We start from the raw sequence: 72,089 nt of genomic DNA on the forward strand, positions 1-72,089 counted from the left end.
TAATCCTAGGTTTCTTTGAAATAAGAATAGGGAAAAGACTCAAAAATATTGTACAAGTACATCCACTGAAATGGTTATGGAGCAAACATTATAGGATGCATAAATTAGCATATATTGCATGAATATATGCAAATCCTGTTGAGCTTAATAAAATACACTTTCATTTAAAACCAACATTGAATCAATTGTGGCCTTTTGTTATTATGTATTTCCTTAATCAACAGTTATTAAGAGTACCACCATTATCTTAGAAAACCACATTTTGAATTTTCAGAAGAGTGGCAAAGGTTGAGGATCTATGAACTAAATAGTCTCCAAGACACATTTGAGTTTAAAATTAGATGAAATTGTCATTCAAACCAGGCTTTATTCAGTCATTAGAGCAGAATAGGACTGATTACTTACGATCAAAGTGACTGTGTAGTGGTTGACTCATAGTACAATTGATCTGATTAATCATGTAAAGCCAGCCTGAGTACATGTTTATTGAAAAAACTAATCAGAAAAGAAAAGTGTGAAATTTGAGAGAATAGCATCTTAAAATAAAAAGACTACATCACTATATTCATAGTTTTTGTCTTGATTATTTTATGACTGAATTTTTGTTGGAAATGGCCAATTACATACATTAATATTAGTTTCTAAGAGCTTAAAAGACATTCATGATAGGTAACAGATATTTTAGTTCTTCATTTAGTCCCTTTGACATGTGTCCTAAATAAACTAAATTTTGTTACTATCATTCTCTTTTCTATCATTTTTCTACCCAACTCAGGTCCTTCATTCCAGCCCTGTCTGCCTCCATTCCTAGACATTCCAACATATAACTGTTTTTTGTGTTTCTGGGGCACTCTTGGAGGTTCTGAAGTATGCTATATTAATTATTTGAAAATTAGGGCATTTAGCAAGTGCAACAACTCATCAAAAGTTGGTCATTAAGCCTTTGATAAGAAAGTCCTATCTGGCTTTACTTGAAGTAATTTTTTTTTTTACTTCCTAGGCAACAAAGTAGTGATAAAATTAGCTAAGAAGTCACCTATTTGATTTATTGAGTATTTCACAGAAATTCTTACTTTTTAAGGTTTGTGGGTTTTTTATGTTGACATTGACTGATTTATGACACGAATACCACCATTACTCTTAAAAATAAGGAACTGTGATAGATGAAATGAATTGCATAGCTCTTACTCTTGTGCTTAGATATTGCACATTGTTCACATTGAAGTGTGTGTATAATAGTTATGAGCAAGTTAAAACTTGCATTTAATTATGTGTCATACAAACACATTACCAGGGCAGTTTCTGTAGGCACAGCTCCAATAACAATGTAGTTCACATTAAATCATATTTACTACCGCACAATAAAATATGAGACACTTAAATTCCTTGACAACAATTTTTTCAATTAACCTTTTTTCTACCATAATATTCCTAGTAATATAATAATAATATATAAATAATAAATATATAAATAGTAGTAGTAGTAGTAGTAGTAGTAGTAGTAGGCTTAAGTCATTCTTCAAGTTCTTCATCTTTATCTCAAGAGAGCTATCTGGTAATAAAATATCAAACTGAAAATTTCAAATAATGTATTTCACACATCATCTTCCAAAAACCAATCAACAAAATACAATACAACATAAATTAAGAAGGAATTGTGAGGGTGTGAGAGAAAAACACAAGATCTTATACATGGAAAAATATTTAAGAGCCTGTTTTAACAAAATATTTTATTTTAATCATCAAAGCTCTGGTATGTTGAAAGGAGGGGAGATGTGGTAGTAGGATGTTGAGAAATGCTTTGATAGAGAGTGACCTAGCTTCAGTCTTATAGATGCATTCTTGGGATTCTTTATGTCCAGAAATGGATTGACTGCTTATAGATTCCTTAAAAAGTGTATTTTTCAAATTTTCTTCAGAGTCAGTTTTGAAACAGCAAAGAAAAGAGAAGAATGAATGAAGAGAGGGAAGAGGGACAGAAAGAACAAGGTAGAGGGAAGAAAATATTTATCATTAAACAGTAGGTAGTTTACATACATGTTGCAATTACTCACAATAAACTAAACTATGAACTTTTTATTCCTTTATTTGTAGAAAAAGAAATGAGGCTGTGGAATTTGTGTTAATTTTCCCAAAGCTCTTGCATCAACTGATTGGCTCAGTTAGAACTCAAGCTTCGGTTTGCATGATTGCATAGTCCCATGATTATTCTAGTCTGGCACACTTTAATAATAGTTCTGACACAAAACCCTGGTTATTTTTTATTTTATTTTATTTTCTTACTTTACTTGCTTTAAATTTTTATTTAAATTTTTTTCATACAATGTATTTTATCATATCCTTCCCTGTCCTTCAACTCCTTACAGTTTCTGCCTACCTTTATATACATACAACTTCATGTTCTTTCTCTACCTTTATTTCTCAAAAATACCTCAAACTAAATCAAAACAAATAAAACCCAACAGGATGAAAAATATCAAAAATAAACTTATACACAAAAAGTTAGAATTTCTTGTGTTGGCCAACTACTCCAGGGCACTTGAAATGTCGTTAATATACCCAGGAACATTCCATTTGAGAAAGCTGATTTCCCTTTCCATGCACATATAGATTGCAAACAGCTTCTATTCTACAGAGCAAGTTCTAGGACATCCAGGGTTACACAAAAAGAAACTCTGTTTCAAAAACTACAGCAAAAAGAAGAAAAGAAAGAAAGGAAGAAACTGAAAATAGACATACTATGCAAGCCAGTAATTCATATTTTAGGACTATAGCCACATATCTGAAATTGGTATCTCAAATGTTTATTTCACCATTAAAATAACTAAACTCTACAAGTAACTTAAATGTAAATCAGTGTATGAATAGATAATGAAAATATATACTATTATATAGACTATATAGTATATTCTATATATGGACTATAGATTCTTAAAAAGAAAATGCAACTATGTGTGACAACATGGATGGAACGTGAAAATATTATTCTTTTTGTTTTGGTTTGGTTTTTTGTTTATCAATACAGAGTTTCTCTGTGTAGCCTTGGCTGTCCTAAACTCATTTTATAGACTAGGCTGGCCTCAAACTCACAGAGATCAACCTGCCTCTGCCTTCCTGAGTGCTGGGATTACAGGCCACTATGCCTGGGAGAAGATATCATTCTAATAGAAGCCAAGCATAGAATGTTGCATACAGCATAATCTTACAAATATGTAGAATATAGGTAAGTCAAACTCTTAATGTGTCAAAATGTGATTACCAAAAGTTGTGACAAAAGTGGACAAGATGGACGAAAAGATAGTGATCAAAGGATCCAACAATTTACTTACTTTGGAGGAATAGAATTCATGAATTATTGTGCTGCTTGATGACCCAGTTAATAATGTAATAACAGCATATATAATGAAATATACATCTAACATTTTCATTGCAAAAAGGATGTATAAGTAGGGTTATACATATATACTAATTATACTAATTTTATTGCAAAAAGGATGTATAAGTAGGGTTATACATATATACTAATTAACTTTATTCACTCTTTCAATTATGTGCCCCCCAAACATACTAATTTACTATTAATGATTTAAATATCTTTAAACCCATCTATGTATAGCAGTTTGATGTATATGGAAGTGATATTTTATACTAAGGGAGTAATATGTGAATTAGCTAAAAATGATTTTTTAAATATATTATGCCCACTTCATGGAGAATTATGTGTGATGAATCCTTTAGTTTCTCTGTGTTCTTCCAAATACAAATGAGATTGTGTAATAATTAAATAACTGTAATTGATTAGCAGAAGACCAGAGAATATGCTTATGATGAGCAAACTAACATCTGACCCCAAAACACTGAAGCTGGGATTTCCTGGATGGAGAGGACATCCTGGGAGCTGTGAACACACAATTCCAGTTTCTCTGCAGTTGTCTCCTGCATTTAGGAGCCACACAAAGTGGTGCCCAGTACTCCCTATATGGAGAATGGGTTCTCAATTCCAGGAAAACACAGGAAATATAGAACTCCACCTCTACCTAACCAAAAGAAAGGACACACACACACACACACACACACACACACACACACACACACACACACGCATACACACACCACCACCACCAACATCAAAATAACAGGAATTAAAAACCACTGGTCTTAATATCTCTCAATATCAATGGCCCCAATTCCCCCCCTCAAAAAACCACACAGGCTAACAGAATGCATGCGAAAACAGGACCCAACATTCTGCTTCTTACAAGGAACACACCTCAGCAATAATGATAGACATTACCTCAGAGTTAAAAAAAAAAAAGTTTCCAAGCAAATGGACCCAAGAATCAAGCTGGAGTAGCCATTGTATTTAATAAAATAGACTTTCAATCAAAAGTCATAAAAAAAAGTAGGGATGGACACTTCATATTCATCAAGGAAAATATATGCCAATATGATGTCTCAATTCTGAACATCTATGCCCCAAATGCAGAGAGTACTACATCTGTAAAAGAAACATTGCTAAAGCTTAAATCACACATTGAAACCCTCACATTAATAGTGGAAGACTTCAGCACTCCACTCTCACCAATGGACAGATCATCCTGTGTCCTGTACAGGTAAGGTCCTACATATGGTGGCCTGGTTCAGGCACTGTTTGCCTCCAGATTTTAAAAAAATGGACACTGAGATCAAAGGTGGCTAGGGCACTTTAGGGTGAGGCCAGTTGCCTGGACACTAAGCCAGGTTCCCAGACTGTATGGGTGTAAAAAGTGGGCAGTGGAGGTTAAAGGTGAACAGCGGAGCTCTACAGAGTAATGGAATCGCACCACTCAACGGATCCATTTAAGAGGTTTAATAAGGAGATACAAGTACCGTCTCTGGAGACACATGTGGAGAGAGAGAGAGAGAGAGAGAGAGGGGGGGGGGAGGGAGAGGGAGAGGGAGAGGGAGAGGGAGAGGGAGAGGGAGAGGGAGAGGGAGAGGGAGAGGGAGAGGGAGAGGGAGAGGGAGAGAGCCACTTGGAGGGTCTGTTCTTTTATATGGCCCAGGGCAGGGCCATGGCCCCGTGGCAGATAAGCAGTGACATCACAGGTAGGCAGACTGATGCAGAATCCTAACATTCCTACCTTTTCCTATATTTGAAAATGAGGAACGTTGGATTGTTTTTATATAAGGAAAGTTAAAGTATATAAATGTAGGTAATGAAGAAAAGAGGTAGAAAAAAGGCAATAACAACAAAATTTCCAAATTATATTGTGAAGAGGAAGGAAGAGTTCTGTCCTGAAAGTTCAAGGTAGAGGGCAGCCATGTCCTGAAGTAGATAGGGACTGAGGAGTGTTGGGGGAACCCGGAGCACACCATTTTAGCCTTTTGTAAATGGATAAGGAGCAAAGCAATCTTCTTAACTACTTCCTGCTGACAGTAGGGTGGCGATAGGGGACTTAAAAGGCTGAAATGTTGGCCAGGTTCTGGAAGAACAGGCTGCTGTATTTGCTGTCCTGGGTCTGAGCACATCTGCAGCTGGGAAGGCCAATGTAGGTCCAGCTAGGAGGAATAATGCAGGTCTAGCTGGTACAATTTCTGAGGTTGGATGAGAGCACTTGTGGGTAGCTGCTTTGATGATGTCCCAGATGTAGGAGGTCTGGCAGGATACTGGAACATATATGTGGGCAGAAGACAAAGTTAGTAGGTCAGGGAGAAAATGTCCTTTTAGGTGTACATTTGAAACTCTTGGGAGAGCAAAGAGAAAAGACTTGAGACAATGTCAACAATGTGTGAAAATTTTGGGACAGTAAAGAAACATCTGGATATGGGATCTTCCTTCCATTTACCTGATTGTTGGCAATAATTAAAACAGTTTAGGTCTGTCCAAGTTTGGTTGTAGAGGCATGTAAACTTTAAGGCAGGTGTTCCTAAAGGCATGTCAGGAAGAGCGGAGGACTGGTCATTTCCCATGGGGAGCTGAGGTCAATAAGCTGTCAGGGCATCCACAAAAATGGTTAGTGATGCAAGGGACTGGTGCAGACTAGTTAGTAGCTCATCAGCACTTACTAGGGACCAACAGCCTAGCTCAACAGATGAGCTATACACGGACTAACTCAACAGATGAGTTAGTGACAGGGATGTAGCTATGAGTGCACTCGAATTTTTCAGCAGCTGTCACAGAACAGCAGAGAAAGCTACATCAGGAAACTCACCCAATGGGGATGAGCCTAATTGAGGGTCAGCAACAAGGACCAGGGTGTCCTCCACCCTCAGTCAATCAGAGAGGGATAGCAAACTCGAGGGAAGCATTTACGTGACTAGGAAAGGAAAATGTAGCTCCTGTTGGGTGTAGAAAGGTGGCAATCAGGTAGTTAGGGAAACCAGGAAAAAGGAGGAATTCCACCCTTAGGTGAGAAACTTAGGCTGTGGATTACAGTACTTATCTGGACTCCATTTGACCTGAGAGGTGGATTTCTTGTAGCTTACAAGAATACTTCTAAGTTCATAAAGGGAGATAAATTTAGCATCATCACTGTTTGAAATCTGCAGTGAAATATACATTGTTAGACTTGAACACATTTTAGGAAAAGGGTAGTAGACATATATAGCATAGTACAGGCTTGAGAGAAGAACTTTGTGTTAAGAGCACAAATTCTCTGAGATGAGCTTAGGGAAGGCAGATAGGTTAGTATAGTGGAATGTTTTATACCACAATTAGATTAATAAATCAGAGCTCCATTGATCAATCTCAATACTTTGAACAATTAATACAATAGCATAATAACAGGAAGAAATAAAGCATTTGTTTACCTTTATAACTTAACATTTACCAACTTAAAACAAGTTTTAAAAACACCCTTTTGGACACGTTAAGCAATAGGTGAAATTGACAGTTAAAGTTTGGTCTCCTGCATATGAGGAGGCTGGGAAGGTACCTGAAGTCTCCCATCATAAAAGCTGACTATGTAACAGGAGTATGAATTTAACATAGACCTGTAGCATTATCCTGGGTGGCTAGGCTGTTGAATTTAAGAGCCATCTATACTCCACCAGGTCAAAGAGCTTGAAGGCTAGACATGACCACAGCTCTTGTGCTTGTTGAACCTCCAGTGACTAGGCACAGAGAACAAGCCTGCATGTGAGCAGTGACATCCATAGGCCAAATTTGTCAACAGGCTAGGCTGTTAGACCAGCATCCATTGTGGTTGTAGCAGCTGTGAGACCAGTGTCTCTTTTTGGCTGGGTCTGAAACAGACCCCTGGCAGAGCTAGCTCAGGCTGGACCCCTGCAGGAAGGGGTGTTGCAGACCTTTATATTTTTTTAGGGGTGGTGGTTAAGGCCTAGAGTATAGTTTGTTATAACAGAGCCTGTCAGGAAGCATTCTTTTGGCTTTTAAAGATTTTACCAGTTCTTATATGGAGCTTCAGACACATCCTGTCTTTTAATTAAAATGACAATGAGACCACAGACTTGTCTATCTTAAGAATATTTAAATAGACAACTTTGTTTATAGTTTACCTCTCAAGTTGGGACGTTAAAAACACAAGTACAGTCCAAAAACCACATCCATAAAAGAGAACAGTTTTTGTATAACCATTAATATCACCTTTAGAATTTTAGGCTAAACATGGTTTAAGGCAATGATTAAAAATCTAATATTGTAAACAAGTGAATGTTAATACATTATAGAATAACTTAAAAAACCATATCAAACCCATTAATCCGGAAGCCTGTAGTTGGATCCAGGTTAGTTGGTGACAGGAGAAATAGCATTTATTTACTTGTCTAGGAATTAGCAAAAGCATAAATTAAAGCATATCCAATAAGCAATTATATACCCAATAAACAATCAAACTTTTTTTGTCAAAAGGCGGGTGTAATAAACAGCAAGGCTGGGCTGATCAGCTGAGCATATCTACTGAATCGCGGGCATACTTGTAATGGGAAGGGTCTGGGGCCAGAGCCCATGGTGGTTGCCCTTAACAAAGATGGCGGCTAACCACCAAGTCGTCCTTAGAGAAGGTAGTCAAGTGGTCGCCCATAACAAAGATGGTGGAGAACAGTGGGCAAATTTTAAAATGGCAGTTGGCTGGGGCAGGGTTCTCTAGAAGGTTATATAGTGACTCTGTCACCCAGGAAGCACAGCTGAGGCCGCAACTGCGGGCTCCCTGTTGACCCGTTTTGTTCCATCCTGGCTGAGGTGGGGGACAGTGGCAGCGGAGGAGTAGTGGGACATTAAGGCAAGTTGGACCTCGGCTGGAGGAATGAACGCAGCAGGGGGCATGGAGCCAGGAGAGGCCCAGCAGGAATCAGTCCTCTGGGCCTCTTGGAATTAAAATAGACCTTTTGAGACTACAAGCGTGCATTCCAGAGGCTTGAAGTCCAGTCAGAGGAAAGATGTATGCTGTAACCCAGAAGGCTACAACTATGGAGCCCATGGGGGGGGGCAGCAAAGAGGACCAGGGTGTCCCCCGCTCCCAGTTAATTAGAGAGGGACAGTAAACTCTAAGTATAGGGAAGCGTTTACACCGAGTAAAGGGGAAAAAAATTACCAATTAGCCTGTGTGTGAGGAGTCCAGAATCGGGATTCAGGAGTGGAAATATAAGCAGACAGGTGAGCGGGTCAGTGATGGAAAGAGAGGATTCTAGTGGTTTTTATTGGGTAATCTGATTTTATTGGGCACTAGAAGGGCCTCCCCGATGTTAGGCGCCGAATGTAAAACGTGGGCAGCAGAAGTTAGAGGTGAACAGCGGAGCTGTGCAGAGGGATGGAATCATGCCACACAACAGACCCCACTTAAGAGGTTTAATAAGGAGATACAGAAACCAGGAACTTTCTCTGGAGACACACGTGGAGAGAGGAGAGAAAGAGAGAGAGAGAGAGAGAGAGAGAGAGAGAGAGAGAGAGAGAGAGAGAGAGAGAGAGAGAGAGAGAGGAGGGAGGGAGAGAGAGAGAGAGAGAACACCATGTGGAGGGTCTGTTCTTTTATATGGCCCAGGGGAGGTCCATGCCCCCGTGGCAGGTAAGCAGTGACATCACAGGTAGGCAAACTGACTCAGAATCCTAACAATGAGAGAGATGGAAAATTAGTTTTCCATGGGGTATCATAGCTTAGCTCTTTTTAGAATGAGAATCCAGGCTTCAGAAGGCAGTGGAGACTGGGGACAGCCACAAGCCCCTAATGATACCAAATGTCACAGCTCCTTGTTTGAGCTACTGTGACAAGCAGAGCAAAAACAGTTGGGTGTCTGAAACTTACTCGCAGGCAGGTCGGGCAAGATGCAGGTCTGGCAGTGCTTCACTGGGAACCAGCACTGAGGTAGTGGCAGTTGTGGAGGAGTCCCCAAGTGGATGTAAAGGCAGTTGCACCCTTGCTGCCTGACCACTGGGCATCCAGCTATGTCCCCCCCACATCAACACCCAATAAATAGAGTTTCAGATGGTCATGGTGGAGGAATGGCAAGCAAGAGAACAAGAAAGAGAGCAAGAGAGCACCCCCAGCATACCATCTAGCTTGTATTTATAAACTTTGGACAGTTGGGAGGTGTTTTGAGAATGAATGTTTATGATTAACCTAGAGCTAAAGGTACAAAGATACTTAATCTAAATACAGTGATACAGTACCTCCTTTACCCACAGTAACACCAGGCCCTATCACAAGAAGGAGAAGAACAGTACTTACTTATCCTATGTGTAAGGGAATGACTTTTAGGTATGATTAGAGGTTATTTTCTGGAGGCTAGTATCTCCTCAGAAAAGGGTGTGGTACTTCCAGGGCCTGTAGTCTTCCGTTAGGGCTCTGTAATATGCCTTACAAAATCTGGGGTACCAGACCAGGTAAAGTGAGAATCCCACTAAGAAAAGCAAGTCTGCTTCCAGAGTTAGAGTACAAAAATGGCTATCTGGAGAAGTCAGACTTCAACCTTACCCAACAGAGTCCCACAGTCTAAACAGAAACTAAAGTTAAAGAGAAACTAAACGGAGAAACAATGTAACCAGCAGACATTATGAGACAAAAGGAGCTAACAGATATCTGCAGAACATTCCACCCAAACACAAAGAATACACCTTCTTCTCAGCATCTCATAGAACCTTCTACAAGATTGAGTATATACATGGTCAAAAAGCCGACCTCAACACATACAAGAAGATTGAAATAACTCCTTATATTTTATCAGACAACTGTGGAATTCAATAACTACAGAATGCCTACAAACTCATGGAAATTGAACAAATCGCAACTCAATGACCACTGGGTCAAGAAGGAAATAAAGAAATTAAAGACTTCCTAGAATTCAATGAAAATGAATGCATAAAATACCCAAACTTATGGGACACAATGAAAGCAGTGCTTAAGATTAAAGTTTATAGCACTAAGTACCTTCAAAAAAATGGAGAGATCTCATACTAGCAACTCAACAGCACACCTGAAAGCTCTAGAACAAAAAGAAGAAAATACATCAAATAGGAGTACCTGGCAGGAAATGATCAAACTCATGGCTGAAATTAACAAATTAGAAACAAAGATAATACAAAGAATCAATGAAAATAAGAGCTGGTCCTATGAAAAAATCAACAAGATAGACAAACCCTGAGCCAAACTAAAAGGTAGAGAGATAGTATCCAAATTCACACAATCAGAAATGAAAAGGGAGACATAACAACAGATATTAAGTAAATCATTAGATTTTACTTCAAAAGACTGTATTTGACAAAAGTGGTAAATATCAAGGAAACAGACAATTTTCTTGGTAGATTACACTTACCAATGTTAAATAAAGATCAGGTAAACAGTTTAGACAGTTCTATAACCCACAAGGAAATAGAAGCAGTCATCATCAAAAGTGTCCCAACAACAACAAAGCTCAGGGCAAGATAGTTTTAGTACAGAATTCTACCAAACTTTCAAAGAAGAGTTAATACCAATACCCCTCAAACTATTCCACAAAATAGAAACAGAAGGAACATTGTGAAACTTGTTCTATAAGGCCACAGTCACCCTGATACCTAAACCACACAAAGACTCAGCAAAGAAAGAGAATTTTAGATCAATTTCATTCATGAACATTGATACAAAAATATTCAATAAAATACTCACAAACCAAATCCAAGAACTCATCAAATATGCTATCCTCCATGATCAAGAACACTTCATCCCAAAGATGCAGGCATGGCTCAATATATGAAAATCCATCAATAAAATCCACAACATAAACAAGATAAAAAATTTAAATCACATAATTTTATCAGATGCAGAAAAAACCCTTGACAAAAAGCACATTGTTTCATGAAGAAAGTCTTGGAGAGATCAGGGACACAAAGCCTATACCTAAACATAGTAAATTTTATATACAGCATGCCAATATCCAACATTAAATTCAATGGAGAGAAACTCAAAGAAATTCTACTAAAATCAGGGACAAGTCAAAGCTACCTACTCTCTCCGTGTCTTTTCAATATAGTACTTGAAGTCCTAGCTAGAGCAATAAGACAACTAAAGTAGATCAAGGGGATATGAATCAGGAAAGAAGAAGTCTCACTATTCACAAAGGATGTGATAGTATATAAAGGGATCTCCAAAAGTCCACCAGAGAACTCTTACAGCTGATAAGAATCTTCAGGAAAGTGGCTGTATACAAGATTAATTAAAAAAGAAAAAAGAAAACAGTAGTCCTCATGTATATAAATAACAAACAGACTGAGAATGTAATTAAGGAAACTACACCCTTCAAAATAGCCAAAAATAATATAAAGTAACTTGGTGTAACTCTAACCAAGCAAGTGAAAGGCCCGCATGACCAGAATTTCAAGTCTGAATGTCTACACATAGAAAAATGTAAATAGATCCATATTTATCACCTGGCACAAAAATGAAGTCCAAGAGGATCAAAGACCTCAACATAACACTAGAACACTAAATCTATTAGAGAAGAAAGTGGGAACAGGAGACAACTTCCAGAACAGAACACCAACAGCTCAGGCACTATGACCAACAATTAATAAATGGGACCACATGAAACTGAAAAGCTTCTCTAAGGCAATGGACACTGTTAACATAATGAAAAGACAGTCTACAGGTTGGAAAAGATATTCTCCAATCTGATATCTAACAAAGGACTAATATCCAAAATATATAAAGAACTCAAAACATTAAAAGTCAACAAACAAAATAACCCAATTTTTAAAAATGAGGCACAGAACTAAATAGAATTCTTAACGGAGGAATCTCAATTGGCTGAGAAGCCCTTAAAGAAATGTTCAATATCCTTAGTCATCAGTGAAATGAAAATCAAAACAACTCTGAGATTCCATCTTAGACCTGTCAGAACAGCTAAGATCAAAATGCAAGTGACAGCACATATTGGTGATGATGTGGAAAAAAGGTAACACTCTTCCATTGCTGGTGAGAGTGAGAACTTGAACAACCACTTTGGAAATCAATCTGACACTTTCTCAGAAAATTGGGAATAGCTCTGCCTCAAGACCCAGCTATACCACTCCTGGGTATATACCCAAACGATGCTCCACCACAGAACAAGGACATTTGCTCAGCTATGTTCATAGCAGCTTTATTTGTAATAGCCAGAATCTGGAAACAACCTTGATGTCCCTCAACCAAAGAATAGATAAGTAACTGTGGTACATTTACATAATGGAATGCTACTCAGCTATTAAAAACAAAGAAATCACAAACATTTCAAGCAAATGGATGCAACTAGGAAGATTCTGAGTATGATAACCCAGACCCAGAAAGACACCCATGGTATGTACTCACTTATAAGTGGATTTTAGCTATGTTGTTCATGATACACATAACTACAATGCACAGACCCAAAGAAGATAAGCAACAAGAAGTATCCAAAGGAAAATGCTTAAATCTCACTCTAAAGGGGTACAGAATAGACAGAAGTAGTGGTTGAAGAGAGGGAACAAGTTATGAGAGGGAGCACAGATTTACATGAGGGTAGAGCTAAGACCTGGGGAGAATGGGAGTGAGAGGACAGAAGGCCTGTCTAGAAACAGAAACTGTAGGCAGGGGCATCTCTGTGAATTAAGTCAGGGGAAGCTTCTGAGAAGATAGACTCCTAGAAGCAAAGGCCATAGGAACTGAAGAGGATACCCTCTACACAAGTAATAGAGGGAGGGGAACACACACCACCCACAAAGTCTTGAACCAAAAATTCACTCTGCCTAAAAGATATGCAAGGATAATGATAGAGCTGATAGAGCAGAAATTGAGGGAATGTCCAACCAATGCTTGGCCCAAGCCAAGACTTACCTCATGGAAGAGCCAAGCCCTGACACTTTTAAAGATACTCTGCTATGCTTGCAGACAAGAGCCTAGTAGAGTTTTCCTCTGAGATGCTCTACCCAGCAGTACCCTGAAACAGACACTGAAGCTTGTAGCTAAGCATTAGGCAATTTTATGTAAGAAGCCTTGTGAAAAAGTGGGGAAAAGGAGAGAAAGACCTGGAGGTGACAAGAGCTTCATAAAAAACCCAACAGAACCAACTAACCAGGGCCCATAGTGGCCTGCTGAGACTCAAGCACCAACCAGCCACCTTGCATGGACTGAACCTAGGCTCCCTAAGAAGATGTAGCTGATGGGCAGCTCAGGCCTCAAGTGGTTCCTTTAGTAAAAGGAATGAGGGCTGTCTCTAACATGGACTTTCTTGCCATCTTTTTCATTATTTCCCCTGGTGGGACTGTCTAGCCAGGCCACAGGGGAAGAGGACAAGCTCTATCCTGATATGGCTTGATGAGCTGCAGTGAATGGGAATGGGAGTTCCCCTTTTCTGAGGAATAGGGGAGGAGGGATGGAGTAAAAGGAGGGAGAGTTGGACTGGGAGGTGAAGAGGGGTGTGGCTAAGTAAAGTGAGTAACTAAATTAATTAATTTAAAATAGTCAAATTTCTGTTTTTATTTGTGGCACATGTTTATTTACAATGATTGCTTTTTTCTCCTTGAATTATCTTTAAAACCCAATATGAGCTTCTTGTGTATTATTATTATTATTATTATTATTATTATTATTATTATTATTATTATTATATTTATTTACTTTAAAGCCAGATTGCAGATTCCTCTCTCTCTCCTTTCCTCCCAGTCCTTCCCTCTCCTATCCCCTCCCCGACCCATCTACTCTGCCTTCTCTCCTCAAAAAAGGGGAGGACCCTATGGGTATCAACCCAATTTAGCATTTCAAGTTGCAATAAAGCTAGGCTCATCTTCTACTGAGGGTAGACAAAGCAGCCCAGTTAGGAGAAAGGGATCAAAATTGACAGAGTTCTTTCTATGTGGTCTTGCAAGAAGTCCTTACTTAGGGCACAAAACCAACTTACTGCTCCAAGATGACTTTTTTCAGATACTCTTTTGAAAGAAAATCATGTGACCTAGAGCAACAAAAAGACAGAAAAGAAACAAGACCATTGTTATTGTAGCAAACTATATGATTCTAATTTCCCTTTCCTTAAATAAGGTAACAAGCAATTTTCTCTTGTTTGTTATCAAAGGAAGAGTTCACACAGAAATATTTGCTTCCTTCTCATGTACTTTGTGTATGACAAACCATTAAAATGTGCTTTATTACTGAAGTGTTCTGTGAAGGCTTGAATGTGATCTTTAATCATATTTAATAAACATATCATCACTCCCAGAATAAAAAATTTGTTTTAAATACTATCTGCCATAAATATGAAAGTGCAAGAAGTTCCAATGACAGAATAGTTGTCTAAAAAATAATAGAACAGAGTGCACGTATAGACCCTAATAACATACACGAATCATTCAATATACTTTGAGGCCAATCATTACAATGGCATTTTAGATGAGGAAAGTAAGGAACTTAACTAAGCATCTTTAGGCCTTGCTGGGGATGGGGAGATAAGGAGCAGACATGCGCCAAAGTGCAGTTCACTAAGATTTCCATGGAATAGATCATGTTACATGTTTGTTTGCAATATACTAAGACCTTGTAGCCAGTATCTGACCTGAACTTGGAGTAGAATAAGAGAACAATGATAAATAAAACTTGGAATAAAAGCCAAAGCTGTGCTTTTCTTTAACCCAGTCTCACTCATATTTTAATTACAAAACCACATGCACATGGCCATTCTGAAGCCATTGCCAATTCACCAATTTCCCCTGCAAATCCTCATCTTAAGGAAAGCACACACTCTAAATATGTCTAGAGTTTATGTGTTATAAGTACTCTACTTTCTTTGTCACTTTAGCTATATAAAAACTAGAATAATTAGATGCATGGATATAATGAGTCTTTCTGCACCACTTTCTTCTTTCCGTTTCCTTCCTTCCTTCTTCCTCTCCTTCCTTTCATTTCTCCCTTTCTTCCTTTCTTTTCTATCCTCTTCCCTCTTCCCTCTATCTCCTCCCTCTTTTGCTTTCTTTCTTCCTTCTATTCTTTCATCTAAAAATGATTATTTATTGCTGATTATGTGTCATGTACTGGCTGACTATCAAGTGTATGAAACTGACCCTACTTTCCACTCTCCAGGCATTTACAATCTATGTAGTTTTTTGGATTAGTAAGCCTGTAGTTGTAATGTGATATATATAAAGATGTAGTATGGGCTGACCTATACAGATAAAAATGAACTTGTCTAGTGTCATAAAAAAAGAAAATAAATATGAAAACTGTAGCATGAATATGAGCTCCTGTGCAGATAATACGTTGTTAGAATGTTTATGGAATTTATTAACTGAATATTTGTGCTTACCTACACTGAAAAGTACATTTTGGAGCTGGCAAAACTGCAGCAATCTGAAAACCTATATTGGTTGTAAACTCCTTGAACGTTGAGAGTATTGTCGGTTTCAGATACTTGATAGTCAGCCAGTACTGGACACATAATAAAAAATAACTTAAAAAGATGGCTTCCTGTGTGGTCTATTACTTTTTTGTGGGGCTGGGGATAGTTTGTCACAGAAGCCTTCTATGTCCCTCTTTCTCAATTGTGTTTCTGTAGTCATCGATACCACTGCAAAAGTAGCTTCCAAATACTTTAAAAAAGAAAATCTAATGCTTTAACCCTAGTATTTTATCAAAATTTCTAAAGAAACTAGAAAAAATACTTAGATTATCTGTTCTCTAGTGAAGGGTAGAGAGTCTATGGCATGATTCTTTGTAATACTTAAGAATTCACCTAGACCTAGTGTCAGTACAAGTAGAAAAAAATGAAATTTAGACCTTCTTCATTTATGGCTTCACTAATTACATCCTTCAGGTAGGCATAACAAGTGAGAACTTCATCTGTACTGACAAAGCATGATTCAAGAAGTTTCCTGGAACCATTCTATTCAATGATGGTGACACTGATAAGCTAGCTTAAAACTGATGACTTGCAACCTCAAGATTAATCAAGTCTCAGTACCCTTTTATAACAAGCTAAGTTTCCTTGGAAAAATTTTGTCTTTCACACCTTGGATTTAAATGTCAAAGCCAAGACATAAAAGAATAAGCAATGACAAGTAATTTCCATTCCATGGTTTACCTTTGTATATCTATTGTACAACTTCTAACCATTTCAACACAGATATGACATTGTAAGTTAAATATAAGGTACAGCTGTAATGTGTAAGAAATTAAAAGACTTAAAATATATTAAAAGACTTAATAAATGTTAGTAATTCTAAAATAATATTAAAAGACTTAATAAATTTTAATAATTCTAAGGAAATCTAGGCGAGATTAGCACAAATAAATGATTATTATTACAAATACAAGTATAAACAGATTGTTTAATACCACTTCTGAAAAGAAATATAAGTAAAATTATAGTTTAACAATAGGTGTATGCTATTGATTTAGAATCTTTAATTGTAGAAAAATTTGTCCCTAGCATTGCTAGTTTCCCAAAGTGATCTTAAATTTGTGAGCTCCAAGTGCTGATTTTACCTCAAGCTACCGTAGTAGCTAGAAAGACTAGTGCATCAATACACAATAGGATTTCTTAAATTGTTAAAAGATATTTTTATTTCAAAAGTGTGGAGCACATATGGAATACCAAATTTTTGTAATGATCCCTTTATAAAATTCCAGTTTAGATATTTATAAGAGAAGGAAGAATGTTTCTGAAGTAGATAATAATTTTATTATCTAGTATTTTAAGGGGCTGGACTGTAGCTGCCATTCATAGTATCTGAATGTGTAGTCTTGGTTAGGATTTGCATTGCTCTATAATAACTTGGTGTGTCTGAAATGTGAAGAAGATTGCATCTTTGGGATCCATTTATAGTAGCTCCATACACAGGCACTAAAATTCAATTGAATTGTTTTGTCTTATCTTCTTTTTTTCAGTATTATTCCAGACATGAAATCAGTTTTAGTTTACATTCTAACTCAGCCAATTAAGAGTATGGCCCTTGTAAAAATAATTTAATCTTACTTCTTTATCTGAGAATGCAAATGATTATATTCCTTATTTCATATAACTGTTTTGAGATTAAATTAGATAGGTCGAGGTCATAGCAGAGACCTTTGAATATAGTAAGCAATCAACTCAAGTTAGCCTCTATATAATCTTCTTTGTTATTCTTATCATCTCTCATTTTAACAAATATTTCTGAATCAGCAAAGTTTCAATTAGTAGATTTCTTGAATCTGTATGTCAGAGAGACTTTATTTAAATCAAAATAAGACACTACAAGATTTAAAATCAAGCAATTTAATACATGAAATAGACACATTGGTTTGGTGCTTTCTAATTTCTGTATCAGAATCTACACTTCCAATGTTAAAAATATGATACATTTTCAGTGTGAATTGTTGTCTCCACCCAGTAAATTGTAGCTATTCTCTTCATTGAATAACTTTGACAATTGGATCGTTTTGTATAACTTAATATGAAAACCTTAGGGTGAGTGAAAAACCAAGAGAGTTGTACATTTTAAAGAAAATGTGCTATAGTCTTTTGCAATTTCTTTTTGGTGATTGGAGGAATAGTCTTGGAGATAGGTAATAGCTCAGATGTTCTAAATTTCTCAATCTAAGTTTTAATGGGCTGGCAGGAAAGCCACCTGGAATTTTTATGACCACAGAAAAAACAGTAATTAATTGTTTCATAATGCTTGATGCAGACACTCCCTTAATGTTCTTGTTTTTTTCTACTGCATCTCATTTCTTAATGAGGGTTAAACAGGAAATTCTGGATATAGATTTCCATTGGCTGACAACTGAGGAAAGCTCAGGTCTGTCTGAACAAAATTACAACACATAGCTTTTGTGTGAGAATTTGTAGAAACTACATCCCTATGTATCACCCCCACACCTCTAGGCTCCGTAGAATATTAGTGCATAGAGAAATTTAAATAAATCATCTCTGATTACTAATGACCAATAATGAAGTGGCCCTCAAATATTAACCACAATTCATGAGTAGCTTCTAGGATCTCATGCCTGACATACTGTATTAAAAGTCTTTCAGGGAGGGTGCAGAAGCTAGTAGATTGAACAACTGTCCCTAATGCTTATTATTTATAGTTCTGTCTGACAAGGTCTGTGAATATATTCATGAAATAATGATGCATCATATAGGAATTCTAGCAAAATAATAGTATAGCCTCTCTCCCTCTGTCATGAGCACCCTTTCTTTCTCTCCTCTTCCCCTTCTTCACAATAAATCTATCTACTTAACTATCTATCTATCTATCTATCTATCTACCCTACAACATATTGTCATAATTTACATTTAATAATTACATCAAATAAAGCCAAACTAGTGGATTACCACAGTAGTAATCATAATTACTGAAAGGTAGAAATTAAGGCTTTAAAAAAGCCTACCTATAAAATAGAAAAATTTCAAGGAATTGACAGGCCCAATACTTTCCCAGAAAAAAAACCAAAATTATAGAATAAAAATCAATTCATGTTTAAAAATAAATTCCTGAAAAAAATCTCTATTTTTCTGTCAAAACAAGTGAATATAGTCCTCCATATTTTCTTTATCTTCCAATGATAGCATTAAGTCACAATCATCAAAACTTCAATACATTAAAAGATCATTTCCACCTCAATATTATCTACACAATGTCTATTCTTTTTCACTGCTTTCTTGCAAAGTAGTCATAACAAAATATATCATTATAGAATATCAGTAAACCATTAGAACTTAGCCTTTGGGAAAGCAATTAAAATATTTAAGCAAGCAGGCTGAGCCTTTGGCAATATTTTGCTTTCCAAAACATGTAAACAGCTGGGTGTGGTGGTATAGGTCTTTAATCCTAGCATTCAGAAAACAGAGGTGGGTGGAGGAACTCATTGAGTTTAAAGCCAGCTTAATCTACATAGAAATACCCTGTCTCCAAAATACAAACTGTAAACAAAATAGTCAACACTATTACTTAAAAGGAAAAATAACTATACTTAGGCTGTGTCAGAGATGGAAATTTCATTACATACCACAGCAATCACAGTACTCTTCTGCAGTGCAGTGAGTCTGAAAGTAAATTATCTTCAATTCATATTTAATCAATATTTTCCAACTTCAAGAGACAAATATCAATACCTGAAAGTGTAACACACGTTAGCTAACATTTAATAGATTGGTTTAATTTACTTTGAAAATTTACTTAGCCATGTTGTGAGTAAAGCCTTAGAATTCGAATTCTGGTATGTCTGAGAATAAAGCATAAGTTTACAAGCTGACAAGCTGCCACCTTCTCTAGCCTCCAAGTTAAATAAGCCAAAAAACACTTGCTGGCAATGAAGAGTATGAAAGTATTCTATCTCTGTTCTTATTTTCCCATTTTTGGTGTTTGTCTCCTCTCATTTGTCTTGCACCCTGAAGAGGTCCAAAACATTCTCAATGAATAGTCTGTAGTCATTATTATTGCTCTGTTCCATATCTTTGAGTAGAGAGGTCAGGTAAGGAGAAGAACATTATATTAGACATTAAAAAGCCTGCATTAGATGCCCTCTTTGATTGAAAAAGAACTTTCTTTTTTGTTTTTCTACAAACCCCTTCTTTCTGTGTAACTAAAGGCTTTTATCCAATCACTTTTCAGTCAAACTACATTCTATATCTTGCAAAAGTGTGATGTTTCACTTTGCTTATTGTTATTTTACCTGTGGTTTTTATGTTTTATTTGTCTTCTAAATGGCTATACTAAAAAACAGGATGTCACCAGCTGAATGCTTACAATGTTGCTTAATTCTGAAGAAAATAGGATACCTATCATGAATAATTGAATTTGCAAAGCAGGGTAGAATATCATTGCCTCAGTAAATACAGAAATAATGGTCTTCACTTCATAAATGTTCTTGATTAAGTCACTTTACAATAGCAAAACACTAAAATCTTCACAAATATGAATTACAATACTGAAAAGGATAATGTGAAAATATCTTTTAAAAACAAAATAATACACATTTGAGAACTGAGACACACAAAACTGATCTAGAGTTCCAACGAGCTTTATTATTTATTGTTGGATAGGAATAGTGCTTTGGGGATAGAATGGTGGACAGCTGTTGGAACATTCTAGGTATCCTAGTGATAATCATAGTAGTTAAGGTGCTAACAGCTAATAATGCCTTACTACATATTATGTGCCAGGAATATGCTAACCTACCACCATATGGTAACATCCTGATATTACATATAAGCAAACCAATGCTCAGAACACTGTATTTATTCAAGGTCATAAAAATCAGTAAAAATATCTGTTGTTACATGTTCATATTTCTAATCTACTTTAAAGAATCAGAGTGGAGACTCCACAGGACTACAAAACAGCTTGCCTCAGAAATCTTCCTCAGTGCTCCTTATTTTTTCTCTTTCAATATACTTTTATGTTAGGAGGGTCATCATTTTTCTTGGGAGTTTAACTATTTCTAAACCTCTTTTTCTCTACCATCACTGTCTTGGTCTCACTGATTCTCATCTCTGTTACTAGATGTCTCTGAGTGTCTACTGACATCTATTCTTATCAATAGATTTTCTTTAATGAAAGATAAAACACAAAATTATTAACCTGAAAAGACAAATGCACCCATGTGAAATCAAGCACAACAACAGCTCTGAGTTTACCAATCTGAATCTTCTAAGTTTGGAGCTATCTTCCTCTCTCATTTTATGGTCATTTGAAGACTCACAGTAGCCTGATATTTGACATGTTAACTTGAAGCTCTTTTTAAAAGTTTATAATATGGTTGGTTTAGTTTTAGCTTTTTAAGTCTTCACCACACTGATTTCTACAAAGACTGTACCAGTTTGCAATCCCAACAACTTTTCCAACATTTTCTCTCAATTATTTCCCTTTGGTTCTTTTTTCCTTAGATTTATTTTTCATGTATGAATATTTTGCCTACATGTACATATATGCACCACAATGTGCCTGGTGCTCATAGATTTCAAAGAAGGGCATCAGTTACTGCGGAACTTAAGTTCCAGATTGTTGTTAGTCATTATCTGATGTTGGGAAACAAACTTGTGTCCTCTGCAAAGGTAGCAAGTGCTTACAACCACCGAACGATTTCTCTAGCCCTATCTTTCTTTCTCTTAATCTTAGCCTAAGGCAGCATAATTTCTAACAGCATACTAAGTACCTCCCTATATCCACAGATAAATATGGCAGTCACCCCTCACTAAAGAAGCTTCCTTTTGCAGCAAATAGAGACCACTATAGAAAGCCAATACTGGTCAAAACGCAGAGAACAATGAACTATGTGGTAGCCAGCTCCAGTTGATCTACCTGTAACACAACGCTGACTAATAAAGCTTAGAGAACATGATGAAAAAGGTGGTGAAAAGACCATAAGAGCCACAGGACCAAGATGTTAACTGTAAGATGATGTCTTCTTACAGAGAAAAGAAATAGGAACTGGGGCGTATAATAAGAGGGAGGGTGATAGAGAAGAGTGGGATGAATATGAATTATTATCAAAATATGGACTAAAAGTTCTTTTAAAATTAACAAAACATTGTATTTTAAAAGTATATCACAAAGTGGAAATGCCCACTGAGCACAGGAGATACTTTAAATTAATATCACCGTTTTGAAATACTACAGAGTATTACATATTTAAAGTCTTAAACATGTCTACCACCAGTTCTTCATATGGGATGATATTATTGAGCAGGATTCAGCACATGCCTACAGCTATTTCTTGTCCACTCCCTACTAAGGAAATAAATTTTGGTGGACTATAGCCACATGAATTATCTTATATGTCTATGGTTGCTTCCATAATATAACAGCAAAGCTGAGTAGATGTGATACTGTATTATCAGCATCCTAAAATATTAAATATATTATTAAATATATCTTATTTGGCCCTTTGTAGGATTGTAAACTTTTTATATAGAGAGATTACTAAAAATATACATGAGAGTTTTAATAATTCTTTTTAAAAAAGACTTACAGTGACAAAAATGGATGGATGACCTAAATCTCAATAATGCTAGATTGGCTAAATAAACTAAGGTGCTTTCTCAATTACAATGTATGTATCACTTAAAAAACAAACCTAAATGTATGCTCAATAGAATTCCATCATTAGAAATGATAGAGAGATAGAGACAAAATGTCCATTAACTGTAAAGCATATTTTCTTGCATTCATATTTCCATTTTTAATGATAAGGATATGCTATTTATATAATTAAAACACACTGTTCAAATATATTTTAATAGTTTGTTTAAAAATAATTAGAAAATAACAACTAGAGGATATTTAGACATATTTCCCTCTTTATAATTTTCTATTTGGACATTATCTTATTAAATAAAGAACTAATAGAACGTTCCTAATATTTCCCCAATATAAAATTTTAAAGTCCTTGGAATTACAAACACTTTTCCATATAGTTTAATTTCTAGAATGCTAATGAAATTCTAATGGGGATAAAGATTTACTTGAGAGAAGATGGGATTAATGCCATGACTCCCAAAGACACTGGAAAAGTAGATTTCCAGAAATGAAACCTCTACAAGAAAAATGCATTGCCATTTCAAAGACCTGTTTTGTTTTCCATTTGTTGTTTGCCTGTCTTTTTTCACTGTCATTGGGGCTAAAGAAAACAATTAGCAACCAGGTAGCTCTCAGAATCTTACTGCAATTATCTAGATTCATAATAAGCTAGCACAGGAAACAGGAACAATAAAGCTTGTCAGTCATTCAGTGCAACACAGAAGATCATGGAGAAAAAAAAAAGAACAGAAGAAGGAGCACATTCCAGTTTGAGCAAGACATTGGGAACTAAACCAATTAGATAAAGCGTGTTTTACATTAAGCACTGCTCCACAGATTTAAAGATGGCTTCACTTGAAACCTAGCCAACTAGTTTCCTATGAAGGAAAATTTTGTTCCTTTACTTTGGCCTCTATACTCCCTCACTCATATCATAGTGAGGACAGGGATGGGAATACACAAACACATCACTAGCGCATGTAACTAACGTTTTACAATAAAGTTCAACACAAAGTAAAGCAAACAAACAAAAGCCGTTCCCACTCCTTGGTATTTTGCTACAGAATTCTGGAGGGTACCATTTTTAAGGAAACAATGGTCATAAAGCTGTCACACACTCTACGCCAAGTCACGTCTTTGAGTTTTGGGTAGCTATGTTATATATTCAGATCAGAGGCTTGAGAAACTCCAATACAATACTGGGCTCCTATAATCTGTTTTTGTAACCAATCATAACACAGCAAATGTGACTTGATCTCCAGTTGTTATCGTCAGTAACAAGACTTTTTGTGTGTGTTATTTAGACTGACTTTTTATTCCATTTCCTGGAGGCAAACACAACAACATGTGTACAGTTCTTTTGTTCATATTTCTTTTTTTTCTTTTTTTAATACATTTTTATTAATTTATACATATTACATCTCAGTTGTTAGCCCATCCCATGTATCCTCCCATTCCTCCCTTCCTCCCACTTCCCCCCTACTCCCCTCCCCTCCCCTAAGTCTGTGTCTGAGGGGGACCTCCTCCCCCTGAATATGCTCATACGGTATCAAGTCTCTCCTTGGTGACCTATTATCTTTCCTCTGAGTGCCACCAGGCATCTCCGTCCAAGGGACATGTTCAAATATGGGGCACCAGAGTTTGTGTGAAAGTTAGATCTCCTTCTCCACTCAACAGTGGAGAATGTCCATCGGCTAGTCCGGGTACGGGTTCAAGGTTTTTACTGCCTATTTTTTCCTTGGCTGTTGCCACAGTTTGCGGAGGGCCCCAGGGCCCAGACTCGCCTGTAGTTTTCCAGGACCCACTGGATCCTTCCATTTCCTCTTTCTCCCAGGCTTCTCACCCCTAACGTTTCAATAGGATGTCCTCCCCTCTTACCCACTATTCTGGTAGGTACAGTTTTTCATGGGGACGTACACCTTGGACTAGTGTCTCGATATAAGTGAGTATATACCATTTAGCTCTTTTTGCTTCTGTGTGAACTCACTCATTATGACAATTTCTAGTTCAATCCATTTGTCCACAAATTTTGGAAATTCCTTGTTTTTAATAGCTGAGTAGTATTCCATAGTGTAAATGTACCACAGTTTCTTTATCCATTCTTCTATAGAGGGACACGTAGGTTGTTTCCAAGTTCTGGCTATTATGAATAAGGCAGCTATGAACATGGTTGAGCATATGTCCCTGTTGTGTAGTAGTACATCCTCTGGGTATATTCCAAGGAGTGGAATAGCTGGGTCTTGAGGAAGCCCTATTCCCATTTTTCTGAGAAAGCACCAGATAGCTTTCCAAAGTGGTTGTACTAGTTTGCATTCCCACCAGCAATGCAGGAGTGTTCCTCTTTCTCCACACCCTCGCCAGCATGAGGTGTCAGTTGATAATATATTTTTAAATATATTTTATTAATTTATTAATATTACATCTCAATTCTTATCCCATCCCTTGTATCCTCCCATTCTTCCCTCCCTCCTGCTTTCCCCCTACTCAACTCCCCTATGACTGTGACTGAGGGGGAACCCTTCCCCCTATATATGCTCATAGGTTATCAAGTCTCTTCTTGGTAGCCTGCTATCCTTCCTCTGAGTGCCACCAGGCCTCCCCATTGAGGGGATGTGGTCAATTATGTGGCACCAGAGTACATGTGAAAGTCAGTCCCCACTCTCCACTCAACTGTGGAGAATGTCCTGTTCATTGGCTAGATTTGGGTAAGGGTTCGAAGTTCAAGTTTTCTGGAACTATCTAAAAAACTGGGAATAAGGCTTCCTCAAGACCCAGCTATTCTACTCCTTGGAATAAACCCAGAAGATGCTCCAGCACACAACAAGAACATTTGCTCAACCATGTTCATAGCAGCCTTATTCATAATAGCCAGAACATGGAAACAGCCTAAGTACCCCTCAGTAGAGGAATGGATAAAGAAACTGTGGTATGTAGGTAAGTATTGTTTAAAGCAATGAATAGAAACTGTTTAATAACACAAAGCCTCCTTGAAAAAGACATTTTGAGGAACTGAAATAGGAAAACTGCCCAACATCAGAGGCGACAGTTCTCTGTGGTCATATGTCATTACCTGTAATTCAGGCTTTTACGTTAAAATGGATAAAGAAACTGTGGTACGGCTTGGCACCTTTGTGTGCTGTCATTACTGTATTCTATCTATTATTTTCAAATGGTCTCTGTGTTTTCATTCCTTTCTAATACTAGGGGAACTGATTATGGTAACTTTAAAATATGTTTTGATATCAAGCAGAAGAATACTAGTTAATGTCTTCCTTAATAAATTTAAATATATGATAAAAAAAGGAACTGTGGTACATTTACACTATGGAATATTACTCAGCTATTAAAAACAAGGAATTCCCAAGATTTGTGGACAAATGGTTTGAACTAGAAATGATCATAATAAGTGAGTTAACCCAGAAACAGAAAGAGTCAAATGGTATATACTCACTTATATCTGCACACTAGCCCAAGGGGCATGTCCCATGAAAGTCTTCACTTGCCAGGAAACTAGGACAGAGGGGAGGACATCCTATTGGGACTCTAGATGAGAGAAGCATGGGAGAATAGGGGGATCAAGAGGGTCCTAGAAACCTACAAGAAGAACATTATGATGGACGGATCTGGGCCCAGGGGTCCTGCTCAAACTATGGCACCAGCCAAGGACAGTACATGCAGTGACAAGATTTTTTAAGCCATCTACAAAACCTGAGAGATAAAAGAAAGTAAACAGAAATGGAAAACTGTTTTTGCATGTCTGAAAATATGAACAATTAACTCTAGGGATTTATCTTTTATTTTTTTATTTCAAAGTGAGTTCAGATTAAAGGAATGGAAGAATGTGAATCTACTGCACAGGGTAGACATCTCTCTCTCTCTCTCTCTCTCTCTCTCTCTCTCTCTCTCTCTCTCTCTTTATTTTTGGTTGTTCAAGACAGAGTTTTCTCTGTGTTGCCTTGGCTGGCCTCAAATTCACAGAGATCCTCCTGCCTTTGCCTCCCTGCGTGCTAGGATTATAGGAGTGTGCCACTACACCCAGCTAGGGTAAGCGTTTGGTAAAGGTTAAATTCTTCTAGTGATAGGATTTTTAAAAATCCTTTAAAAGGATTATTTGAAGTATTTGAAGAACATTGATTTGTAGGTGTAAAACTTTCAGAAAACACTAAAATAAAAAAGGATATTTATTAGGATTTAAGTTTGTTTTGAATAAAACAACTGTAAAATTAAAAAAAGGAACCAATAGATATTTCTTTGCTATTGTCTGCCAATATTTGTAAATATGTTCCCATTGATTTTTAACCTGTTTTTCTGGTATTATTGAGCAGTAAGACAATTTCTCAAACTACAGCTGAGAATTTTACATGTTTTCAAAAGTTTGCCTCCGGTGCTTTTGGGTAATCTAGATGTCAAGCTTCATGCAGGCTTTCAGAGCAGAAACAGAAGCAAAAGAAAGACTAAAGTTGGTCACAGACATAGGGGAAGGGACTAAGGGGAAAATGGGAGGGAGGGAGGAATGGGAAGATACAAGGGATAACAATTGAGATGTAATATGAATAAATTAATAAAATATTTTAAAAAAGAAAGACTGAAGCAGTTAGGCTTCCAGAGTCCACTTGGTACATCTTAAGCACTGATACCTTTCTCTGTTCTTTATTCTAGTGAACACTGTTGATCACACAACACAGCTTTCAACTCAGGCACTTTGCACAGAGTTCATTTTTGTATGAGGAACCTTTCAAAGATGTCAAATAAAGGACAGAACATATGAAGGCCTCACTACCCAGACACAGCTATGTTGAGGGTGCAGCACAAGGAACAAACAAAATAAATAATAGTATATCCTGACCTGGCTCACTGCTACAGTCCTAGAACATGGGAAGCTGAGAATGGAGTATTATCATAAGTATGAGGCCAGCTAGGACTGTGCAATTAGGACCAGCCTAACCCAGAGTGTAGTTGGACACCCTGACCAAAACAAAACAAAACAAAAAACCCACAACAACAAGGACAACAAAAACATAAAATGCCTGAATTAATTAGTCTTTTCACAATAATGCCTTAAAATCTAATTATTTTAGGTTTTTTTTCTTTTCCTTCTGTCTGCTATATTCATAGCTCACTTGATGGATATTTTTTTCTTTAATCTCCAAATGGTTTTCTATTAAGTATTTTTGCCTTCCATTCCTCTATCAGTCAGGCTACATACTGATTCATTCACCATCATCAAACACTAGCTTTCTGTAAAACTGCTCTGCTTCCAAGTCCCTTATAAAACTCTTTTAGTACTTGTGAGGTAACCTTCCACCTCCAAAGCTCTCAGGCTGTAATGCCTGCACATATTCTATCCATGGAAACATATCTATCTATCTATCTATCTATCTATCTATCTATCTATCTATCTATATTCATTTTTTCTGTGTTGTGTCTATCCCTACTGGAAATCTCTTATGTACCTAGTGACTTCTATTACAAGACAATGCAAATGTGATACCAGATGAAAATTAACAGTCAAAGATGAATAATCTTACTTCTTCACTACTATTTCACTTTGGACACTTTTATACATTTTATTAAGTTTTTAAGCTAGAAGCAATTACTCTTTGGTTCATGTTTTACTTATTGTTTCTTGTAAGACTAAGTTACATTTTTATTATATTTGCTAGGTATTTATATATTTATTACTTATTTTCATGTTCTTCGTGCTTTTTAAATCAGTCATCTATGAAAATGCACAAAGAATTTCTTGTTTTCTTCATAGTTTTAAAATCTAAGTCTGTTTGGTAAAACCTCATCAGGCATCATTGAAAAAGTCTTCAGGTTACAGTTTCAATAGTGGAATAATGCAAACTGGATAATCTTATGTGGAATATTACAACCTTTTAAAACATCGGCCTTTTGGATGAGTAACTGTACCTGATTATTCTCATTTCTGTTTGCTTGGGGTTTTCTCAAAAAGACAAACTTACATCAGTCATGCCACCCCTAATAAAAACAGCAATATTCTATTATCTCAATGTTACCCTCAAACACAACTATGGTATCATTCCTCCTTCACACAGGAGGTGATATAGAGCAGTGTTAAGCTGTTTATTTGGGTTTCTTTTAGGAAAATTTGATCTTTTCTTTATTTAAGCTCATCTGAATTGATAATTGGTCTCTAGGATGCTTCCTGTAAATCACGATGTCACAGGGGTAGGAGTGTATTACCAGTTTTACATGTATTTGGAAAAACTTGTAAGTAATCACTTAAGCAGGGAAGGAAACACCTTATTCCTAGCAATGTAGAATACCAATGGGGTAAAATGAGAAAGAACATATGAACTCTTCACAGTCCTCTTATATTTATTTTAATGATTTATATTTATCTTAATTTTGACATGATAATTTCATTTAAAATATACCATCCTTAAAAAAATGTACAACCATTTCATCTACTTCTAACTCTTTTTAGCTGGGCATGGTAGAGCATGCCTTTAATCCCAGCATTCAGGAGGCAGAGGCAGGTGTATCGCTGTGACTTCAAGCCCAGCCTGGTCTACAAAGTGAGTCCAGGACAGCCATGGCTACACAAAGAAACCCTGTCTCGGAAAAAGCAAAACAAAAACAAAAACAACAAAAAACAATTCTTTTTTATGGCTCCATAAAATTTACCTTTTGTTACAGGTTTCTCACCTTTGTTCTGTGCTTTTGTTATTTAAGGTACTTTTTAAAGCAATATTCAAGTTGCTTTTACTGATCACCCAGTACTTGCTATACTCTAATGTTTTGAGTCTCATTTTATTTTGCTTTGTTAGCTATGAAGTCTTGGACAAGGACATCTATTAATTCAAGTACTTTGCTCTTCTAGAACAGCAAGTTTTTTTGTGATGTAATTATGAACCAAGCATGCTTTTCTTGACTTGCAGAGGCTGGTGAGATATGGCATGGATGATTATATTATTTATGCACTCAAGGTCAAGTTAAAGCTGTTAGTGGATTGGGCAGGAAACGTTGCTGACAGCAGCAGGGAGGGTACCTCCTCTGGATCCAAGCATGTGAATACAGTTGGTACAGTTGCCTAGCTAACCCGGCTTTTATGGGGAATATTTTTATTTTCATTTAAACACTTTCTCCAAAAAGGATTTACCAAGCAGCCTAGAAAATCTGCTTCGTGCATCAAATATCCTTGCAGCACTTGTAAAAATGTCTATAGTGAACAGAAATGCCACTTCAACTTGAAGCATCATATAGCGCAGCAACAATGCCTCAGCTCCTGACTTCTCCATCTCCTGATTCCTTAACCTTTGTAGTCACATGATTCCAATAATAAAGTCTTTAATTCACTGTGGTTTACAAGTCAGGATGTCTATGGAAGACCATAGAACTGGATAGCAAGTATCTTCTTTAGGAGTCAGCAGTGTTAAGGCTACACAGAGTAGAGGAAAAAAATGAATTTTCAGAGAAGTAAATTCTGCATAAAACTTATGATGCAAGTTTCTTCAAATACATGTACTTTTTGACTTAGAAGCAGTCTCAGTTATCTAGTAAGTTTGATCAAGAGGTTGACCCATAGTAGATTTTCCTCAACTATTTGTCTCATGTCAATCATGACAGACAAATGAGTGCATAAATACACTCGATGTGTGAATACTTTCTACACACTGTCCTTCCACATGATCATCTAGCCTCAGGATAACTACAAGCTGGCAAGAAACCTGCCTCCTCCTCCATATTTCTTTTTTTGATCTTGTAGATTTGGTTAGAAAGTTTGACCTACAATTGCAGAACTAAAATGCATCTTCTTGTGGTTTTCACATATTTCTCTGTCACTAATATATAAAAGATCCATAAAAGGTAAATTTACTTATTTTCTACTCCTTAATATTTTAAATAATATAATTATATTGATTTTCTCCCTGCCTCAAGGTCTTTCTAGTCCTCATATTGGTTCTGATATTTCAAGCGTCCCTAAATTTATCCACACAGAGATACTCTTTAAGATGTGATTTTATACATACACCATAAGATAATTTTTAGTAATCAGAACTAATTCATTGAACGCTTAAGCCAGTGTTCAGTATTCTGCATACATATACTCATTGCATCCTTGCAACAATTCCAGGTATACGGCATTGCTCCATTTTTACAGAGTTGGTTGCTAGAATTTTACTAGTATAAGAAGATTGCAGTATCTCTTTTATTTTGTTTAATTTTGTCAAATTGTTGGTTTAAATATTTTATTTGGTTTATAAGGTTTCTAGATTGTTTCTCTATAAATTGCTGTCAAGGTTTTCTTTCAGGTCTTTGATTTTCAAAACCAAACATAGTATTTTACATGTATGTCTTTCAAGCTGTTATAAAATGCTTAGTTTTATTTACCTTTAGTGTTACAAGAGGTTCTTGTAGTTTTCTAGCACTTTCATAAGATTATGCATTATATTAAATAATTCAAGCACCTTCCAATATTAAGTTAATACTCAAATGTGAAATGTCCACCCTAGTTTATTATCTTCTATATATGATAAAATTCTTTTGCATCTTTATCAAAATAATAACACAAATGCTAAAGAGAAAATAGTTTTGTTGCCGGGCAGTGGTGGCGCATGCCTTTAATCCCAGCACTCGGGAGGCAGAGGCAGGCGGATCGCTGTAAGTTCAAGGCCAGCCTGGTCTACAAAGCTAGTCCAGGACACCCAAGGCTATGCAGAGAAACCCTGTCTTGAAAACCCAAAAAAAAATTTTTTGTTGCATAATATTCAGTAAATACTTATTTTTAAAATATGTGTAACACTGATTCAGTGATTCAATCTACTTAAGTCTAATATTTATTTCTCACATTTTGCTCCCAATGAATAAGATATTATGAGACACTTTTAAATGAACTGTTAGAAATTAGAGAGTTGATATCTGCATCATTCCTTTCTCTGCCTATTAACTTAATTTCAGCAGTCCCCCTTTGGGCACATACCCTGCAGAATATAGAATACAAGTGACATGAAATTAGAAAAAGGAATACTAGGGATAAAGAGGTACAATGTTGTGCATGGAGTATGGCCGAGAACAAGGGAGAAGATACTCAATGAAAGCAAAGCATGTATAAAAATATCCTAATGAAACATTTTATACTATATACCAATTATAAATTATACAAATTTGGAATACCCATAGATGTCAGGAACTTGGGGGCGTGGGAAGAACATTTCAAGGCATAGAGATAGAATATAGTGGTCTAAAAGTTTAAAGGGAACTATGGATCAAGAAGAGTAAAATTGGGCTGGAGGAAGAGAGCAAGGTAAAAGAAGGACTATCAGGGCCATAACTAACACAAAAGACCTCTTGGAAAAATTTACATAAAAATGACTACTACAGAAGGGTAGTAGGGAAACAATGCCCCTACTAGACACAATGGGGGAACAAATGAATCAATGTATCTATGATCCCTTATTAGAGAGGTTTCTTTTTGCAGTAAATAGAAATTAACACAGGCGCACAACTGGTCAAGGTTAGAATGTAACAGAATGCGGGATGCACAGCTCACCCTCTCCCAAGGCTAAGGGATATTTTCAAATGAGGGAATGGAAAGATTGTAAGAGATAGAGCTGATAAATAATATCAAGGGAACAATGTCTTCAGGACACAGCAGGACAGCTACATATATAAAGACACAGCTATTGTGATAGTATACATAACCTATTTAAGTGGGGCCAGAGAAAAACCCAAGAAAGGAGAGAGGAGGTGGGCTTTCATCCCTCCCTGAATAATCATATAGTCCCATGGGACTAAAGAGATGGAACATCTGTTAAGAGCACTTGTTTTTCCTACAGAGGACCAGGATTCAATTTCCAGCATTTACATGGCAATTCACAAGCATCCATAACTCCAATCCAGGGAATCTAATGCCCTCTTCTGACCTCTATATATGTATGTAGTTTCTAAAGAATAAATATTTGGCATAATTTGTTTTTAGTGGAACTTTGATGGCCTCCAGATCTATTACAAGCATGAGCAAATTATCCACATTATGCTATACTTTATTTTTTCAATCATCAGAATTTAAATCTCAACTGCTAATAATTTCCATTACTCGAATCTCTAAATTTTTGTCACCTTCATAGAAAAATTTTGCATTTGCTCAGCAATCCAATGAACAAATTCTTTTAGTTTTAAGTTTTCTTTTACATCTAAATATGAGAACTCAATAACATATTGCTGTTAACTCCCCTCTCTTACTTTTCATTTTCATCTTTGTTACAGTGGTTGGCTTAAAGTTTGTTATTGATGGCTGATTTTCTGAACGTGTTATCTTATGTCTCACTAGGAAAGGCAAATAAAATGCCACTGAAAATTAAAATTCCCACCGGGCGTGGAGGCACATACCTTTAATTCCAGCACTCGGGAGGCAGAGGCAGGCAGATCGCTGTGAGTTTGATGCCAGTCTGGTCTACAAAGTGACTCTTTTCTATAATCTGCATAATATTTCTACCACAAACATAAATGTTTGCGCAATGACTGTACTACTTAAACTCAACACAGCGTTGTCTCCTCCCTTCTAATGCTCCACTTTCACAAGACTTCTTTGCTGAGGCTTGAGATCTGATAATATTTAAAAAGAGTCTTGGCATGACCTTTTAAAAAAATACATGATGATGTTTGTATCTATGTGAGATAAATGTCTGACGTGTATCGGTTAGCAGGAACCCAGCCAAAAACGCGTGGCTGAGAACAAGCCTGGGTGTGGCACATCAGCATTTAATTGCCAAAGCTTTGTCTGGAAATTTGCTCTGTTCTAGTAGAACACAGTATTTAGAAACAAATTTCCAATGAAGTGCTTGGTTATTTTATGCCTTGAAGTTTAGTGTTCCTCCTAGCTAGCTGCATTCTAAAAGATCTATTTGCTATTCTGTGTGTAAGGTATGTGTTGTCAATATTTTTATTAATAAAAATATATCAAAAATCTTGAAACTGGATATTCTGCCCTATAGGAGTTATTAAGAACATTGAAGACATTCTGTGTTTTCTTACTAAATTTAGGAAAATGAGACTCCCTCAGTGGTTGTTTTCTTCAATAGTATCTGAGTCAAAGATAATTCTTAGCTTATGATTTTTCAGTACTCATGTGGGGAACCATTCTACTCACTCATGGCACCGCAAGAGAAGGTTATTTGAAAATAGCTTCCAGTCAGCTTCATTTTTCAAACCAAACAGAAACACTAATTAAAAAGAAATCATCTTTCACCCATCTGTGAGGTTGGACTTTATTTTTCAGACTAGATTTTCTTCAAGCTCTTTCTGACTAAGCACAACATTTGATTACATTTGTACCTTTAGTCTGTGTGTCAGAACAGAAATGAATCAAATGAGCCTTTGACCTCCTTCAAAATAATTGCCTGTGCAGTGATTTCTAGAAGCTAATAAAAACCACAGTAGAGATAAGGCACCAGGAAAAAAAAGGAAAGGATAGATAAATACTATCTTTAGAATTGAATTCTTTCAGCAGAACCTAGAAACAGCAAGTGCTGGGATGAGAAAAATAATAGGCAGTCATTTATTCCCTCTCTCATTAAGTGAAATCCACGAAGTATTTAATTCAGTGGCATGTTCCTGGTGGCTACTTAGGTAAAAATGGTTTTAAAAATGACTAGTATTTATGCAAGATGCTTTCCCTCAGTAATCTTCAAACTCAACTTTCATTTTAAGTTATTTTCTCTAGTCAGCTCTTGTAATGAGCATAAATTACTGTATATGTTTTCATTTTCACAACTGGACATACTCAAATCTTATTAATCTGTTTTCTATTTTTTCTAAGTTGGTAAAACACCTGAGAAAGATATATTTTATAAGAAATTCTTTCAAAAAAAGGAAGTTATCAGTGGTATTTATGCTTAACAGATTATCATCTAAGTCAAATTTTCATAAATAAAATCTGTATTTTTCTTCCTTAGTAGAAGCACAGTAGGGCAAAAATACTTCTACACTGAAATGAATGTTAAATTCTGTAAAATTCCAAACAATAGATAAAATATTTTAAAGTAAAAACTAAAATCTACCCTACATTACAGAGTTTACTTTAATGACGTAATTATGAAACTGTAAAGACTTCTTCTTTTGGGAGATAGTGAAAAACCCTATATTAGATTATCCACTCCTAAGGAGTCAGCCCTAATAATATATGCAGATAAACAACACTTAATGAGCTAAGATGCTATTTTATATACATATGTAAATATACATACATGTACTAATAACTGTAGAAGAGGTCATGAATTTGAAAGGGAGTTTGAAAGGGAACAGTGAAAATGATGTAAATGCAGAACTCATGCATGACATTCTAAAATTAAAGAAATTTAGAAACACATGAACTTCTACACTCTTAGAGATGTATAATTCCAAAAAAACTCAAATAAAATATTAAGTAAAATTAACCTTGGGCCTACTTTACTGAATGTATTTTAAGAACAATTTGAAAATATGTATAATTTTTCTATATTTTTTGAGACAGGGTCTCACTCTAATCCAGACTGGCTCAGAACTGATGCACAGGTTAGTACCAAGCTCACAATAGTCCTCTGTGTCAGCTTCAGTAGTACTGATATTGCAAACATAAACTACTACACTCAAGTAAATAAACTCTACTGCACAAATAGTTCTCAAAGCTTTATATATATTAGGAACAAACTTTTGAACACTAAGTCTGTTTATTAAAGCATGGTTCAAAGTTTATGTTTTTAAGTTAACACTTTTGCTTCTATGCTTAATAAAGAAAAAGAATATAATCCAAACAGATTACTCAAATTTCCTAGACTAAAAGCCACATAAATTTTAGAAATACAATGTTACTTGATATTTTTCTTTTAAGAATAGGAAACTGTTCTTGAGGTGCTAGGGAAAGGAAAGTCATGATTTTAATAAGACAGAAGATAAAAACTCAACACTTCAATATTTATGCAATATGCAAGATAAAGTAGACACCAGAGAAAAAGCTCAAAAACAGATTTTAATCAGGCATAACTATTATAGAGAGAAAATAATCCAGTGTGACCAGAACTAAACTTTCATTCATGTAGGGGTGACTGAATTTATTTATTAAAGGAAATGAGGGAATATGGATGGGGTATGTACAGGGGTTCAGTTGAGTCAGGAAAGTTTAACCATGCAAAAAGAAAGTCCATAAAAGTATGCCTTGAGCACATAGACTTGCTTGCTGCAAACTATTTGTTAAGATTCTTTCTTTTCATTGGAACTGGAAGACTGGAATAGTCCTTATCTTCAGGAGTTAGCTAGAACAATTGGTACTTTCAAGGGAGGTAGAGTTATTTTAGTAAGGTAGCTCTGATATATTGGAAACTCTGTTAGTATTTTCTTAAAGTTTTCATAGGCTCAAACTGAGGCTTAGACAAAAATGCTCAGAGGACTCCATAAGCATTTGTCCAAGGACAAAACCATCATTAGTAGTAAGCAAATCTGATCATTTTATTACAAGACACATTTCTCCCTGTGAAAACTATCTACCATGAAATGCACTAGCCTAAAAAGGGAGTTGAATATCAAAATAAAGGAATGTCTATTAATCTCCTTGATATTTAAAACATGTTATCCATCTCTTGTTTCTTCCCACACAGTTCTTAGAGCAGCTATTTCAAGTGCTTGGTGTATGTTCCAGGGTTCCTGAGAGATTGAAACAAGAACATGGAACATGTATCCAACAAATGCTTCCTTCAACACATCAAATCATTCAGTAAGAGTCCTAATAGGTTAAGTTCACAGGAACTTTCAATTTAAAAATGTACTATTTCCTCACATCCTGCATTTTCTTTTTTATTTTCTTTTAAATTATTTTATGTACATTGGTATTTTGCCTACATGTAAATCTATGTGATTGTGTCAGATCTCCTGGACCTGGAATTACAGATATTTATTAGCTGGAATGTGGTTGCTGGGAATTGAACTTGGGTCCTCTGGAAGAACAGCCAGTACTCTTAACCACTGAGCCATCTCTCCAGACTCACAGTATGTATTTTCTTAGTATTTTAAAATTTATTTATTGATAATTATATTTTCTCTTTACTATGAATTTCAGATAGTTCTATCATTTATTTATGTTATCTTAAAAAGTTGGTTTGTTCATTTATACAAAAGATATTCAGTGTCTTCAAAAATTCTGAGTTGGCTGCTGCATCACAGTTGCACAAAACCTAGACAACTGCAGGTATTCATCTGTTTGTCAAAAAGTTTTTTATTTTCTATAACCACATAATGAAGCTTGTTGACAAGCTAGGTAGCTGTGTGTCCTCCATCTATTAGGGCTTTACCACAGCTTCCAGTTTGTCAAAAGGCCCACTGTGACATGCCGTTACTATTCCCTCAATGATTATGCCCAGTATTATCCAAGAAATGTCTGTGATCATATCTTCCTTTACTTTCTTCCCACGTGTTAGTCAAGTACCACTTTGAAGATATGTGATGGCTTTCCATAAAAATCTCCTTCTGGTATTTTAACAAGATAAGCTATTCCTTCATTGCCAGTTTTGACACTTTTCTTCCCAGCAATATTCAGTAATCACAGCTTTCTTATACCTCTCTCTCTCTTCCCCTCTCCTCCTCTGTCTCTGTTCCTGTCCTTGTCTCTGTCTCTGTCTCTCTCTCTTTCCTCTCCTCTCCCTCTCTCCCCCCTCTCTCTCTGGTACCCCAACCTCTTTCCTTCTCCCCCATGCACATTTAATAAAAAGAAACTATTCAGTAATTACTTGTACTGAATTTTATCTGACAGGGACTTGAAGCAGAATTTTGAACATCTAGAAGGGAGGGGTTCAATTATTGAACTAATATAGTTACAGATGAGGCAGAATCTGGTTGTTCTGGGCTGTTTTCCCATGGTATGTCTTAAAGCTGCCTGAGCAGCTCAGGTCATTGAATCTGTTTCATCAATAATTGCAATCTTAAAGGGAGGGCAATGGCTTCCCATATGAAGGACTTTCTGACACAGTTAAGTGAGCAAAATTGTTTACTTTCTCATGGACTGCTTGTATATCAGATTCATTGCACTTTTTAATTTTATTTTTAAAAATTAATTTGTAGATTGCTTTTGGTAGGATGGCCATTTTTATTATGTTAATTCTCCCTATCCATGAGCAAGGTAGATCCTTCCATCTTCTCATGTCATCTTCAATCTCTTTCTTTAGGGTTTTGAAATTTTTTTCAAACAGGTCCTTCACTTGCTTAGTAAGAGTAACTCCTAAGTACTTTATATTGCTTGTGGCTAATGTGAAGGGTGTAGTTTTCCTAATTTCTTCCTCTGCAAGCTTATCATTTGTGTATAGGAAGGCTACAGACTTTTTTGAGTTAATTTTGTATCCAGCGAATTTGCTGAAGGTGTTTATCAGCTGTAGGAGTTCTCTGGTGGAATTTTGAGGGTCACTTATGTACACTATCATATCATCTGCAAATAGGGATAATTTGACTTCCTCCTTTCCCATTTGAATACCCTTGATTGAAGGACAGCAGGTTACCAAGAAGAGACTTGATACCCTATGATCATATAGAGGGGGAGGTAATCCCCCTCAGGAACAGTCATAGGGGAGGGGAATAAGGGGAAATTGGGAGGGAGGGAAGAATGGGAGGATACAAGGGATGGGATAAAGATTGAGATGTAACAAGAATAAATTAATAAAGGAGGAAAAAAAAAAGAAAAAATCATCCTGAGTGAGGTAACCCAGACCCAGAAAAAAAAATTAATTTGTATATTTATTCACTTTACATCTTGATCTTAGGCTCTCCTCTCCTCCCAAGTCTCACCCTCTCTCCCTCTTCCCCCTCCCCTTCTTTATTCCTTATAACAGCAAAGCCCCCCCCACCCTCCCACCCCAGCTCATCAAGTAGCATCAGGACTAAGCACATTATCTTCCCCTGTGGCCTGACAAGGCAGCCTCACCAGGGGAAGTCATCAAAAAGTGATCAAAAAACTAGCAACAGAGTCCATGCTAGAAAGAGCCCCTGCTCCCCTTACTAAGGGATCCATATTATGGAACTCACAAGGAGGCTGTGCTGCCTATTGACTACATCTAAGAAGAGAGTCCAGGTCCTCACCATGCATGGTCCTTGGTTGGTGTATCAGTCTCTGCAGGCCCCCTTGGCCCCAGATTTGTTGTCTCTGTTGGTCTCTTTATGAAGCTTATATCCCTCCAAGGCCTTCTATCCCTGATTTCTTGCATAAGACTCCCTGTGCTCCACCCCAAAGTTTGGTTGTGAGTCTCAGCATCTGCCTGGAACCTCTGCTGGGTGGAGACTTTCAGAGGACCTCTAGGGTAGGCTCCCACTTCTGGTGTCTAATCTATCTGCCCTTCTGAATGAGAATTAAGCATCCTCCCCAGGATCCTCTTTATTATTTAGCTTCTTTAAGTCTGCGTATTGTAGTATAGTTATCCTGTATTATGTGCCTAATATCTGCTTATAAGTGAGTATATACCATATGTGTCTTTCTGGGTCTGAGTTACCTCACTCAGGATGATCTTTTCTAGTTCCATCCATTTGCCTGCCAATTTCATAATTTCCTTGTTTTTAATAGCTGAATAGTATTCCATTGGGTAAATGTATTACAGTTTCTTTATCTATTCTTTTGTTGAGGGACATGTAGGTTGTTTCCAGACTCTGGCTATTATGAATAAAGGTGCTATGAACATAGTTGAGCAAATAAATGTCCTTGTTGTGTGGTGGAGCATCTTTCAGGTATATGCCCAGGAGTGGTATGGCTGGATCTTGAGGTAGAATTGGTAGAATTATTCCCAATTTTCTGAGAAAGCACCAGATTAAATTCCAAAGTGGTTGTACAAGTTTGCACTCCAACCAGCAGTGGAAAAGAGACTAGAACTCATTGACACTATAGACAACTTCCTGAACAGACTCAGGCTCTGACATCAACAATTAATAAATGGGACCTCATGAAAACAAAAAGCCTCTGTAAGGCAAAGGACACTGTCAACAGAACAAAACGGCATCCCACAGACTGGCAAAAGATCTTAACCAACCTTATATCTAACAAAGGGCTATATCTGAAATAGATAAAGAACTTAAGAAATTAAACAACAGCAAACCAAATAATCTAATTAAAAATAAAGAGTGGGGTATGGTGGTGCATGCCTTTAATCCCAGCACTTGGGAAGCAGAGGCAGGCAGATCTGTGAGCTCCAGGCTAGCCTGGTCTACAATGTGAGTTCAGGACAGCCAGGGCTGTTACACAGAGAAACTCTGTTTCAAAAAACAAAACAAAACAAAACAAAACAAAAAACAACAAAAAATGTGGTACAGAGCTAAACAGAATTCTCAACAGAGGAATATCGAATGGCTGAGAAACACTTAAGGAAATGTTCAACGTCCTTAGTCATCAAGGAAATGCAAATCAAAACAACTCTGGGATTCCAGCTTACACCTGTCAGAATGGTTAAGATCAGAAACTCAAGTGACAGCAGATGCTGGCAAGAATGTGAAGAAAGAGGAACTTAAGAACTCTTAATTGAAAGAATTTGGACTCAAAGACTTCTCTAGCTGCTGCCAAAATTGTGGATGTTTTCAGTTCTGGGGGAGCCCAGAGAACAAATGATTAGGAAGATCAGTACCTTCTAAGGACTTTTTTGGTGCTGCAATTGCTTCTTCATGGACAGAAACTTCATCTACACTTTGGATGATATTTTTCCACCCATGGAACTGGTTTGACTTTCTTGGTTTCTCCACTGCTTCCCACAGTGGCAGGTATCTCCCAGTCCTTGGTCAAATGTGATTTAGTACTGACAGATGTGCCTTTGGAAATTCCTGTGTGGTTTCTTTTCAGTAGCCCCTGTCCATCAGGTGTTTATACTATAATTTTTTTATCCCAACCTCCTCCTATGATTTTCCCCCAACATTTTGTTTTTGTGTATGTATTTCCCTGAGATTAAGCTTGAACACACCATATCTGCTATTAAGTGTTTGTACTAGGGAATATTTATGCTTTATTACTATTATTCTACAAAGCTTTTGTAATGATTTTAATATCTGTATAAGGAAGCTTAATTATTTATCAGAGTAATATTAATTCTTCTTTCTTTTTATTTAAAATAGAGTTTTAAAAGCATAATATATCCTGATTACAGTTTCCCTTCACTCTATTCTTCACACCTTCTCACCACCTCCCTCCCATCTGGATCCACTCCCTTTCTGTCTCTCATTAGAAAACAAACAGGCATCTAAGCAACAAAATAAGCTATAATACAAATGCAATAAGATAAAACAAAAACTAACACATCAGATTTGGACAAGACAAAATAAGGAAAAGAGGCCACGAGACAGAAGAATCAAAGACCCTCTTGTTTACACACCCAGGAATCCCATAAAAACATTAAACTTAAGGTCATTATATATATGCAGAAGACCTGGTGAACACCTTCGCAAGCCCTATACCTGCTGCCTCAACCAGTGAGTTCATATAAGCTTTGAACATGCTTATTTAGAGGGCTTTGTTTTCTTGGTGTCCTCCATCCCCTCTGGCGCTGTCACTATTTCCTCATCAGCAGGGCTTCCTCTGCCATAACAAGAAATATTTGATGGAGACTTCCCACATAGGGCTGAGTGTTCCAAGGTCTCTTACTCCCTGAACATTGTCTAGTTGTGGGTCTTTGTATTTGTTCCCATCTGCTGCAGGAAGAAGATTTTCTGGTGATGGCTGAGCAAGGAACTGGCCTATGAGTATATCAGATTGTCATTAGAAGTCATTTTATCATCCCATTTTTTAGATGCATAGTATTTGGTTTTACCGTAGGTCCCTGGGCTACCTAGTTTCTGGGTCTTGGTTACCAAACCACTGTCAAGTATGGGCTTTATCTAATGTAGTGGGCCTTAGGTCAAATCAGATATTACTTGTTACTCCCACAAATTTTGTGCCACAATTGCCCAGCATATATTACAGGCAGGATACCATTATGAGTGAAGGAGTTTATGGCTGGTTTTGTCCTTACATTTCTCTTCTGGCAGCAAACAGAGTATTTCCTGTACCAAACACTCTAGAATATAGGAGTGAAGACTCTGTATAGGCACCAACTTAACTTCTCCTTGTTCAATATGTTGTATAGATGTGGTCCTCAGCAATGGGATCTTGCTGTCAGTTTGTATAGAAAAACATATAGTCTTGTCTACAGCCTGAGTTGTTTGAGGATTCCCATAGGGCCCCTTTGGCCCTCAATTAGATGTAACCAAGTTCTGGTACTGGAAGCTTCATTTGGTGACAAGACATGGTCCCTTGGAGCCCTGTCTCCTCCATTACTTGGATAATTCATTAGGAACACATTTATATATATAAATATATATATGTATGTATGTATGTATGTATGTATGTATGTATACATTTTAGGAATGTTCTACTATATTAGGTTTATCCTTTTAAGATTTGTGTACAATTGTACTGTAATTTTGATGAGGATTTCATTGAATCTGTAGATTGCTTTTGGTAAAATGGTCATTTTTACTATATTAATACTGCCAATCCTTGATCATGAAAGCTATTTCCATCTATTCATTCATTTATTTATTTATTTATTCACTTTACATCCCACTCATGCCCTCCTCCTCTCCTCAACTCCTGGTCCCACCCTTTCTCCCTCTTCCCTCTATTCCCCTTCCTTAACTCCCCAGAAAAGGGGAGCTACCTCACTAACCCCTCCAAGCACATCAAATCACATCAGGACAGAACACATCTTTTTCCATGCTGACCTGGCAAGACAGAGCTTCTAGGGTGAAGTGATTGAAAAGCATGCAACAGAATCCTTGTCAGAGACAGCCCCAGCTCCCCTTACTAAGTGACTTACATGAAAGACCATGCTGCCTATTGAGTATATATGCATAGGGGGGCTAAGTCCAGTCTAATGTTCCTTGGTTGGTGCTGCAATATCTGTAGGATCCCCTGGGTCCTAGCTAGTTGGATTTGTTGGTTTTCTTATGGAGCTCTTGTCCCCTTCCTTCTATCCTTTCTTCCACTCTTCAAAAAGGCTCCTTGCACTCCACCAAGTGTTTGACTGTGAGGTTCAGTGTCTGTTTTCATCCACTGCTGGGTGGAGCCTCTCAGAGGACAGCTATGCTAGGCTCCTGTCTGCAAGCATACAGAATGTCATTAATAGTGTCAGGGACTGGTTCTCTCTCATGGTATGTGCAAGGATTGGTTGGACCTTCCCTCATTCTCTGCTCTATCTTTATCCCTGTACATTAAGTAGGCAGGGTAAATTTTGGGTTGAAGTCTTTATGCGTAGGTTGTTGTTCCCCACCCTCCCCTAGGGAGTTCCTTCTGGTTAAATGGTGGACTCTTCAGTTTCCATGTCACCCTCTACTAGAGGTCTTAGCTAGAATCACTTCCATATCTGCCTAGGAGCCTACCCTGTCATAAGTCTCCAACTTGTCTCAGAGATGCACCCACCAACAGTTTCTTTTCTCTCTTGAAGCCCTCTTGTCCTCCCACCAACCTCTCCCCACATCTGGCTCCCTCCCTCATTTCTGCCAGCACTCCCACTCCTATCCTGTTCCCTCACTTCAAGCACTTCCTCTGTCTATTCTATTTTCCCCTTATCAGTGAATTTCAAGAATCCTCCTTGAGTGCTGCTTGTTACTTAGTGTCCATGGTTCTGTGAATGGTAGTATAGTTATCTTGTACTATATGGATAATACCTGCTTATAAGTGAGTACATACCATGTGTGTCTTTCCTGGTCTGAGTTACCTCACTCAGGATGATATTTTCTAGTACCATTCATTTGTCTTCAAATTTCATGATTTTCTTGTTCTTAGTAGCTGAGTAGTATTCCATTGTGCTAATGTACTACAATTCCTTTATCCATTCTTCAGTTGAGGCACATCTAGGTTGTTTCCAGTGTCTGACTATTATTTAAAAATAGCAGGCTACCAAGAAGAGACTTGATACCCTATGAGCATATACAGGGGGAGGTAATCCCCCTCAGTCACAGTCATAGGAGAGGGGAATAAGGGGAAAATGGGAGGGGGGAAGAAGGGGAGGATACAAGGATGGGATAACCATTGAGATGTAACAAGAATAAATTAATAAAAAATTTTAAAAAATAAAAATAAAATAAAAATAAAAATATCTGCTATGAATATAGTTGAGCAATTGTCCTTGTTGTATGGTGCACCATCTTTTGGGTACATATCTTGGAGTGATATAGCTAGGTCTCGAGGCAAAGCTATTCTCAATTTTCTAAGAAGCCTCCAGATTGATTTTCAAAGTGGTTGTACAAGTTTGCACTCCCACCAGCAATTGAAGAGTGTTCTTCTTTCTCCACAACTTGCCAATATGTGCTGTCACTTGAGTTTTTGATCTTAGTCATTTTGACAGGTGTAATATGGAATTTAAGAATCCTCTTGATTTTCATTTCCCTGATGACTAATGATTTTGAGCATTTCTTTAAGTGATTCTTCGCTATTGGAGATTCCTCTGCTGAGAATTCTTTGTTTATCCCTGTACCCTATTTTTATTTGGACTATTTGGTTTATTGGTGTTTAATTTCTTGAGTTCTTTATATATTCTGAAAAGTACGCCTTTGTCAGATGTAGGATTGATGAAGATTTTTTTCCTGGTCTGTAGTTTGCCGTTTCGTTCTGTTGACAGTGTCTTTTGCCTTACAGAAGATTTTAGGTTTCATGAGGTCCCATTTATTAAGTGTTGATCTGAGAGCCTGAGCTGTTGCTGTTCTGTTCAGGAAGTTGTTTCTTGTGCCAATGACTTCAAGGCTGATTCCCATTCTCTCTTCTAATAGATTTAGTGTATTTGGTTTTATGTTGAGGTCTTTGATCCAGTTGTATTCAAATTTTTTCAGGGTGATAAATATGAATCAATTTGCATTTTCTACATGTAGACATCCAGTTAGACCCACACACTTTGTTAAAGATGCTATCGTTTCCATTGTACTGTTTTTTTGTTTAGTTTTGTTTGTGTTTTTTGTTTTGTTTTGTTTTTGTCAAAAAAGTGTCAGTAGATGGGTGGGTTTATTTCTGGGTCTTCAGTTAAGTTCCATTGATCCACCAGTCTATTTCTGTGCCAGTACCATGCATTTTTTATTATTGTTCCTCTATAGCACAGCTTGAAAACAGGGATGGAGATACCTTCAGAAGTTCTTTTATTGTACAGCATTGTTTTAGTTATTTTGAGTGTTTTGTTTGTTTGATTTTCCACATGTAGTTGAAGATTGTTCTTTCAAGGTCTGCAAAAAATTGTTTTGGTATTTTGATGGGGATTGCATTGGATCTGTAGATTGTTTTTGGTAAAGTGGCCATTTTTACTATGTTGGTCCTACTGATCCATGAGCATGGGAGATCCATTTCATTTAGATTTTCCAATTTTGTAGAATACAGGCTTTTGAAGTAAGACCTAATGATTCTTCTTGAATTTGTTATTCGGATACTCTTCCTTTGCCTTCTAATTCATTTGGATAATAATTTGTCTGTCTTGTTGATTTTCTCAAAGAACCAGCTCTTGGTTTTGTTGATTCTTTGCATTGTCCTCTTTGTTTCTACTTTATTGATTTCAGCCCTGAGTTTGATTATTTCCTATTGTCCATTCCTCTTGGGTGTGTTTACTTCCTTTTATTCTCGATATTTCAGGTGTGTTTTTAAATTTCTAGTATGAGATCTCTCCAATTTCTTTACGAAGGCAGTTTGTGCTATCAACTTTCCTCTTAACATTGCTTTCATTGTGTTCCATAAGTTTGAGTATGTAGTGCATTCATTTTCATTGAATTCTAGAAAGTCTTTAATTTCTTTTTTTTTTCCTCCATGACCCAGTGGTCATTGAGTTGAGAGTTATTCAGTTTCGAAGAGTTTGTAGGCATTCTGTTGTTGTTGATGTCCAGTTTTAACCCATGGTTGTCTGTTAGAATACAAGGTGTTATTTCAATCTTCTTGTATTTGTTAATGCTTGCTTTGTAACCAAGTATTTGGTCCATATTAGAGAAGTTTCCATGAGGTGCTGAGAAGAAGGTATATTCTTTTGTGTTTGGGTGGAATGTTCTGTAGATTTCTGTTAGGTACATTTGATTCACAATGTCTGTTGATGATTTCTCTGTTTAGTTTCTGTCTTGATGACCTTTTCATTGGTGACAGTACTGGGTTGAAGTCTCAGTATTAATGTGTAGGATCCGATGTGTAATTTAAGCTTTAGTGATGCTTATTTTATGAATGAGGATGCACTTACATTTAGGGTATAGATCCTCAGAATTGAGACATCATCTTGGTGAATTATTTTTCCTATGATGAGTATGAAGTGTCATTTCTCATCTTTTTTAATTACTTTTGATTGAAAGTCTATTTTATTAAATGCTAGAATGGCTACTCCAGCATGCTTCTTGTGTCTGTTTGCCTGGAAAACTTTTTTCCATACCTTTACTCTGAGGTAATGCTTATCTTTGTTGTTGAGGTGTGTTTTTTGTATGCATCAGAATGGTGTCCTGTTTTTGCAAACTTTCTTTTAGCCTCTGTATTTGTATTGGTGAATTGAGACCATGAATGTTGAGAGATATTTATGACCAAAGGTTGTTAATTCCTATTGGTGGTGGTTGTAGTATGTATGTGTTTGTGTGTGTTTCCCTTCTTCTTCTTCTTCTTCTTCTTCTTCTTTTTCTTCTTCTTCTTCTTCTTCTTCTTCTTCTTCTTCTTCTTCTTCTTCTTCTTCTTCTTCTTCTTCTTCTTCTTTGCTTCTGTGGAGGTATTTATTGTATTTTCTTGTATGTAGTTACCCTTGCTGAGATGTAGTTTTCCTTCTATTATTTTCTTTAGGGCTAGATTTGTGGATATATATTGTTTAAATTTGGTTTGTCTTGGAATTTCTTGTTTTCTCCATCTATAGTGATTGAGAGTTTTGCTGGGTATAGTAGTCTGGGCTGATATCTGTGATTTCTTAAGGTTTTCAAGAGATCTGGACAGACCCTTAAGGCTTCTCTGATGGGAAGTCAGTTATTATTCTGATAGGTCTACCTTTATATGTTAATAGACCTTTCCCTATTGCTTTTAATATCCTTTCTTTGTTCTGTAGACTTAGTGTTTTGATTATTATGTAGTGGGAGGATTTTCTTTTTTGGTCCAGTTTAATTGGTGTTCTGTAGGCTTCTTGTATGTTTATAGGCATCTCTTTTTTTTTAGGTTGGGGAAATTTTATTCTATGATTTTGTTGAAAATATTTTCTGGTCCTTGGAACTGGGACTGTTCACCCTACTGTATTCTCATTATTTGTAAATTGGGTATTTTCATATTATCTCAGATTTCCTGGATGTTTTGTGTCAGGAATGTTTTTTTAGCTTTATCATTTTCTTTGAATGATGTATCAATTTCTTCTATCTTATCTTCTATACCTGAGATTCTCTCTTCTATCTCTTGGATTCTGTTGGAAATGCTTGCCTCTGTTACCTCTTCCCTAGGTTTTCCATCTCCAGGATTGTATTAACATTTTCAAGTCTTAGACAGTTTTATTCATTTCCTTCACCTATTTAATTGTGTTTTCTTGTATTTCTTTAAGGGTTTTATTCATTTCCTCTTTAAAGGCCTTTATCTGTTTGACTGCAATTTCTTGTATTTCTTTAAGGGATATATTCATTTCTTCTTTAAAGGTCTCTATCATCTTCATGAGACAGTATTTAAAGTCATTTTCCTGTTCTTTAGCTGTGTTAAGATATCCTGGGCTTGCTGTAAAATGAAACTGGGTTCTGGTGTTGCCACATTGTCCACACTCTTGTTATCTGTGCTCTTACACTGGCCTTTAGCCATATGGCTATCTCTGGTATTAACTGGTATTGGCTGGGGGCTGCTGGCTTCTGGAAATTCATGTAGGTGTGAGGTCCAGTTGATGAAGGTTACAGGGGCCAGGCTTGTCTATCTTATTGATTTAGTTTCTTTCCTTCGGCTTTTTATTTTGTTCTTGTTTTTTGTTGCTATCTAATTGATTTCAGCCCTGAATTTACTGCTTGCTGTATACTCTGTTTTTCTGTGATTTCTTCTTTTTGTTATAGAGTTCTCAGGTATGCTGTTAAATTATTAGGATGAGATATCTCTTAATAGCAAATGGAGCTCATCACAGAAAATCACAACTGGACACAATGCAGAGATCAATGGATAATGTGGAGCTCAGCCTCAGTCACTATATCCTAATCACAGCTCCTGTACCTCTGGCTCAGAGAACATTCTGGAAGGGGGGAGGAAGAACAATTTTATGAGTCAGAATACCAGAAAGTCTTCTGTGAAACAGTCTTTCCTAGAAATGTCTACATAAGAACAGTGGGATGATAGCAATATCAATGACATGTTAATGTAAAAGAGGGATATCTTGTGGGATCTTGTTCTTAGACAAATGACTACAGGTACCTATTGATTACTGGGGGAAAGAAAGATTCAGCCTTTACTGGGAATGAATCTTCTTATTAATTGTCTAGATCAGAGTAGTCAGCCTTGAAACTATACCCACACAAATTAAGAGTGTGTGTGTGTGTGTGTGTGTACCTACATATAAATGTATGTAACAAATATAATAAACAAAATTGAGACTGTCAATTTGCAAGTGGGGGGGGCATATCAAAGGGTGTGATGGTGGCTATCTGAAAAGGCCTGTATGTAATAGATGACTCAGAAAAGGATGTAGTTCTATTTCTATTAGAATATTTTTAATAAAGTAAAATAATATAATCCATGTAAAATGTGACATAAAACAACAAAAACTCAAAACTTTTATCACAACCAAACATGGATAAAAACCAATGAAGAAGCATTCAGGTTTTTGTTTTTCACTTATTATCAATATGTATTATAAAGATAACACAAAAATGTGACATTAAGTTACTTTACCACTCCACATAGGAATATGTACACTTCAAATATTTTTAAGCCAACTAATGGATTTGAATGAACTAAAGGAACAATAATCCTCATCTGATATGTTATCCTTTGCATTTGAAAACATTTCTGATTATGCCGTTGGCTAGACAGATAAGAGTTGTGTCAAATATCAAGTGGTCTTCAGCTTAGAAATATACAAGAAGGCAGTATTATACAGATTCATAAGGTTGTATTTATTTGCTTATTTGTTTGTATGTATAACAATAATAGTTTAAAATGACGGAAATGTGAATTCCGGAGAAAATAATAGGACATGGGATGTGTAAAAAGGGAGGCAAGATAATGGAGAAATGATGTGATTATGTTTTTTAAAGTTATATCTTATTTATTTTATCACTTCTTCTTTTGCTTCATATATTAGTACCAACCAAGAATAATATTTTTTCTACAGCAGTTTTAATTATACTGTTTTAAACTTAGCAGGGCATTTTTCTTAATAATGACATAAATGGTGTCAAGATTTTAAGGCTGGAGAATGGAAGCCAATATAATTCATTGTGTGGCTGAAGTATATTAGTAATATATTCTTCAAAAATTGAAATAAAAGATATCCAAGGAATATTTGGAAAGGTCACTGAAAACTAGAACAAAATTTTAATCAAATCCAGGATTAACCAAAGCAGCTATCTGGAATAGTGTTCATAGTTGAGGCACAAGGAAAATAAAGTTTGAACATAAACAAATTCAATTTAAACTGGAGCCAGGGAAGAAGGCATGGACCTATCAGTCATTTCAACTTTCCAAGTCTGAAGGAAGAAGATATTTCAAGTTTTTGAGTTTGAGACTAGTCTGGAAAACATAACAACTCTCTCTCTATATATATGTCTGTCTTTCTCTCTGTCTGTCTATCTCTCTCTCTCTCTCTCTCTCTCTCTCTCTCTCTCTCTCTCTCTCTCTCTCTCTGTCACACACAAACACACATACCCCACACAAACATAGAAATTCAATCAATATCTGTACATTTAATAAAATAAAGGAATGGAGTAGAAGGAAATAGGTCTTAATAAGTGCCAAGTGAGAAAACGGGTTATTTCTTCTCCTTGGTGAATTGCATTATGACAGAATAATGATGATGATTTCAGGTGGCATCGGTATAAGAGGAAATTTGAGTGTCTTTGTACTAAAATAGACTTTAGTTAATTCACTAAAATTCTGGTTCTGAGAGTGTCTTCTTTACACTGTGAGGGATAATCAGATGTTTTATATTTACTTACAAGTTATGGGTGCTCTTTCCTACAGCTGTTTACCACCCCCCTTTGTCTGCTATTTCTACTTTGGCATCCTACCACTTGGCACTTACATTGCTTCTCTATAAAATCACCTCTTAATATCCTATGCTATTTCTAGTGCCCCAGTTTATGGATAGTCAGGGTTTTATTTCAAGAATCCTGATACTGATGTGTGAGAGAGAGAGAGCTATTCCTTGCCAATCATCTGCTCTAGTGTAGATCTACAGCCTAATGTTTTCTTAACGATTCCTAAAGATTAATGTTTTTTTATGCCATTCACTCCTTCAGCTAGTCATTAGCCACCTCGCCCAGACAGGATCAACAATTACCATCAGGTGGCCCTCACTGGCACCCACATCACTTGCCTGCTATCTCTATTGGGCTTCTTAACCAAGTTTGAACACCTGGTTTATCATTTGCCACAGAATAAATCATAGTCTTAACCATCAAGTCAAAGGCCAAGGAGTCACAGTTACTCCTTTATAAGTAGGCTATTGTTAGCCTAAGATGGCATCTATTAGCCACAGACAATCCCAGTATTGTCACACATGAGGGTTCTTGGCTTTAATCTAAGATTTATCCAGGGACATAGTTGCTCATACAGAATTTTCTCAAGACCATGAAAGCAGGGTTTAAAGAAAATAAATTTTGACTTCTTTCTGGAGAGAAGATAGATTTATGAACTGTCAAAATGTGTGAGAAAAATTAGAAGATAGCAAACAATACTTACACATGAAATGCCTGAATCACCAAAGAATAATAAATATTCTGGGAATTAGGTTCCCCAAGTGCAGAAGATTAGAACTAGGTCCTCATCATCTCTCATTCTGTACAAAAATCAATTCAAATGGAGACACAACCTTAATATGTGACCTAAAATTCTGAAACTGTAAAAGAAAAACATAAAGAAACATTTCAAAATAAAGACAAGGACTTTGTTAAAACAAATCCAAAATCTCAGGAAATAATACCAATAATTGACAAATTGGATTCCATGAAATTAAATGTTTCTGCACAAAAGAGAAACTGTTCCAGTTGGCCTTTGACTTGAAGGTTAAGACTATGATTTAATCTGAGGCAACTGACAAGCTAGATTTTCAGACTTGATTAAGAAGCCCAGTGGAGACATCTGGCAAATGGTGTGGTTGCCAGTGAAGGCCGTCTGACTGTGAATTCTTATCTTGTAATCAGAAACTGAAACAAGATCTGATGTTATGTAAAGAGAAAGCCAGAGAATGGGAAGAAGTCTTTGCCAGCTATACATCTACCAATAATTATGTTCTGGAATATGCAAACAATGCAAAAACTAAATTATGAAAATTAAAAACTAAAGAAACATAGTTAGCACACCAAACATGACAAGTGTTCAAATTTAGAGAGAAATATACAAATGTATATATACATATATCTCAGAAGGGTGAAATGGAAGCAAAAGATATTGTAGAGAAAGAGGAGGTAGGAGGTGAATATGGTCAAAGTACTTGATAGATTTTAAAGAAATTGTTCTAATAAAAGACAAAAATATGGGCAACAAATATATGTCTATTAAAAGAATATGTGGGATCCAAGATGGCGGCGGGCAGTTTGGACCGTGTTTGGAAGCTCCAGTGAACATTTCAGGGAATTGCATGGATTTCTGAGCCAGGAACACCGGGGTCCCCACACCACGGCAGCAGGAGTGTTCCACGGTTCAGAGGGACCAGGGTATGGAGGACCTGCGTGCTCCTGCACACAGGGGGAGCACGGATTTTCTCGGATCAGAGTGGCGGCGGCAGAGGCACCAGCAATGGCAACAGCAGCGGCACCAGAGGCACCAGCGGCAGCAGCGGCGGAGGCGGCTGAGGTTTGCAGCTCAAAGCCTTCCGGTGGAGGCGACTGGAGTGGTGGCTGGTGGGAGTTGCTACGGGAGAGGGGACTCTGGACAGGATTTGGGTCGTGTGGTGCCTTGTGACCCAAACTGGACTCGGCAGACAGTTCAGCCCCAGAGTCCTGGGTTCGCTCAGTGCGCTGTGCCATGGAGACGCTGGTTCAGCTCAGCAAGCAAATCTGCCTGAGGCACTACCTCAGTGCAGCCACAGCTCCCCTGCTGTGACGCAGGCTGGGCCAAGCACTCAGTTCCAACCTAGGCACACCCTAGGCACCAGCTCAGCTCAGCGGCAGTTCTCCTGCTGTGACACAGGCTGGGTGGAGTGCTCAGTTCCACCCTAGGCACCAGCTCAGCTCACTAGCAGTTCTCTTGCTGTCATGCAGGCTGGGCGGAGAGCGCAGTTCCACCCTAGGCACTAACTCAGCGCAGCCACAGTTCTCCTGCTGTGACACAGGCTGGGCCGAGCACTCAGTTCCACCCTAGGCACCAGCTCAGCTCAGCGGCAGCTCTCCTGCTGTGACACTGACTGGGCAGAGAGCACAGTTCCACCCTAGGCACTAACTCAGTGCAGCTGCAGTTCTCTTACTGTGACACAGGCTGGGCGGAGCACTCAGTTCCACTAGAGGCACAAGCTCAGTGCAGCCGCAGTTCTCCTGCTGTGGCAGACGGTACCGGCCCTGAGAATCTAGCTGAGCTCGATGCGTGGTTCGGGCCCAATGTCCCTGGCTGGACATGGCAGGGGACCCAGAAGGCTGTGGATACCTTGGCCTGACCCAACACTCATTCAGAGACCCAGAAAGATTACAGGACCCACAGCAAAGGGGAGCTGAGGATCACTGGCTGTGAGAGCCCAAAACGACAGGGCTAACCTCATGCCATCCACACCAGTGAAGCATCAGAGCTTCCAGCCTATGGAAATCGTGATAAAACAAGTGAATCTATCATCAGACTCCCTCCATCCAACTCTGGAAGTTACCCAACAAAAATAGAGACTGCAAGATGTCTAAAGGGCAGTGTAAAAGCATAAACAAAAAAACCCAAAATGATATAGCATCTCCAGTGTCCAGCTATCCCAAAGAAAACAACCAGAGAACTCAAATACAACGGAAATACAAGAAAATGATCTCAAATCCTTAGTAATGAGGATATTAATGGAGGAAACAAATAAAATTAGAAATCAGATGCAGGAAGATGCAGCCAAGCAGGTGCGAGACATAAAAGAAGCACATAGAGTGGAACTGGAAAATTTTCAGGAAAATGTAAACAACCAGATGAAAGAAATCAAAAAATCTGTTCAAGATCTGAAGATGAAAATGGATTCAATGATAAACACACAAACAGAAGAAAAATGAGAATGTGAGACCTCAGAAAAGAAGGCGAGGGACACAGAGATGAGCTTTTCTAACAGAATCCAAGAGATGGAAGAACGAATCTCAGGGCTAGAAGATACAATCACAGATCTTGAAGCAACCATTAAAGAAAATGCCAAATCTGGAAACTTCCTGACACAAAACATCCAAGAAATTAAGGACACCATGAAAAGAAGAAATCTGAGGAAAATAGGCATTGAAGAAAGAGAAGAAAGATGTCAGACTCCAAGGCCCAGAAACTATTCTCAACAAAATCATAGAAGAAAATTTCCCCAATCTAAAGAAAGAGATGCCTATAAACATATAAGAGGCCTACAGAACACCAAATAGAATTGACCACAAAAGAAAAACTGCCCGTCATATAATAATCAAAACACAAAACATACAGAACAAAGAAAAAATATTAAAAGCTGCAAGGGAAACGGGCCAAATAATATTTAATGGCAAACCTATCAGAATTACACCCGACTTCTCAACAGAGATCATAAAAGCCAGAAGGTCCTGGACAGAGATCATGCAAACCCTAAGAGACCACAGATGCCAGGCCAGACTACTTTACCCAGCAAAACTATCAATAACCATTGATGGAGAAAACAAAATATGCCATGACAAAAACAAATTCAAACAGTACCTATCCACAAATCCAGCTTTACAGAAGGTACTAGAAGGAAAACTTCATCCCAAAGGGTTAAGTTACAACCAAAACTACTCAGGAAATAGATAACTCTACCATGGCAAAAACACAACTACACAAAGGCTGGACTGGAACCAACAGCAAAATTAAGACTCTGAACAGTAACTGGTCATTAATATCTCTCAATATCAATGGTCTCAATTCTCCAATAAAAAGACACAGACTAACTGAATGGGTACATAAATAAGATCAAACATTCTTCTGCATTCAAGAAACACATCTCACTTATAATGATAGGCATTACCTCAGGATAAAAGGTTGGAAAAATATTCCAAGCAAATGGACACAAGAAGCAAGCAGGGGTAGCCATTTTAATATCGAACAAAATAGACTTTCAACCAAAATTAGTCAAAAGGGATGAGGATGGACACTTCATACTCATCAAACGTAAAGTCAACCAAGATGACATCACAATTCTGAACATCTATGCTCCCAATACAAGGGCAGCCACATTGGTAAAAGATCTGCTAAAAAGGCTTAAAACACACATCGATCCTCACACAATAATAGTGGGAGACTTCAACACCCCACTCTCACTGAAGGATAAGTCATTGAAACAGAAACTAAGCTGAGAAATAACATCATTAACCAATGCCATGGGTCAAATGGATCTAACAGATATCTATGGAACCTTTCACCCAAACAAGAAAGAATATACCTTCTTCTCCGCACCCCATGGAACCTTCTCCAAAATTGATCACATCGTAGATCACAAAGCAAGCCTCAACAGATACAAGAGGACTGAAATAATACCTTGTATCCTATCAGATCACCATGGGCTTAGGCTGCAATTCAACAACAACAGAAATAATAAAAAGCCTACCCATACGTGGAAACTAAACAACTCTCTGCTAAATGACACCTGAGTAAGGGAAAATATAAAAAAAATCAAGGAGTTTCTGAAATTCCATGAAAATGAAGGAACAACATACCCAAATTTGTGGGATACATTGAAAGCAGTGCTAAGAGGAAAATTCATAGCACTAAGTGCCTTTAAAAAGAAATTGGAAACATCGCACAAAAACATCTTAATGACACAACTGGAAGCCCTAGAAAAAAAAGAAGCAGAAACACCCAAAAGGAGTAGACATCTGTAAATAATCAAACTCAGAGGTGAAATTAACAAAATAGAAACTAAGAAAACAGTCTCAGAATCAACAAAACCAAGAGCTTGTTCTTTGAGAAAATCAACAAGATAGACAGACCGTTAGCCAAACTACTAAAAGGCAGAGAGACAGTATTGAAATCAACAAAATCAGAAATGAAAAGGGAGACATAACAACAGACACTGAAGAAATACAAAGAATCATAAGATCCTACTTTGAAGGCATATATGCGACAACATTTGAAAATCTAAGGGAAATGGATGATTTTCTTCATCAATTTCACTTGCCAACGTTGAGGGAAGAACAGATAAACAGGCTAAATAGTCCTATTTTCCCTACAGAAACTGAAGCAATCATTGATAGTCTCCCAACCAAAAATAGCCCAGGGCCAGATGGTTTCAGTGCAGAATGCTACCAGACCTTCAAGGGCGAGCTAATACCGATACTCTTCAAGCTACTCCAAAAGATAGAAAGGGATGGAACATTACCAAATTCATTCTATGAGGCCATAGTCTCATTGATACCTAAATCTCACAAAGACTCAACAAAGAAAGAGAATTTCAGACCAATTTCTCTTATGAACATCGATGCAAAAATACTAAATAAAATACTTGCAAAACGAATACAAGGACACATCAGAGATATCATTCATCATGACCAAGTAGGCTTCATTCCAGGCATGCAGGGATGGTTTAATATATGGAAATCCATCAAAGTAATCCCCCATATAAACAAACTGAAAATAAAAAAAAACACATGATCATCTCTTTAGATGCAGAGAAAGCATTTGATAAAATCCAACACTCATTCATGTTTAAAGTTTTAGAGAGATCGGGGATACAAGGCACTTTCCTCAACATAATAAAGGCTATATATAGCAAGCCAATAGCCAAAATCAAAGGAAATGGTGAGATACTCAAGGAAATTCCTCTAAAATCAGGAACAAGGCAAGGCTGCCCACTCTTTCCATATCTCTTCAATATTGTACTCTATGTTCTAGCCAGAGCAATAAGACAACAAAAGGAGATCAAGGGTATCCAAATGGGAAAGGAGGAAGTCAAATTATCCCTATTTGCAGATGATATGATAGTCTACATAAGTGACCCTCAAAATTCCACCAGAGAACTCCTACACCTGATAAACACCTTCAGCAAATTCGCTGGATACAAAATTAACTCAAAAAAGTCTGTAGCCTTCCTATACACAAATGACAAGCTTGCAGAGGAAGAAATTAGGAAAGCCACACCCTTCACATTAGCCACAAGCAATATAAAATATTTAGGAGTTACTCTAATGAAGCAAGTGAAGGACTTGTTTGAAAAAAATTTCAAAACTCTGAAGAAAGAGACTTAAGACGACATGAGAAGATGGAATGATCTTCCATGCTCATGGATCGGGAGAATTAACATAGTAAAAATGGCCATCCTACGAAAAGCAATCTACAGATTCAATGCAATCCCTATCAAAATACCTACACAATTTTTAAAAACATTGAAAGTTTAATTCTGAACTTCATATGGAAAAACAAAAAACCCAGAATAGCTAAAACAATCTTGTACAATAAAAGGTGCTCTGGAGGAATCGCCATACCTGATCTCAAACTGTACTATAAAGCAATAGTAATTAAAACAGCATGGTACTGGCACAGCAACAGGCTGGTTGATCAGTGGAATCGAATCGAAGACCCAGATATGAATCCACACACATATGATCACTTAATTTTTGACAAAGAAGCCAAATCCATTCAATGGAAAAAGGATAGCATCTTCAACAAATGGCGCTGGTCTAACTGGATGTCTATGTGTAAAAAATGCAATTGGATCCATATTTGTCACCTTGCACAAAACTCAAATCCAAGTGGATTAAAGACCTCAACACAAAAGAAGAGACACTAAGTCACTTAGAAGAAAAAGTGCGGAAGAACCTGGAACATATTGGCACAGGAGACAACTTCCTGAACAGAACACCAACAGCCCAAGCCTTAAGGTCAACAATTAATAAATGGGACCTCATGAGGCTGAGAAGCTTCTGCAAGGCAGGAGACACTGTCAAGAGAACAAAGCGACAGCCTACAGACTGGGAAAAGATCTTCACCAATGCTACATCTGACAAAGGTCTAATATCCAAAATATATAAAGAACTCAAGAAATTAAACACCACCAAACCAAATAACCCAATTGAGAAATGGGGCTTGGAACTAAACAGAGAATTCTCAACAGAGGAATATCAAATGGCTGAGAAACACTTAAAGAAATTCTCAACCTCCTTAATCATCAGGAAAATGCAAATCAAAACAACTCTGAGATTCCATCTTACACCCATCAGAATGGCTAAGATAAAAAATTCAAGCGAAACCACATGCTGGCGAGGATGTGGGGAGAGAGGAACACTCCTTCATTGCTGGTGGGAATGCAAACTAGTACAGCCACTTTGGAAATCTATCTGGTACTATTTCAGAAAAATGGGAATAGGGCTTCCTCAAGATCCAGCTATTCCACTCCTTGGAATATACCCAGAAGATGCTCCAGCATACAACAAGAAAATTTGCTCAACCATGTTCATAGCAGCCTTATTCATAATAGCCAGAACATGGAAACAGCCTAAGTGTCTATCAATAGAAGAATGATTAAAGAAACTGTGGTACATATACACTATGGAATATATTTAGCTATTAAAATCAAGGAATTCCCGAAATTTGTGAATAAATGGATTGATCTAGAAATGATCATAATGAGTGAGTTAACCCAGAAGCAGAAAGACTCAAATGGTATATACTCACTTATATCTGCATATTAGCCCAAGGGGCATGTACCATGAAAGCCTTCAAATACCAGGAAACTGGACAGTGGGGAGGACATCCTATTGGGACTCTAGATGAGACAAGCATGGAAGAATGGCAAAGTAGAAGGATCCAGAGGGTCCTATAAACCTACAAGTAGAACATTACTATAGGCAGATTTGGGCCCAGGGTCCCGCTCAAACTAAGGCACCAGCCAAGGACAATACAGGCTGTAAACTTTAAACCCCTACCCAGATCTAGCCAATGGTCAGAACATTCTCCACAGTAGAGTGGAGAGTGGGGTATGACTTTCTCACGTACTTTGGTGCCTCATATTTGACCATTTTCCCTGGAGGGGGAGACCTGAGGGCACTCAGAGGAAGGACAGCAGGTTACAAAGAAGAGACTTGATATCCTATGAACATATACAGGGGGAGGAAATCTCCCTCAGGAACTGTCATAGGGGAGAGGAATAAGGGGAAAATGGGAGGGAGGGAAGAATGGGAGGAGACAAGGGATGGGATAATCATTGAGATGTAACAAGAACAAATTAATAAAATAATATATATCTTTGAAAAAATAAAAAATAAAAAATAAATACTTTATTATTATAAAAAAAGAATATGCGTGTGTGTTTATCAATGGAAAATATTCAACTTGTAAATATTGAAATGTTAACACTAGTTATCTCTTGATAATAAGGGCATGTTAATTTTTATCTATTTGTCTTTGTAACTTATAAAAATAAAACATTTCTGAATCACAACAAAAGCTATGAGAAAGACAGTCATCTTGGCACACAGCTGTAATTATAGCACTTGTAAAACTGAAGCTGGAGAAGCATAAGTCCAGCACCATCATGGACCACAGAGTGGATCTCTTTCTCAATAAAAGCAAACATCTAGAACAACACCAAACACTCAAAATACAATGGCTATGCAAAAAGACGCTTAATATGCATCTTTAGGAAATCACCAGTGAAACTCACAATGAGGTATTATTTCATACCTACTGGAATAGCTGTAATAATCATTTGTAAAAATGCAATAAGAAGTGGTGACAAGGATATTGAAAAACTGGAACCCTCATGCACTATTGGTGAGATTATAAAATGGTACAGGTATGTTTGAGGACAGTTTTGTAAAATTTCAATGTTTAATCATAGACCTAGGCATGTAGCTGTTAGTACCATGTTTGATTAACATGTCTAAGGCTCTGGGTTTTATGCCCAGTTCTGAAAACAAACAGAATATCATACAACTCTGAAATTTCATTCTAAAGACAGTACTCAAGAAAAAAATCAGACACAGTCACATAAAATGTACATACATTCAAACTAGCAATATCCATAAAAGCCAAGAAAGGGAAACAACCTAAGTGTCAATTATTTGATTATTATGTAAGTAAATGGTCTATCTATACAAGGGAAAATTATTCAAACACAGAAATGAATGATACACAGATACACAGTACAGTGTAATGAACCAGTAAAACATTATGCTAAATGAAAAGCCAAATTAAAAAAAAAATGTATGATTCCATAGATATGAAATGTGATGAAGGGGCAAATCTATAGCTACAGAAAGTAGATTAGTGGTTGCCACAAGTTGTGGAGACAATAAAAGATGACTGCTAATAAGTGAGGTATTTTGTTTTGGGGTAATGAAAATATTCTGATCATTACCCTGAAAATACTAAGGGTATAAATGATTACATTATAATTGTATGGTATTTGAAGTAAGCTGTACCTCAATATAAAAATAAATCTATAGAATAAAAGTATAATACGTGATATTTGACACTGGGAGTAGGACAAGAATTTAACTATAAATAAATAAGAGCTTTAGAGGAGGTTGTTGGCATTGATATAAATTAGACTTGTGATATTTAAACAGCAGCAAATTTGTAGAAAATATTGAATTGTGAAATTTAAATAGGTGAATTTTATGATGTATAAAATGAGTTAAAACTTATTTTACAAGATATGAATGACTGATTTTCTCCTAAACTGATTTAGCAAGAATACCTTAGGGTTATTTGGAGGCACCAGTAGTTTGGAAAGGCTTAAACACTGGGAATGGTGATGCATGGCTATAGTCTCAGGTACTTGACAAGCTGATGCAGAAGGATCACTTAAATCTAAAAGTTCAAGAGAAAACTACAAGATATAGCAACCCTTAGATAGAATATAATGAACAAATGAGTGAGTTATGAGCATGTAAAAGTCCAATAGACAATTGTACTATGAAAGCTAAGGTTGACAGAATACTTGACAACTTCTTCAGCATTACCATATCATCTCACCACACTTGATCCATTTGTAGAATTCATTCATGCACTGGATGAAGGATAAGGATTTATTGAGTTTCTATAATCTGTTATGTGTTGTTCTTATTGAATAAACAACAAAGTATTTTTAGATAGCAAAATAATTCTAGATCACAAAATATTTAAACAAAAATTCCATGTATTGTGAGAGGGCTGTAATTGAGATATGTTCTAGGTATAAAGATCCAGGAAAGGAATGTGACTGACTTATCCAGACACTGATGAAAGCTTATAGTAAATTATGAATCATATATGGAAATGTTAATTAAAAGATACCGTCATAAGAATTGTTATATATATATATATATATATATATATATATATATATATATATATATATATATATATATATACTTACACATAAAAGGCAGTGGAAATATTTAACCCACTTGAGGGAGTGCTTTACAAAGGAAATTGAAAGTAAAATTGATCTTGAAAGGAGAAAGGGAGTTTGCCGAGAGATGGTAGTGGGAGAACAAGTTGAATACTCAGCAACCAAAACAAATACAAAGTAGAAACCCCACAAATCCAAAAATCAATATTTCACAATCTTTTGAGATGTAACAACTAAAAGATATTACTCAATCATCCTGTAGTGTGTGCGTTTAAATGATTTCTGTCTTAAAGCTGGTATTTACTGTTTACTAGGGAACAGTTAGTGTTCCAAAAAGTTATTTATCTTTACATTCTTAATGAGTTTAAGAATTTTTATGAATGTAACTTGTATAGAACTCATTATTCTCATGATTGTCACATAGTTCTCCCTGTTGTATATAGTTTGTCTTATACATGTGTAATAAAATAAAAAAATATTTTTCAAAAACAAAAAAAGAATTTTTGTTCATAGCCAGAAGTGGTTGTATATGCCTTTAACCCAAGCACTCGAGGAGGCAGAGGCAGGTGGATTTACATGAGTTCGAGGCTAGCCTGGTCTACAAAGTGAGGCCAGGACAGCCAAGGCTACACAGAGAAACCCTGTCTCAAAAAAACAAAAAACAAAAAACAAAACAAAAAACAAAAGAAAGAAAGTAAGAAAAGAATTTTTGTTCAGTGTATATATTGTATGTACAGATAGGAAGATATAAGACCAAAATTTTTCCTAGGTAGTCTGTATGTAGATTCCAAAATCAAAACCACTACATTATTGTAACCTAGGATTCGGTACCTGGCCATCACCACAGAAAGGCAAGAGTATGAATAACTTAAACAAACTTCCAAATATCCATTTAGGATGTGGACACAGCTAAATTTGATTGGTTTTCTAAGATATTGACTTATCGTTGAAGAGAAAATTTACCTTTAGATGATTTGGTGAATTTAGTTTTCTTGTTCTTGTTTCTCCAAATTAATTAAACAAGCTTAAAATTTACAATGTATAGTTGAGTTACTAAGAAAGACTTTTTATTAGCATTTAATAAATGTTCTGTTGGATGAGTGAGATGGTTCTATGTATAGAAGAAACATTTGTCCTGCAAACCTCAACTAGAGTTTGCTCTTCAAAACTCACAGTGAAGTGTGGGAACCGACTCCATACAGCTGATCTTTACCACCCACAAGCACACACCTAGATCTGTGAATCATACACCTAAATAATAATAATAAAATATCATTATTAACAAATATCCTAGCTGGTGTAACCATTTTAATATCTAATAAAATATACACCCAACCAAAATTAATAAAAAGAGATGAAGATAATCAAAGGTAAAGTCAACTAAGATGATACGACAATTCTAAACAAATATGCTCCCAATACAAAGGCACCCACACTTGTAAAAGAACTATTAACAAAGTTTAAACCACACATCAATCCCCACACATTAATAGTGGGAGAATTCAACACCCCACTTTTACCAAAGGATTGGTCAGCGAAACAGAAACTAAACTGAGAAATAAGGACACTATCCAACATCATGAATCAAATGGATCTAACAGATACTCAAAGAACTTTCCACCCAAACAAAGGATTATACCTTTTTCTCAGTACCCTATGGAACCTTCTCCAAAATTGATCATATAGTAGGTCACAAAGAAAGCCTCAACACATACAAGATGACTGAAATAGTACCTTGTATTCTATCAGATCACCATGGTCTAAAGCTGGACTTCAACAACAACAGAAATATAAAAAAGCCTACACACACATGGAAACTAAACAATTCTCTACTTAATGACACCTGGGTTAGGGAAGAAAGAAAGAAAGAAATTAAGGACTTCCTGAAATTCAATGAAAATGAAAGAACAACATACACAAACCTGTGGGGCATGTTGAAAGTGGTGCTAAGAGGAAAATTCATAGCACTAAGTGCTTTTAAAAAAGAAATTGGAAACATCCCATATAAGCAACTTAATGACACATCTGGAAGCCCTAGGGAAAAAAAGAAGCAGAAACACCCAAGAGAAGTAGACATCTGGAAATAATCAAACTCAGGGCTGAAATCAATAAATTAGAAACAAAGAGAACAATACACAGAGTCAACAAAATTAGGAGCTGGTTCTTTTAGAAAAACAACAAGATAGACAAACCATTAGCCAAACTAACTAAAAGGCAGAGAGACACTATCCAAATTAATGAAATCAGAAATGAAAAGGGAGCCATAACAACAGACATCGAAGAAATATGAAGAATCATAAGATCCTACTTTAAAGGCATATATGCCACAAACTTTGAAAATCTAAGGGAAACAATTTTCTTGATCGATTCCACTTGCCAAAATTGAATCAAGATCAGATAAACAAATTAAATAATCCTATTTATCCTACAGAAATAGAAGCAGTCGTTAATAGTCTTCCAACCAAAAGAAGCCCAGGGTCAGATGGTTTCAGGACAGAATTCTACCAGACCTTCAAAGAAGAGCTAATACCTATATTCTTCAAATTACTCCAAAAGACAGAAATGGATGGAACTTTACCAAACTCATTATATGAGACCACAGTCATGTTGATACCTAAACACCACAAAGACACAACAAATAAAGAGAATTTCAGACCAGTTTCTCTTATGAACATTGATGTAAAAATACTCAATAAAATACTGACAAAATGAATACAAGAATATATCAAAGATATCATTCACCATGACCAGGTAGGCTTCATTCCAGGCATACAGGGATGGTTTAATTTATGGAAATCCACCAAGGTAATATACCATATAAACAAACTGAAAGTAAAAAAGCACATGATCATCTCCTTAGATGTAGAAAAAGCATTTGACAAAATACAACACCCATTCATGTTTAAAGTTTTGGAGAGATCAGGGATACAAGGCACATACCTAAACATAATGAAGTCTATATACAGCAGTCCAATAGCCAACATCAAATTAAATGGAGAGATATTCAAGGAAATTCCTCTAACATTGGGGACCAGGCAAGGCTGCTCACTTTCTCCATATCTCTTCAATATATTTCTAGAAGTTCTAGCCAGCGCAATAAGACAACAAAAGAAGATCAAAGGGATCCAAACGGGAAAGGAGGAAGTCAAATTATCCCTATTTGCAGATGATATGATAGTGTTCATAAAGGTACCCCAAAATTCCACCAGAGAACTCCTATACCTGATAAACAGCTTCAGCAAATTGGCTGGATTCAAAATTAACTCAAAAGATCAATAGCCTTCCTATATACTAATGACACTCATTCAGAGAAAGAAACTAGGAAAACTATACCATTCACGATAGCCACAAGCAATATAAAATATCTAGGAGTAACTCTAACTGAGCAAGTGAAGGACTTGTTTGAAATAAAAAACTTGAAATCCCTGAAAAAAGAGATTGAAGATGACATCAGAAGATGGAAAGATCTCTCTTGTTTGGGGATCTGGAGACTTAACAAATTAAGAAAGGCTATCTTACCAAAAGCAATTTACAGATTCAATATCAAATATGTACCCAATTTTTAAAAAACATTTAAAGATAAATTCTCAACTTCACATCGAAAACAAAAAACCCAGAATAGCTAAAACAATCTTGTACAATAAAAGATCCTCCAGAGGAATCTCCATACCTGATCTCAAGCTGTACTATAAAGCAACAGTAATTAAAACAGCATGGTACTGGCACAGCAATAGGCTGGTTGATCAGTGGAATCCAATCGAGACCCAGATGTGAATCCACACACATATGGTCACTTAATTTTTGACAAAGAAACCAAATCCATTCAATGGAAAAAGGATAGCATCTTCAACAAATGGTGCTGGTCTAACTGGATGTCTATGTGTAAAAAAATGCAATTAGACCCATATTTAGCACAATGCACAAAACTCAAGCCCTAGTGGATTAAAGACCTCAACATAAAACCAGAGACACTAAGTCACTTAGAAGAAAAAGTGGGGAAGAGCCTGGAACATATTGGCACAGGAGACAACTTCCTGAACAGAACACCAACGGCCCAGACATTAATGTCAACAATTAATAAATGGGACCTCATGAGGCTGAGAAGCTTCTGCAAGGCAGGAGACACTGTCAAGAGAACAAAGCGACAGCCTACAGACTGGGAAAAGATCTTCACCAATGCTACATCTGACAAAGGCCTAATATCCAAAATATATAAAGAACTCAAGAAAGTAAACACCACCAAACCAAATAACCCAATCAAGAAATGGGACTCAGAAATTAACAGAGAATTCTCAACAGAGGACTATCAAATGACTGAGAAACATTTAAAAATGCTTAACATCTTTAATCATCAGAGAAATGCAAATCAAATCTACTCTGATATTCCATCTTACACCCATCAGAATGGCTAAGATCAAAAACTCAAATGAAACCACATGCTGGTGAGGATGTGGAGAAAGAGGAATATTCCTTCATTGCTGGTGGGAATGCAAACTTATACAACCACTTTTGAAATCTATCTGGCACTTTCTCAGAAAACAGGGATAGGGCTCCTTCAACACCCACCTATTCTACTCCTTGGAATATACACAGAAGGTGCTCCACCACACAACAAGGACATATGCTCAATCATGTTCATAGCAGCCTTATTCATAATAGTCAGAACCTGGAAACAGCCTAAATGTCCCTCAGTTGGAGAATGGATTAAAAAACTTTGATACCTTTACACCATGGAATACTACTTAGCTACTAAAAACAAGGAAATTATGAAATTTGTAGACCAATGGGTGGAACTAGATAGGATCATACTGAGTGAGTTAACCCATAAGCAGAAAGACCCACATGGTATATACTCACGTATAATTGGACACTAGGCCAAAAGGCATGTCCCATCAAAGTCTTCACTTACCAGGAGATTGGGATAGATATGAGGACATCCTACTGAGACTCTAGGTGAGAGAAATACAGGAGAATGGGGAAATAGAAGGATCCAGAGGGTCCTAGAAACCTACAAGAAGAACATCATGATGGGCGGATCTGGGCCCAGGGGATGGGTCTGCTCAAACTACTGCACCAATGAAGGAAAATACATGCAGTAAACAATGAACCTCTACTCTGATCTAACCAATGTTCGGGACATTCTCCACAGTTGTGTGGAGAGTGGGAACTGACTCAGACATGAACTCTGGTTCCCCATATTTGACCACTTCCCCTTGGTGAGAAGGCCTGATGGCTCTCAGAGAAAGAATAAGCAGGCTACCAAGATGAGACTTGATATCCCATGACCATATAGTGGTGGAGGAGGTCTCCCTTTGTCATAGACCTAGGGGAGGGGAATAGGGTGAAAGCAAAAGGGGAGGGAGGGGGGAATGGGAGGATACAAGTGATGGGATAACAATTGAGTTGCAATCTGAATAAATTAATTAAATAAAAAGAAAAGTAAATAAAATAAAATGAAAAAACAATTTAGTTGTAATCTGAATAAATTAATTAAATTATAAAAATAAATATAATTTGACTTCTTCACAAATTTGAGACTACATTATATCCTGTAAACTATGGATAAATAAGCAACTTTGAGTTATATGTCAATAAAAGGTACTATGGATAAGTCAAGAGAAAACAAAGATTTGATCTTCTGAAAAATTAAAATACCAATACAGATGAGACTTGATAGGCTGAAGATATTAGGGGATATTAGGGGAAGAGGGCTCCCCTGTCTGAGTGCTAAGGGAAGGAGGAATAGAGGATGAGGGAGGGAGTGGGGATCAGTAGGGAATGAGGGAGGAGGCTACAATCAGGGTGTGAAGAATTTAAACTGTAGAATAAGCAGGTAATTTATATTGCTAATCCCACCATATGGGACTACCTCTGAGACTGGCTGAAACGTGAATGTCTAGGCATAGACAATGCTTCATGTTAACTACAGAAACCGTATGAATTACTATTAGATGGCATTCTTCATATGGCATGAATGAAGATTTACGGAGGTCTTCTTTTTTTTTTTCTCCTTTATTAATTTATTCTTGTTACATCTCAATGGTTATCCCATCCCTTGTATCCTCCCATTCTTCCCTCCCTCCCATTTTCCCCTTATTCTCCCCTATGACTGTTCCTGAGGGGGATTATACTCACTTATATCTGCATATTAGCCCAAGGGGCATGTCCCACGAAAGCCTTCACTTACCAGGAAACTGAGACAGAGGGGAGGACATTCTAGTGGGACTCTAGATGAGAGAAGCATGGGAGAATGGCAAAGTAGAAGGATCCAGAGGGTCCTAGAAGCCTACAAGTAGAACATTATGATAGGCAGATTTGTGCACAGGGGTCCCGCTCAAACTAAGGCACCAGCCAAGGCCAATACAGGCGGTAAAACTTAAACCCCTACCCAGATCTAGCCAATGGACAGAACACTCTCCACAGTAGAGTGGAGAGTGGGATATGACTTTCTCACATACTCTGGTGCCTCACATTTGACCATGTCCCCTGGAGAGGGAGACCTGGTGGCACTCAGAGGAAGGACAGCAGGTTACCAAGAAGAGACTTGATACCCTATAGAAGTCTTCTTTTCCTACTCATACAAAGAACAGAAATCCAGCCTTAATTGTTCTATGCATCACCTACAACTTGTATACATAATTTTGGAACTATATAATGCATGTGAGAAATTATATGCTCTCAGAGCAAAAGAATCAGACACTGGCATTGCATCAGACCTGGCAGGATGCATTCCTTGAAGCATACTGGACATTGACATCCTGTTTGGAGGAAAATGGTTGAAAGGAAAGAAGTGGGAATATAGAAATGTACAGGGAAGATAGAACAAAAAGTAGATTAATGATTCTACTTCTCATCTTAATGTCTCAATTGTCACCCACTAGGTATTTTTAATTTGCTTGTATAAAATTTTGTATATAGATGCAAAATAAGTTAAATTCTAGATACAGTGGTATAGAATTCAAATGTAAGGTAATTCTTCACACACACAGTATATATATGCTCTAATATGTGTTATTGTACCCATATAACTCAATTATAATAAAAGATTCATTTCCAATGCTTTGAAAGTGCTGTTTTAAAAGAAATAAGTTATACAAATTAAATGTTAGTAGATTAAATCATGGTCACGCCAATCACTAGTCTACTTTTATCACAAGAATATATATCTTAGGTGTAAAAGATAGATATGACTCTATAAGTCTTCAAAACCCACAGAGACATACAGAATATGACTTTTAAAATGTTTTTATTACTTTAAAGATTAATTGACAATGAGACAAGTTAACTTCTGGCAACACCCAGTCTACCTCAAAGAGGATGATGAGCCTCAAAGAACCTTTTTATCTAGATGGCTTCAAATATGGGAAACAAGCCACTGGGGAAAATGTCCTCATTCTTAACACAGACAGAATTCTGTCTAAAAAAGGACAAGCTTCAATGTAGGCAGAGCCAATGGCCAAACTCTGCCAAGACAAGTTAAGCAAGTCCTCAATGGTTCCTCCCTCACAAAAATCTATGTTGGGCCAGAAGGCTGAAGAAGATGTTCCAACATTATAGAGAGTTTTGGGTAGAGAGTTTTCAGGCAGAAAACGGTCTCTGTCATCTTTTCATTTGGAAAGCTACTAACCTGCACTCCTGGCATATTCAGGTAGTCAACTTTATTCCTTCTCAAGTCTCTGATGTAGTGAAGACAAGGTAGCTGAGTTTTACAATGAAGCTTAGTTGTAGAAGTTAAGATGTTTTTAGGTGTAGATAGGTGTTTTAAGTTGATAATGACAATATGTGATGGAGACTGACTTACATTCAAAATTTTAGGCACACCAAGGTAGGAAAGATGTCTTCTTTAAGACTGTCAAATACAAATAGCCAAAACAGTAAGAATGTAACATTTATATAATTCCTGATTGTGTCATGGTTCTTCTTGCTATAGGTAATCTATTGTTTATGTGTGTAATAATATAAATGTCTATGTAAAAAATAAATTAAAATACCTTGCTTTGGCAAAAGTGTGACATATTTTGAAATTATTGATTATCAACTGTACAAAGCAACGCATGAGGAACAACATGAGGAATTGCATTAGAGGGTCACAGCATTATAAAAATTGAGAACCACTGATTTCAACTCACTATATTTTAGAAAAATAACCATGGTTCAGGTCATATTTTGATGTAGATAATAAACCAAGTCTTCCCTGAACTACTTGGTAGCATAAAAAAGAGTAGAGATAGTTTTAAAAGAAATGTACTTCCACAATGTGCAGTTTTCTACTTATTAAATTAAGCTACAAGTTGTAAAGGGCTTCAGACAGGTTTTACTTTGGTGAATAGACTGTTACAAGAGAATTGGAAATTAACAGAGCAAATGTTATAAAGATAGCTGGTGCTCTCAATTTCAATTTGCTCTGTGCAGTTAGTTTATTTTCCAAATGAATGTACTTACATTATTTGCATAGCAAAACACTTTTTCCAGTGATATTAAGCTAAACATCATCAAAAGCTCTATACCAACTGGAAATTTTTCTAAAATGAGGTAACTTGAATAATTCATGTTTTCAATAGAGATTTTATAGAGAACCTAACAAGTACAATGCCATAGTCCAGGTACTTAGGATTCATTAAAAACAAAGAGACAGAAGTTTTTATTCTCTTAAAGGTGATATTCCAATTTAAGATTTTAACTGTGCTTGAATGGAGTAAGATAAGAAACATACTAGCTCAAAAGGAAAAGCCATTTAAATGTTGCTACTGCAACCCAGTTATCTGTTGTTGTTCTTACATCTGAAAAGTTTGTGAAATACACTCATTCTTGGATTTGTGTGTTTGGGGCTCATCTGTGTGTATTTTTCATGGCAAGGATTCAAACTAAGGCCTAGATTGTGTCAAACATGTGCTGAGCCATGGTTACTATAAGCCAGCCCACCCAAGCCCCTTAATCTGATCAGTTTTGTGTCCACAACACTTTACTTTCTCATTTCTGTACCTCTAACTCCTCTCAGTGCTGGGGAACTCATTCAGAATGGTGCATGCTATATATGCATATATGTATTTGATCACTGAGCCACATGCCTAGTTGATTTTTGTTTCATTTTATTTTGCTTTTGGAGGATGGTTGAGACAGGGCTTCCCTCCAGACTTCAGTTTATCTTAATGTAGCTGGGAATACCCTCCCAAATATTGAACTAAGTATGGGTCACCATGCCCTCCCAATCCTCTGCATTTCTGTCTTTATATTATCAAAATACCCTTCTCTCTCTCTCTCTCTCTCTCTCTCTCTCTCTCTCTCTCTCTCTCTCTCTCTCTCTCTCTCTCTCTCTCTCTCTCTGTGTGTGTGTGTGTGTGTGTGTGTGTGTGTGTGCCATAATACAGAGGAGGAGGAAGAATGATTTTGCAATTCCAATTCCATTCTGTCTCTTGTCTTATTTCTTTGTATCTATTTTTATCACCTTCTGCTTATCTGCCAGTATTTGTTTATGCTCTGCTCTTTCAATGTAGCTTCTGCTTTGTTCGTTCATCTCCTTTTGTCACCAAATATCTATTTGAGATAGTCATTTTGTTACTTCTTTTTTTTTCCAGAGAGAAAGATAGGGAAATTGCTACCTTATCAAGGTTGCCATTTAAAGGACAATGCCTAGGTATTTGACTCTAAATCACAGAATAACTTCATTACATGACTTACTCACATTTGTCTCTTTAAAGAGAGACAATAGACCCAGTTCCAATAAAGCTGAAGTAAACACACATGTTCCTCTTCTCTCACAAAATGTAACTAAAGCTATTTGTAATGATTTGAACTCTAAAGAATCTGCAGAAACATCAGAAGACAATACCTAAATTAAATGCACCACTGAACCAGGGATGAGTTTTCCATTTTCTTCTGTTGTCCCTAGCCTGAAATAAATGTAACATCGAAGTGAATTGGGAATGGTTGGCATGAAGGAGGGAAAGGAAGAAAAGAGAGATTGGCGGGGGTGAGGCAGAAACAGAAGAAGGGAGAGAAGGAAGGAGGAAGGGAGGGAGGGAAAGAGAGAAGGAGGAAAGAAGGGAAGAAGGGAGGGAAGGAAGGAAAGACTTAGATCTAGAAGAAAATGATTTATTTTAACTTCTGAAGTACAAAAGGTGTAGGAAAAATCACTCAAGTGTTTGTTTTCCCCGTTCAATTGACCAGTCCAAAAGGCTGCTACAATAAAATTAGAAATGCTGTCAAATATATGAAAGACCAAGGGATTCATAATGCAGAAACTATACAGTATATGAGTAACCACAAAAGTCTCAACTCATATTTAGAAAGATGATTGACAGATAACAACGACAAAATGATAAAGATTTTGGCTTGACTGATGAGGTATTTAGAGTACTAGAATAGTTGTTATTAAGACACTTGAGAGTTAAGAACATGTATCAAATGAGAATATTGGTTATTTTCCACTTCCATGTTAGCATGTGTATTTAATGACATACTTGCTTAAGTCTTATTTAGGCAGCCATACTGTTCATAGAAAAAACAGGAAAGGGTCACCTGAACATTGATTATTTTAAATTTAAAGCTAATAATGAATTCATTCTGCCTGACTTTTTAAGTCCAAGAAGCCATGGAGATCATTTTTTGGAGGATCACCCTTCATATATAAAAGCTTGAATATAGCCTTGATCACTAGAGACTATTAACTGGGGTTTCAAGGAACCTTGGTGTAGCAATTTGGATGAGGATGGCCCCATAGGTTCATATATTTGAATGCTTAATAACAGTGGTTATGAACCTATGGGTGCAAGCCATTTGGGAGTAGAACAACCTTTTCACTAGGATTACATATCAGATATCCTGCATATCAGATATTTATGTTATGATTCATAACAGTAGCAAAATTACAGTGATGAAGTAGCAACAAAAATAAATTATGGTTGGGAGACACCACAACATGAGGAACTGTATCAAAGGGCCACAGGATTAGGAAGACTGAGAACCACTGGCTTTAGTCCCTAGTTAGTGGATTGTTTGGTGAAGAATTATTAGAAAAACACTTCATTCATGAACAGAAAGCAACAATAGTGAAACAGTAAAGAAAACTGGATGATGAAAATAAATAATAAAATATTCTGTCTAAATCCAAATACTGGTGGATATTATTATAGAGTAATGAAAACTTATGCTCACACAAACGTCTATACAAAAAATGTTTGTGACATCTATATTGGTAATAACCAGAAATGAAAACAACTCTGATGTACTTCTGTGAGTAAATAGCTCAATAACTATGGCTCATCTTACAGTGGAATCTATTAAACAGTAAAGAGGGAAGAATAACATATAAATGTGATAACACAAAATTATATTATGGAGCCAATCTCAAAACACTCTACGTAGATCACAATTGACATGAGAATAAAGAACAAGTCCTATGTTCTTTTTACCAAAGATTTGGCCCTTTTTATTATTTCTACTCTTCTCAAAATTGCATATATTATGTGATTCTATTTACATAACAATCATGAAATGATAAAATCACAGAAAATATATCATCTCCAAGGACTGAAATTTAAAGCCAGGTATAATGATGAAATGCCAATACAACTGAGTTTGAGGAAATGATAGAAACATCCTTCATCTTTATTGTTGTCATCATTGTACTAATGTATGAGTGTGTGTGGCTAGATAGTTCATGTAACCTAGTGGAGAACCTACTAATATTATTTCACTTAAAGGACTTAGCATTAAAATGACTCCTAGTGATTTAGCACTATACAGTGCATCACTCATCCTGCATCAGAGGAGCTTCTTGCAAGAGATGACACTTAGCACTAAAATCCACAATTGATAAGCATACAGAGATTAAGATTGTTTGGACCTAAATGGGTGATTATACCTCATTTCTTCCTTTAAGGCTCAGGGATCTTTCCAAAAGAAGGGGTAGGAAAACTCTAAGAGCAAGAGTTGGTAGATAATTTCAAAGAAACTGATTTCTGAACACAAAAATTCATCAATCTACATGCATGCATTTACATCATTTTTGTGGTAGCATGGACAAGCAAGATGTAATCTCAAGCCAGGTAAAATCCAAGAATGAAGGAAGGGAAATGAGCATGAATTCC

At 36.7% G+C, this 72,089-nt stretch overlaps 1 pseudogene across 1 annotated transcript; it reads right to left on the reverse strand.

Moving 5' to 3' along the window:
• Nucleotides 1-36,542: 36,542 nt before the first annotated feature.
• LOC311601992 (replication factor C subunit 4-like) lies at nucleotides 36,543-53,650 on the reverse strand (annotated as a pseudogene). The gene is made up of 5 exons: nucleotides 53,622-53,650; nucleotides 51,242-51,422; nucleotides 39,924-40,220; nucleotides 37,138-37,434; nucleotides 36,543-36,956 (listed from the first exon to the last, which is right to left on the reverse strand). The product of its transcript is annotated as a replication factor C subunit 4-like (transcript).
• Nucleotides 53,651-72,089: the final 18,439 nt, after the last annotated feature.

The sequence above is a fragment of the Acomys minous genome (assembly GCF_964271855.1).
Source record: "Acomys minous genome assembly, chromosome: 7".
Classification (NCBI taxonomy): domain Eukaryota; kingdom Metazoa; phylum Chordata; class Mammalia; order Rodentia; family Muridae; genus Acomys; species Acomys minous.